Raw genomic sequence first — 72,089 nt, forward strand, 5'->3', positions numbered from 1 at the left:
AAAAAAAGGTATTCAGGCAGCAAATAACATGATGAATAGAATAGCATCTCACATCTCAATACTAACATTGAATGTAAATGGCCTAAATGCTCCACTTAAAAGATACAGAATGGCAGAATGGATAAGAATTCACCAGCCAAGTATGTGCTGTCTTTAAGAGACTCACCTGACACTTAAGGACTCAGATAAACTTAATATGAAGGGATGGAAAAAGATATCACATGTAAATGGACACTAAAAGGGAGTAGCTATTCTTATATTAGACAAAACAAACTTTAAAGCAACAGCAGTTAAAGAAGACAAAGAGGGACATTAACAATAGAAGGACTAATCCAATGGGAAAATATTGCAATCCTAAATATATATGCATCTAACACGAGAGCTCCAAAATTTATAAAACTACTAATTTTATAAATTTATTTAATTTTATAAATTTAAAATACTAAATTTATAAATTTATAAAAAATTTATAGAATTACTACTAGACCTAAGAAATGAAATAGCAACACAATAATAGTGGGGTACATTAATACTCCACTGACAGCAGTAGACAGGTCATGAAGACAGAAAGTCAAGAAAGAAACAATGGAATTAAACTATACCCTAGAACAAATGGACCTAACAAATATTTACAGATCATTCTATCCAACAAGTGCAGAATATGAATTCTATTCATTAGCACATGGACCAAGTGCTAGACCACGTGATAGGCCACAAAACAAGTCTCAACCAATTTAAGAAAATTGAGATTACAGCAAGTGTGTGGTCTCTCAGACCACAGTGCAATAAAATTGGAAATCAACTGCAAAAGAAACTCTCAAAACCATGCAAATACATGGAAATTAAATAACCTGCTCCTGAGTGATCATTGGGTCAACAATGAAATCAAGATGAAAATTTAAAAAACTTTTGAACTGAATGATAATAGTGACACATCCTATCAAAACCTCTGGGATACTGCAAAGGCAGTGATATGGTTTGGCTGTGTCCCCACTAAAATCTCATCTTGAATTTCTATGTGTTGTGGGAGGGACCCAGTGGGAGATAACTCATGGAATCATGGGGGCAGGTCTTTGCTGTGCTGTTCTTATGATAGTGAATAAGTCTCACAAGATCTGATGATTTTAAAAAGAGAGTTTCCCTGCACAAGCTCTCTTCTCTCTTCTCTTGTCTGCCATCAGGTGAGATGTGCCTTTCACCTTCTGCCATGATTGTGAGGCCTTCCCAGCCATGTGGAACTGTAAGTCCATTAAACCTCTTTCTTTTGTAAATTTCGCAGTCTCGGGTATGTCTTTATCAGCAGTGTGAAAATGGACTAATACAGATGGTGCTAAGAGGAAAGTTCATAGCATTGAATGCCTACATCAAAAAGTCTGAACGAGCACAAATAGACAATCTAAGGTCACACCTCATGGAACTGGAGAATCAAGATCAATCCAAAACCTAACCCAGGAGAAGAAAATAAATAACAAAGATTAGAGCAAAACTCAATGAAATTGAAACAAACAAACAAAAATACAAAAAATAAATTAAACAAAAAGCAGTTCTTTGAAAACATAAATAAAATTGGTAGACCATTAGCAAGATTAACCAAGAGAAGGAGAAGATCCAAATAAGCTCAATTAGAAATGAAATGAGAGCTATTACAACCAATATCACAGAAATACAAAAGATCATTCAAGGCTACTATGAACACCTTTGTGTGTATAAACTAGAAAACCTAGAGGAGATGGATAAACTTCTGGGAATATACAACCCTCCTACATTAAACTATGAAGAAATAGAAACTCTGAACAGACCAATAACAAGCAGTGAGACTGAAATGGTAATTTAAAAGTTAAGAAAAAAAAGTCCAGTGCCAGATGGAATCACAGCCAAATTCTATCAGACATTCAAAGAAGAATTGGTACCAATTCAATTGACACTATTCCAAAAGACAGAGAAAGAGGAAATACTCCCTAAATCATTCTATGAAGCCAGTATCACCCTAATACCAAAACCAGAAATGGACATAGCACAAAAAAAGAAAACTACAGACCAACATCCCTAATAAACATAGATGCAAAAATCCTCGACAAAATACTAGCTAACCAAATTCAACAGCATATCAAAAAGATATTCCACCATGATCAACTGGGTTTCATGCTAGGGATGCAGGGATGGTTTAACACGCTCAAGTCAATAGATGTGATAAACCACACAAACTATTAAAAACAAAAATCACATGATCATCTCAATAGATGCAGAAAAAGTATCTGACAAAATCCAGCATCACTTTATGATTAAAACCCTCTGCAAAACTGACATAGAAGAGACATACCTTAACATAATAAAAGCCATCTATGACAACATTATACTGAACAAGGAAAAGTTGAAAGCATTCCCTCTGAGAACTAGAACAAGACAAGGATGCCCACTTTCACCACTTCTATTCAACATAGTGCTGGAAGTGCTAGCCAGAGAAATCAGACAAGAGAAAGAAATAAAGGTCATCCAAACTGGTAAAGAGGAAGTCAAACTGTTACTGTTTGCTGATGACATTATCATATACCTAGAAAACCCTAAAGACTCATCCAAAAACCTTCTAGAATTTGGTAAATGAATTCAGCAAAGTTTCAGATACAAAATTAATGTACACATTAGTCCTGCTATCCACCAACAGTAGCCCTGCTATCCACCAACAGCAACCAAGCTGAGAATCAAATCAAGAACTCAACCCCTTTTACTATAGCTGAAAAAATAAAATAAAATAAAATAATAATATACTTAAGCAAGGAGGGTGAAAGACATCTACAAGGAAAACTACAAAATGCTGCTGAAAGAAATCATAGACAACACAAACAAATGGAAATACATCCCATACTCATTGATGAGTAGAATCAATATTGCGAAAATGACCATACTGCCAAAAGCAATCTACACATTTAATGCAATTCCCATCAAAATACCACCATACTTCTTCACAGAACTAGAAAAAACAATTCTACAATTCATATGGAACAAAAAAAGAGCCTACACAGCCAAAGCAAGATGAAGCAAAAAGAACAAATCTGGAGGCATTAGATTATCTGACTTCAAACTATACTGTAAGGTCATAGTCACCAAAACAGCATGGTACTGGTATAAAAACAGGCATATGGACCAATGGAACAGAATAGAGAACCCAGATATAAAGCCAAATACCTACAGTCAACTGATCTTTGACAAAGTAAACAAAAGCATAAAGTGGGGAAAGGACACTTATTCAACAAATGGTGCTGGGATAATTGGCAAGTCACATGTAGGAGAATGAAATTGAATCCTCTGAATCCTCCTCTCTTACCTTATACAAAAATTAACTCAAGATGGATCAAAGGCTTAAACTTAAGACCTGAAACTGTAAAAATTCTAGAAAATAACCTCGGAAAAATCCTTCTAGACAGTGTCTTAGGCAAAGACTGTTACCAAGAACCCAAAAGCAGATGCAACAAAGAGAAAGATAAATAGATGGGACTTACTTAAACTAAAAAGCTTCTGCATCTCAAAAGAAATAATCAGCAGAGTAAACAGATAACCCACAGAGTGGCAGAAAATCATCACAATCCATACATCTGACCAAAGACTTATTATATCCAGAATCTACAAGGGACTCAAATAAATCAGCAAGAAAAAAACAAAAACATCAAAAGGTGGGCTAAGGACATGAATACATAATTCTCAAAAGAAGATACATAAATGGCCAAAAAACATGAAAAAACACTTAACATCACTAATTATCAGAGAAATGCAAATCAAAACCAAAATACTATCTTACTCCTGCCAGAATGGTCATAATAAAATAAATCAAATATGATAGATGTTGGCATGGATGTGGTGAAAAGGGAACATTTTTACACTGTTGGTGAGAATGAAAAATTGTAAAAACACTATGGAAAACAGTGTAGAGATGCCTTAAAAAACTAAAAGTAGATCTGCCATTTGATCCAGCAATCCCACTACTAGGTACCTTCCCAGAAGAAAGTAAGTCATTATATGAAAAAGATATTTGCATATACATATTTATAGCAGCACAATTCGCAATTGCAAAGATATGGAACCAGCCCAAATGCCCATCAATCAATGAGTGGATAAAGAAAATGCGGTATGTGGTGGCCGAGCATGGTGGCTCACACCTGTAATCCCAGCACTTTGGGAGGCCGAGGAGGGCAGATCACGAGGTCAGGAGATCAAAACCATCCTGGCCAACATGGGGAAATCCTGTCTCTACCAAAATAAAAAAAAATTAGCCGGGTGTGTTGGCATGTGCCTGTAATCCCAGCTACTTGGGAGGCTGAGGCAGGAGAATTGCTTGAACTCTGGAGGCGGAGGTTGCAGTGAGCTGAGATCACGCCACTGCACTCCAGCCTGGCTACAGAGCAAGACTCTGTCTCAAAAACTAACCAAAAAAATGTGGTACGTGATATACATATATGTCTCATGAAATACTACTCAGCCATAAAAAAAAAAGTAATTGGCTGGGCATGGTGGCTCATGCCTGTAATCCCAGCACTTTGGGAGGCTGAGGCGGGCAGATCACGAGGTCAGGAGATCAAGACCATTCTGGCTAACACAGTGAAACCCCGTCTCTACTAAAAATTAAAAAAAAATTAGCTGGGCATTGTGGCGGGCGCCTGTAGTCCCAGCTACTCGGGAGGCTGAGGCAGGAGAATGGCGTGAACCCGGGAGGTGGAGTTTGCAGTGAGCCAAGATCGAGCCACTGCACTCCAGCCTGGGCGATAGAGTGAGACTCTGTCTCAAAAAAAGAAAAGTAATTATGGCATTTGCAGCAACCTGGATGGAACTGGAGACCATTATTCTAAGTGAAGTAACTCAGGAATGGAAAACTAAACATCATATGTTCTCACTCATAACTTGGAGCTAAGCTATGAGGATGCACAGGCATAAGAATAATACAATGGACTTTGGAGACTCAGAGGAAAGGGTGGAAGCAGGCATGAGGATAAAAGACTACACACTGAGTACAGTATATACTGCTCAGGTGACGGATACACCAAATTCTCAGAAATCATCACTAAAGAACTGATTCATGTAACCAAACACCACCTGTTCCCCAAAACCTATTGATATTTTTAAAAAAATGCCAATCGATTCAAATAAACCTCAAAAAAAAATTCCTTCTATGGTGAAGGATAAGCTGTTGCATTTGGCCCCACCTACAACCAAGAAAAGAGGTTTAATTGGCTCATGGTTCTGCAGGCCCTACAGAAAGCATAACAGCCTCAGGAAACTTTCAATCATGGCAAAAGGCAAAGGGGAAGCAGGCAGGCCTTACATGGCCAGAGCAGGAGGAAGAGAGAGGGGAGAGGTGCTACACACTTTTAAACAACCACATCTCCCGATAACTCACTCATTATATAGTACCAAGTGGGTATGGTGCTGAACCATTTGTGAGAACTCTGCCCTCATGATCCAATCACCTCCCACCAGGCCCTATCTCCAACACTGAAAATTACAATTTGACATGAGATTTGGGCAAGGACACAGATCCAAACCATATCTTAGGTTGTCAAAGTTCAATGGCATGCCAAGATAATTCCCTGCTTCTGGGACTCCAGCTGGTGACATGTTCAAACATTATGGCGATCATTTAGTCTGTTTTTCTTAAAACTAAAATAAAAGATCGTAGCTATAACATCATACAGTCCAAATAGGACCCATAAGTCAAACTGTATCTCAAGGCTTTCAAAACACATTTAGGATTCAAAGATTACATCACTGCTAAATACTGTCTGAAAGCTAGCTGAGACTCTTTCTTCTCTGAACCCTTTCTACACCTTCTCACCCTCATCCCTCTCTAAGCTAAACTCTTTTTCCAAAACTCCTCAGCTATTCTGGCATTCTTACTATTTAGGTAAAGACACTTGAAAACCAGTAGATATAAAATAAAATCACTTTGACATTTGTGCTGTTTCTTAAAGGCAAAAGAAGGAACTCTCATATAAAAGGCAACCTCCCTATAATGAAAGGAAAGCTAACACTCTTCAAAAATGAAGAATTGAGAGCAAGAAAATACGGTACAGACCTTGTTAGAATGATTCTTATCTTTTGGGCCTCCTCACATCATTCAGTCACATTTTCATAGTTAATGATGCATTGTCCAATCCAGTATATTAGTAACTGACTCAAATTTCTTCACCCAAAATTTGGTTCAAAGGCTTCATAAGATTACCTGTTAGAAGAAAAAAAAATCTTAATATTTAGTTTTACTTCATTTTGTCAGGTATATAATTTTGACCTGTGTTAGCGTGTTCTTGCATTGTTATAAAGAAATACATGAGGCCGACGAATTTATAAGAAAAGAGGTTTAATTGGCAGGTGGTTCTGCAGGCTGTACAGGTAGCATAGTGCTGGCAACTGCTTCTGGTAAGGCCTCAGGAAGCTTACAATCACAGCAGAAGGCGAAGTGTGGCAGGCATCTCACATGGCAAGAGTGGGAGCAAGAGAGGGGCGGGGTGGGGTATGTGCCACACTTTACAACAACCAGATCTCATGAGCAGTCACTCACTATTGCTAGGACAGCACCAAGCCATGAGGGACCTGCTCAAATGCCTCCCACCAGGCCCCACCTCCAACACTGGGGATTATATTTCAACATGAGATTTGGTAGGGACACAGATCCAAACCATATCAGGATCCAACCATCTTCTTAAAAACCAGCGCATTTATATTACTATGTTTTACTTGTGACTAAATTTTTAATACATATTATAAGGTCCTTATTTTCATTTTCATTTTTATTATTATTATTTTATTATTATTATTATTATTATTTTTTTTTTTTTGAGATGGAGTCTTGCTCTGTCCCCCAGGCTGGAGTGCAGTGGCGCAATCTCTGCTCACTGCAAGCTCTGCCTCCTGGGTTCACACCATTCTCCTGTCTCAGCCTCCCCAGTAGCTGGGACTACAGGCGCCCGCCACCACGCCCGGCTAATTTTTTTGTATTTTTAGTAGAGATGGGGTTTCACTTTGTTAGCCAGGATGGTCTGGATCTCCTCACCTCGTGATCCACCTGCCTTGGCCTCCCAAAATGCTGGGATTACAGGCGTGAGCCACCGCGCCTGGCCCTATTATTTTATTATTACTGCAACCTCCGCTTCCCAGGTTCAAGTGATTCTCCTGCCTCAGCCTCCTGAGTAACTGGGACTACAGGCACGTGCCACCACCCCTGGCTAATTTTTGTAGTTTTAGTAGGGACGGGGTTTCATCGTGTTAGCCAGGATGGTCTCTGTCTCCTGACCTCGTGATCTGCCCACCTCGGCCTCCCAAAGTGTTGGGATTACAGGCGTGAGCCACTGCGCCCAGCCAGAATCAGGACATTCTAAGAAAATATTACCCAACAGGAAGAGCAAGGCCAGGAAATGTGGAAATACTGGACCCCAGGCCACGTGGTTATCAGATACCTGGGATAGGTATGGAAGTGGTAGTGGCCTGGGTAGCGGGGGAATGAGATGATATGGAAGCACCTGCTGTAATTTGGAGAGAAACAATAAAAGGGATAAGGAGGGAGTGAGGAACGAAAGGCATGCAGGTTCACCAACATCACTAGTTGGCTTCCTGCTAAATAATAACTACCATTTATTAAGGATAATGCAGATGCTGGGCACTGTACTAAGTATGTTACATTGGCTCTCATGTCAATTTCTGCAATACTTCTATGAGTTACACTGTATTTTACCACTTTGTGGGAAACAAAAAAACAAAACAGATTCTCAGAGAGGTTACATAATCTCCTTAAAGCTATTAATAGTGAGCCTGGGATGCCAACCAGCCCAATTAAATTCCAAAGTCCTTTTTTTTCTCCTTAATATCTTTCATTAAAAAAAGGCAAATTAAATTTTGTGAAGAAGAAAAACTAACAGAATCAAAGCACCATTTGTTTTAACCATGGTGATTGAATTAACTCATCAACATTTGCTGAGAATTCATAAATTATTAATAGAATTGTGGAAGTACTATCACCTTTGCTGATGCCTACTTGAATAGAGATTCTTAATTTAACTCCAGGGTATTTAAATTGTTTGGCTTCTCAGAAGTTTCATTTAATAGGCCCTGACCTGGAAATTGTCCAAGAGCTCTTGATAATAGAGGTGGCAACTACTCTAAGAAATCTTATTTCTTGTTGTACTAAGAAGCAGAGCAAAAGGAAGACATCACTGAGTACATATTGGTCTATTGATCCAGCCTATGTGTCTTGTAAATTATTAATGGTTGGCACATATTCCCAGAAAAGTAGAATGAAATACAAATCAACAAAAAAGCTCTTCTTATTTGAGAAGCAAAGTAGCTTTACAGACTGTACAAGATTATAGAAGTCAGATGCTCTGATTTTTTCCTCTATGGTGGCCCATTCTTTTAAAACACTAATGGAACTGAACAGCTCAAGGGCATTATAAGAAAGCAAATGAGGCTCATACTCTAATTAGAAGCAATTTGAACTAAACTACTTACACTGTGGCCGAGACTGCTTTATAAAATTGAATTTAAAAATGTAAGAAAAAATAATGACTAGTATAAAAAGTACACATGAATATTTACCAGTGATACTAGTCATGCAGGAATTAGGTGAAGTTGTATTTTTATTATCCTAGAGAATATATGAATAAATAAGAAAAATAAGAAAAAAAGGGGAAAGTATAAAAACAAGGATCTATTAATATTTCATACCTATTCTTCCCTGGGCAAAATAAATTTATTGTGCTGAACAAAGAATAAAAAGAGATCTTAAGTTATTTTTTAAAAAATAATCCTAAATGTTATATAAATATATACACACACACATATATACACACACACATATATATACACATATATATACATATGTGTGTGTGTATGTGTGTGTGTGTGTATACATATATATATATATGTATATAAAATTATTATTTTTGAGAAGGAGTCTTGCCCTGTTGCCCAGGCTGGAGTGCAATGGTGCAATCTCGGCCCACCGCAACCTCCACCTCCTGGGCTCAAGCAATTCTCCTGCCTCAGCCTCCCAAGTAGCTGGGATTACAGGCACGTGCCACCGCGTCCAGCTAATTTTTGTATTTTTAGTAGAGATGGGGTTTCACCATGTTGGCCAAGCTGGTCTTGAACTCCTAACCTCAGGTGATCCACCCGCCTTGGCCTCCCTAAGTGCTGAGATTACAGGGGTGAGCCACTGCACCTGGCCCTAAATGTTACATATTAATCTTCCTCACATAATCATGATAACTCACAGGTAGTGCTGTTTTTCTTTGATAATAGGCACTAGTAGACATGTAAATCAGATGGAATTCTAATGAATTCCCAGACTTTTATAATCAGCATTTTAGATATTTAAATGACCTCACAGATTGTCTAATCCAGTGTTTCTCCCTTGTTTTAAAAAAATATATTTTATTTTTTATTTTTAAAAATAGAGATGGGGTCTCGCTATATTGCCTAGGCTGGTCTTGAACTCCTGGGCTCAAGTGATCCTCCCACCTTGGTCTCCCAAAGTGGTAGAATTACAGGTGTGAGCCACCACACTTGGCCTCAGTGTTTCTCAAAGCGTAGTCCAAAGATTGAGTCAGAATCAGTTGGAATGACTGATAAAAATGCATATTCCCAGAAGTCACACCAAATGAACTAAATGAAAAATCTGTCATTGAAATGTATCACAGCAGCCTGCTAACTTTGAAAGCATACAACATTTTCTGTAGTTTCAGACATCACAGAAAACTCAGAGGAATACGCATGGCCCTGCTTCTCTCATCCTTTGCCCAAGTTCTGAGGATTGGGATTAAATACCCACTGCATGGACTGCATGCTTGTGTCTCCCTCAGTTTCATTCATATGTTGAAGCTGTAACCCCCAATTGATAGTATTACGATGTGGAGGCTTTGGGAGGTAATTAGGTTTAGATGAGATCATGCAGGTAATGCCACCATGATATGATTAGTTCCCTTAAAGGAAGAGGAAGTGACACTAGAGCATCCTCTCTCATCCTGCAAAGATATAGCAAAAGGCAGGCTGTCTGCAAGCCAGGAAGAGGGCCTTCATCAGAACTCGGCCATTCTGGCATCCTGATCTTGAACTTCCCAACTTCCAGAACTGTCAGAAATAAATTTCTATTGTTTAGGCCACCTAGTCTGTGGTATTTTGTTATGGCAGCATGAGCTGTCTAAGACATACATCCTGGGTTTGCCTTCAGTATGATTTTCTATAACATGTTTTTGCCTTTCTTTTTATATCTGGCATCCATAAAATGATGATTATAAAATGAATTTTTATTGCACCTATTCCTATATCTTATCAGTGGGAGAATGTTAACATTTTTTAGGAATCAGACATATAGGCATTTGGGATTTGTAAGGCCCATGCCTGTCAGATTTTAAGTTTTATGCAGTTCATATCTCTGAAAGTTAATCATGTGTCATCTTTTAAACCCAGCAAGGGGCACAACCAGAATTTAAACTCGGTCCTGGCTCAGTGCCTTTTCTTTTTATTTATGTAATGCCATCACTAGCAACAGTGAAAATGTTATACAACTTATGTCACATAAACAGTCTTAATGATATTTGAATTAAAAAACAACCACAGCTATGAAGGTCTACAGAGTTATTTTTGCTGTTTTAAATTCAAGTGAATAAATCAGAAAAAAAGATGTTAATGCTTTCATAGAGAAAGACCGGAAAGGACCTTAAAGCTAATAAAATTTGACCACCATATTTTACAAATGAGAAAACTGAGGCTTATGTGTATTAAGTTACTTCTCCAAGATAATACAATGTACAATGGCAGAATCATATCCAGACATAAGACTGTTGACTCGTGGCCTTCTGCTCTTTTCTCTGACCCTGTTATTCAGGAGTATTGTCCATGGACTAGTAGCATAACATAATCTAGGAGCTGGACCAATACTTCTCAAACGTCAATGTACATGATGAATCTACTGGCATTAAAATAAAAAAGTCGATTCTGATCTAGTAGGGCTGGAGTGAGGTCTGGGGTGCTACGTTTTTATTAAGCTTCCAGTTGCTGTATAGTGAATTCTTATAGTTTTATGTTGCCTCAGTATCTATTTTGAGTATAAGTTGGACTTTCACATACCAAAAGCAGGACTTGGTCACCCTTGACCCAGTTTCTAGTTTTCTTCCTTTTCCCAGTTCCTCAGATTGATGGATCCAGATGGCTGCCTTTTATAACCACCCCCTGGTGACCATGTCTTTGTGGTACAGCTAGATACAACTGACTTTACTTGCCCCACAGACTTCACACCCTGCGTGGACTGTGCAGATATGCCACAGTGACCACCTCTCAGTCACAGTGTTACTCCATGGAGCCGATGCCTGCTTGCTTTAAATTCACCAATTAGAATTCCCCTTGAGCAACCAGCTTGGGTAGCACCTTAGGCTCCAATACAGGCTTTGGGCCACAGGCCCCTATCTCTCTCCTGCTCCCTACCTGCTTTCTGTTGGCCCAGGGAGGCATGCTATCTTCTTCTCCTGGATCTGTGAGTAATATTCTGCTTCTGTTGTCTTGTGTGTTCTATTGTGCTGCGTCCTCTGTGTCTTACTTGACGAACATATCCAGGCCCAGCTCTCTTAGAGGGTGGCTATCTTGATTAGAATAAACTGGACACAGATCAGACAAGAGTCACAAGGGTGTCTGCCAGTATAAACAAGTTCCTGTGAAAGGGGTACTTGGTCACATGTTGGACACTTGGACATTAGGCCATTCACTAGGACAAAGAAGTATCCTGTGGGCCTGGTGCGGTGGCTCACGCCTGTAATCCCAGCACTTTGGGAGGCTGAGGCGGTCGGATCACGAGGTCAGGAGATGGAGACCATCCTGGCCAACATGATGAAACCCCGTCTCTATTAAAAATACAAAAATTAGCTGGGTGTGGTGGTGCGTGCCTGTAGTCCCAGCTACTCAGGAGGCTGAAGGAGGAGAATCGCTTGAACCCAAGAGGCAGAGGTTGCAGTGAGCCGAGATCGCACCACTGCACTTCAGCCTGGGGACAGAGTGAGACTCTGTCTCAAAAAAAAAAAAAAAAAAAAAAAAAAAGGCATTCTGTGAATGGCTTAAGGAGGAAAACCATTGCATTAACAACATGTCGATGGGTGAATGGAGACCCCTTTCTCCTGGAGGATCACTTTCCTCCAGCAATAGGAAAAGGAACGTCTCTGGCTGCAACTGAGGCTTAGGTCTAAATGTTGTTCAAGAGATGGCTTCTCTAAGCTTACATTCTTCAGTCAGCTTCATCAATTTAGACATACTTGAGAAATGAAAGATTAATAATTTGATTCTTAATTGTGAAAGGTATTTAATCCCTAGTTGCCATAAATGGCTAATGAAAAATATAGGTGGATTGATAATTATTTACATTTGATGAATAAAATATATCAAAAGGCTTTTAATAAAAAAGAGTTAACACCTCACTTTACCACCAAAGATATGTGTGACTCCTAAATTGAAAATACATCTCAGGGCTAACGTAGTGTTTTTTACAAAGAAGGCCTAGGAATAAAGAATACAGATGATCATTTAAGGAGGAAAACCATTGCATTCATGGTCATAATTTTTAAAAAGTCATTAGTAGGTGGGTTTGAACACCATGTACTCCTTATTAACAAAGATCAGATATTTATTCAGCAAACATTTATTTGATGCCTACCATGAATCAGAATGTACAAAAGTACCTACAATTCAAATAGGAGCCAGATCCTAACCTCTAGAAACATACCAGAAAAAAGATAAACAATCCCATATAAAATGTAAATATTTCTTGAAGAATATTGAGTGGGACAGCAGTAATAATTAGTAATTACAAAGTATGTTACCTTTTCAAGACGATTTGCACATTAGTTCATTAACCCCATTGTGAGAAAAATAAATCTTGAATTTCTTTTAATAGTCAGCAAGAAAAATGAGGTCAAGCAATTGTGTGATTTATTTAGAGCAACCAAGAGGGTAAACTAGTGTTAAAAAAATTATCCAAAACTTGAAAATCGGGATGAAACAGTATGACTATCCAATATAATATAGAATATTGTATATAAGGCCCACCCAGGGATTATTTTATAAAGTGAATGTACCTGTGACTAACTTTGCTATATTACAATCTGATTAGAGTCCAGGTACTGTGAATAACATGCTAACTTATAGATTTTTATTTGATAGAAATGGCATCTACAAAGGATATGGTATAACTGTCCTGTAGGACATTGAGCAGTTTGTATTTAACATCCCACTTACCACCCCGGCCTCCAAAATGCCTGTAAGTAAACGGTTTCACAAAATGGTCTTTGAAGGAGCTTTATCATCTTACTGGCTCCCTTGTTAATGACAATATATCTATGACAAATATCTATATTTGTGTGAGAATTACTTTAAAATTTTTTGAAAATTATACTTCAATACTAGGCCAATGACTCAGAAATTTATTAACTTAATAATTATGACAATTATCCTTGGTCAGATAGTGGAAGGTGAAAAAGAAAGTTATTTTTTTATAAGTAAAAAAATAAAAAATAATATGACAATTAAAATGACATTATTAGTCTGAAGTGCAATAAGAAAAACAAAGTGTTCCCTGATTAATTGAGCAACCACTGATTACCCTTTGTATTCTTATAGCATTGTCTGTGACCCTAATTGTTTATTTAATATAGATTAGTGACTTTTTATTATATAATCTCTCTTCCTAACCACATTTTAAAATATCATACTTGTAGGCCAGGCATGGTGGCTCACGCCTGTGATCCCAGCACTCTGGGAGGCCAAAGCAGGTGGATCAACTGAGGTCAGTTCGAGACTGGCCAACATGGCGAAACCCTCTCTCTACCAGAAATACAAAAATGAGCTGCTCGTGTTGGCACTTGCCTGGTCGCAGCTATTTGACTTGGGAGGCTGAGGCATGAGAATCGCTTGAACTCGGGAGGCAGGGGTTGCAGTGAACCGAAATCGCTCCACCGCACTGCAGCCTGGGCGACAGAGTGAGACTCTATCTCAAAAAAAAAAAAAAAAAATTATACTTGTTTCCATCCTTCAGGATGCTAAATGAGTAAGCATGGTAGATTCTCAATATTTATTTTGTAAAGAAACTGAATGAAATATATAAGGCATTAATGTGCACAAAGCCAATATGCCCAAATTGGTATTTACTGAGTGAGTTTTAGAAAATTCTAACAAAATATAACTGGCTGTAAGGGAACCGGAAAAGAGAAATGGTAAGATTCTCATGCTTCATACACATGTAAGTTTATATGCCTCATCTTGTTTTAAGAATAATTTAAGCTTTCAGGGACAAAAAAAAAAAAAAACTTAAAAATACATGTTGCATGGTAGCAAACATCAATAAAAGCCAAGTGAAAGAACAAAGAAAAGAAAGTGATTGGCTCAACATGATACAAGTAACCAGGGTTCCAAACAAAAAATTGATCACAGTGAGGGTAAAAGACTTCCTAGGTTTACTGTGGCTATGTACATAATGATAAGGAAAAGCTAAAAAAAAAGAAAAAGCAGAATAATTACTTCTTGACTTTCAAAATCATCATATTGCTGTTAGAACACAAACATTCTATATAACTTTTTTCTCTCTCCTTCTAAGCCCTATATCACTATATACAGTAAATTACATTTAATATATATTATTAAGTTACTAGGTTTTTGTGATCCCACAGTTTGTGGAGGTCCCATTTCTTCCTTTAAAATAGTTTAGGAGATAAAGGTGACTGGACAGAAGAACGTTTGTCAAATGGTCTCACAGTACTCACAATAAAATCAGTCATTCATAAACAGTCAAAATACTCTTCCAAGCCTTATTTTCAGAAGAGCTTAACATGCTGTACATAGCTATCAAATATGAAACATTCACAGCCCTAAAAAAAAGATGATAGGCAACCCAAGATATCAAGCATATTTAATTAAACAGACTTCATGAAAAATTCAAGTAAACAATTGTGTTAGAGCTAGCAGATAACCTTGTATAGTCTTACTCATTTGATGTTCATTTGTTCACAAAGACATGTCTTTTCTTGTGGTTTGTTATAATGCCAAGTTGCATGCAGGGAACAATCATAACAGTTTTGCAATTTAGCTAAATATTTGTACAGTTTTATTATAATGTTGGTTTTTGTGAATCTATTGATTAAATATCTGTCTTGCAGCATTTGCTTAGTTTTTCTCCTTTTATGTCACAAATGCAGTCAGCTCATTATCCTCACAAATGCTAAAGAAAAATAACACTGGTATCTCAAAACAAAAGAGACTTCAGGAATGATTCAGGATTCAGGGTATCATTTACTATCATACTGTTATACTTCAACCCAAAGCAGACACATAACCCCCATCTTTACCCAGCCTTAATGCTCTCCTGATTTTGCCCTACAGGATCATGTTGGAGAACTGTTTGAAAAATGATGAAATGAAGAAGATAATTTGTGCATCCAGTTGAAAGGTAGGCAGATGAGAAGTAGTGTATGTATGTGTGTGTATTCATATATATTTATGTTACATTTGCCTGGAACATGAAGAACCAAGTTGACATCATAGTGGATACAAAAAGTGTTATTTCCTGACTGGGCACAGTAGCTTACACCTGTAACCCCAGCACTTTGGGAGGCCAAGGCAGGTGGATCACTTGAGGTCAGGAGTTCGAGACCAGCCTGGCCAACATAGTGAAAACCTGTCTGTAATAAAAATACAAAAAATTAGCCGGATGTGGTGGAGGGTGCCTGTAATCCCAGCTACTTGGGAGGCTGAGGCAGGAGAATTGCTTGAACTCAGGAGGCAGAGGTGGCAGTGAGCCGAGATCACACCATTGCACTCCAGCCTAGGCAACAAGAGCGAAACTCTGACACAAACAAACAAACTGAGTGTAATAGTGTAGATTCTGGTTAGAAAGATAAGATACAAATAAGAAAAATTATCAACCATGATATGGTTTGGATTTGTGTCCCCACCCAAATCTCATGTCAAATTGTAATTCCCAATGTTGGAGGAGGGGCCTAATTGGAGGTGATTGGATCATGGGGGAAGACCTCCCCATCTCTGTTCTCATCTTAGTGAGTGAGTTCTCACAAGATCTGGTTGTTTAAAAGTGTGTGGCACATTTCCCCTCTCTCTCTTCCTCCTTCTCCAGCCATGTAAAACGTGCCTGCTTCCCCTTTGCCTTCTGCTATGATTGCCAGTTTCCTGAGGCCTCCCCAGCCAAGCTTCCTGTACAACCCATGGAACTGTGAGTTAATTAAACCTCTTTTCTTTATAAATTACCCACTCTCAGGTAGTTCTTTATAGTAATGCGAGAATGAACTAATATAAACCATTTGAGAAATTAAAGTCAATCATTTGATTTGAAATCCATGGAGAACCTTAGAAAAATTACCTTGCTATCAGTGTTTGCATTGATAGAAATGTTCTGTTATTAATGACCTGTCATGCAAAAACGTTGCTTACAAAGTTTGAATGAAGTTTTATTAAAAGTTAGAAAGATTCATGGCCTGGGCAATATGGCAAAATCCCATGTCTTTACAAAAAATACAAATATAAAAAAATGCCAGGAATGCTGGCTTGCACCTGTAATCCCAGCTACTTGTGAGGCTGAGGTGGGAGAAGCAACTGAGCTTGGGAGGTCAAGACTGCAGTGAGCCGAGATCACACCATTGTATTCTAGGCTGGGAGACAGAGTGAGACTCTTTCTCAAAAAAAAGTTGGAAATGTTCAGTAGATATAATAACAACAGTCTATTTTTTCAATATTTCATTCACAGGATAAAAACTCTTCAGCATGTTCCAGAGTAGTACTCAGTTAGCCAGCTGCACTGACCTCTGCCACCCAGGTCCCTTTGCTCTTATGGCAATATCCCATCTCTACCATCTCATCTCATCTCCTGGTGACAGTCATTGTAGAGTCCCTATTGACTACACTATCCTCTGCTGGTGTAGCCCAATATTTCCTTGTCATGCCTTTCTTTTAGGCATCTAGCTCATCAACAGTCCTTGGGGATTTATTTAACATTTAGTGAGCATCAATATTTGCCAGGCAATGGTGATAGCCACTTAGCCACTTTAGATCTTTTTAAGAGAAACATTTAAGATTTCTTTTACTCCAGTTGATGTTCTCAGCAATTCAGTGTACCTTGCAGTTTTAGTGCTTGAGGTGCTAAAGGAAGAACTTTCACGAAATCTTGCCACTTGGGTGCCTGATCTATTGGGAGCTCCTTCTTGGACTAACCCCTTGTTTTATAATTCAACCCCATCTACAAACATTGTATTCAATAGTGTCATCACTGTAACTCCAAACACCACTTATCCTAAATCTTACTATGGTGCAGGGTTCCAGATTAAAAACCCAGAGGAGAGGGCCATATGGCAAGTAATAATAAGGTTACAGTTTGAAAAGTACTAGCTCCTAAAAGATGGGCCTTGTGAAAAAAGCAAAAGGGGCAATAGGTAAGAAATATAAAAAGGGCAATGCACCTCGGTAAGAAATATTAAGAAACATTAAGAGAATGATGTTTCATTTGATCTAGAAGACAAACTCGGCAAGATTTCATGAAAGTTCTTCCTTCTCTTTCTACTTATTTAAGAATTATACTTCAGAAATGGTTGTCACCGAGACCCACAGTAACGTATATTAGATTTTTTTTTTTTTTTTTGAGACAGTCTCGCTCTGTCACCCAGGCTGGAGTCCAGTGGCACGATCTTGGGTATATTTGAATGTTTTAAGAATTTTTTTTTTCTGATTTGGCTTATAATAATGGGGACTGTTTTTGCCAATTAGGTAATATGCAAGATACTTACAAATAGAATGAATTAAATATGAAGCTCTGAGGTTTCAACAAAAGTATATTTATGGAGAACAGTATGGAGGTTTCTCAAAAACCTACAAATAGAACTACCATGTGATCCAGGAATCTTACTACTGGGCATTAATCCAAATGAAAGGAAATCAATATATCAAAGAGACATCTGCACCTCCATGTTTACTGTAACATGATTCATAATAGCCAAGATATGAAATCAACCTAGTTGTCTAACAACAGATGAATAGATGAAGACGTGCTGTAAAAACACCATGGAACATTATTTTGCCATGAAAAAGAATGAAATCCTGTCATTGGCAACAACACAGATGGAATTGGAGGATATTAAGTAAAATGAGTCAGGAACAGAAAAGTAAACAACTTATGTTCTCAATCCTATGTGGAAACTAAAAAAAGTTGATTTCATAAAAGTAAAAAGTAAAACAGAGGATATTAGAGTCTAGGAAGGGCAGGGAGAAGAGAAGGATGGGGGAGACATTAGAGGATACAAAATTAAAGATAGGAGAAATAAGACTAGTGTTCTATAACACTGTAAGAAGATTATAGTTAATATAAAGTTTCAAATAGCTAGAAGGGATGTGTTAGCCCATTTTGCATTGCTATAAAGAAATACCCAAGGCTGCATAATCTATAAAGGAAAGTGGTTTATTTGGCTCACAGTTCCACAGGCTGCACAAGCATGGCATCAGCATCTGCTTGGCTTCTGGTGAGGCCTCAGGGAGCTTACAATCATGGCAACAGCATATCACATGGCGAGAGAGGGAGCAAGAGAGGGGGAGCAAGAGAGGTGGTGGTGGGGGTCCCAGACCTTTTTTAAGAACCAGATCTTGTGGCAACTCATTACCATGGGCAGGGTACCAAGTCATTCATGAAGGATCCTCCCCCATGACCCAAACACTTCCTACCAGGCCCCCACCCAACACTGGGGATCACATTTTAACATAAGATTTGGAGGGGACAAATATCCAAACTATATCAAGGAGGATATTGAATGTCTCCAACACAAAGAAATGATACATGTTTGAAATGATGGATATGCTAATTACCATCATCTGATCACTATACATTACATGTACGGAAAAATTACTATATATGCCATAAATGTGTACAATTATTATGAGTCAGTTTAAAAACTTTTTAAAAAATTTATAAAATACAGCAAAGTTGATGGAAAAAATCATGCATAGTCTTACAAACACTAAAATAAAAAATTCTGATATTTAGAAAAAAATTCTAATATTTTAAAATTTAGTCTTTTTGATTTAATAGTTATTTGAAATGTATATGCTCCATAAGCCAATTTTAGTAAAAATCTTCAATAAGCTAGGTTATAAACTATAATACATATAATGTGTGTTTGTGTGTGTGTGTGTGTGTGTGTATGGCATGTATACTATAAAGGATACACTGAAAATGTATCCTTTATAGTATACATGCTTAAATTTTTTATACGATTTAAGGCATTATTTAAAAATATTCAAGGAAGTATATCATTTTAAAACATTCTTTTAGAGAGCACATTAATAAAAATATTTGAAGACTACTGTCCTAAAAGGCCTCTGTCCTCTGAATTTCCATTTCAGTTTTAGGCTTTGGAAATGAATTGCTATAGAGGCTGTACTCTCTGAGGAGTGAGTGACCAACTATGGTTTTTCTGACTTGTTACCAAGAGGCTAGGCAATCTTTTCCCCAAGAAGCTACTTTCTATTTCCCCTGGAGAATGAGGCATATAACCCCTATTTTTACCTAGGCCTAAAACTGGAGGCTATTCTTACTAACATAAAGCTGGTTTTCCATATCTAAGTTTCCTAAGCTGCATAGAAGTTGGCAAAGTCAGGGCTCAGAATGATTCTTTTAGTCAAGCAAATATTGCATTGGATATATTTATATAAAAGATGTTGTTTATCTGAAATTCACTTTAAACTGAGCATCATATATTTTTATTTGCTTAATCTGACAACCCTACAAACAGATCTGCTAAATATTAATACTATACTATATTTACTAGTTGCCTGACGGCTGTATGCTATTGAAAGGCAGGATATTTTGTTACTATGGTTGTAGTTTTACTAGAATATCCAAAGGGACATTTCAACAATTTTTTTTTTTAGGGAAAAGTAAATAAAGACAAATGTTATAAGCTCCAAATAATGCTTGTATTGGGGGAAGGAAAAGCAGTGATTTTGTTCTTTCACAGCAAACTCTTTGCCATTCCATGAAGAAGGAAGTTGAAAGGAAGTTCCCTGCTAAGCTGTTCAACTGTTGATCATGTTCCCCCACATTTGCCACCATATAAGAGGTTCTACAAAGCTCCTTGAGAGCTTTCAGCCACCTCCTAAGTCCCTGATAAATTGGTGAAAATAGCCAGCCTTCTAATTTAATTGCCTTGTTAGTTTGCGTTTGTCAGATGTCAAAGCAATCAATCTGATACAATGCTTTGAGGCCCTAAGCTACAGTTATAGATAGCTAGGTTTATACGCCAGCTTTGGGCTGTGCAGTTTCCACGTGGAATTTCTCTCGATTTTTTTTTTTTTCTTAAGATAGAGTCTCACACTATTGCCCAGGCTGGAGTGCAATGGTGTGATTTCAGCTCACTGCAACCTCTGCCTCCTGGATTCAAACGATTCTCCTGCCTCAGCCTCCTGAGTAGCTGGGATTATAGGCACATGCCACCATGCCTGGCTAATTTTTGTATTTTTAGAAGAGACAGGGTTTCACCATGTTGTCCAGGCTGGTCTCAAACTCCTTACCTCAGGTGATCCGCCTGCCTCGGCCTCCCAAAGTGCTGGGATTACAGGCATGAGCCACCGCGCCCAGCCACTCTCTTGGTCTTTCTAAACAGAAGATAAATTCAGTAGGAATCTGGGCATGATGATTGTGATACACACTTTTTGTTACCCCTCTTATCTAATACTTACAAATGGGCAGATGATAAGCTGAGCTCTTGAAAGTCTGAGTATGTTAGTTTTCTAAGCATATGGGGTTTGCTTATTAATGTGTCTTTTTTTTTTTTTTTTTTTTGAGACAGGTTCTCACTCTGTGGCCCAGGCTTCAGTGCAGTGGTGCAATCACAGCTCACTGCAGCCTCAAACCCCTGGGCTCAAGTGATCCTCCCACCTCATCCTCCCGAGTAGCTGGGACTACAGGTACACGACCCCATGCCTGGCTAATTTTTGTATTTTTTGTAAAGACAGGATTTCATCATGTTGCCCAGGTTGGTGTTGAACTCCTGGAATTAAGTGATCCTCCAGTGTCAACCTCCCAAAGGGCTGGAATTACAGGCGTGAGCCATTGCACTCAGCCTATTAATGTATTTTTAAAACTGGGCCTTAGGAGAACATCAACTACATTGATAATGATTGATTTCATGAGACGCTAGCATCACTGGGCTAGCCTTCTTTGACTGACTTATTTCCATTTAATTAATTAATTAGTTCATTTACGGATTTAGAGCAAGTCTCAGAGATATGTACTTATTCTCAAATTTATTTCATCCAGCCCAATGGTAGTTTATTTTCTCCAATTTTTGAAGGATTTAAAAAACAAAGTATTGCATTCAAGTTTTAGCTAAGGTTGCCTTTTAAATTAATTTTATTATTTTATTTTGGCTCTCATAAGAAAGGAAAATTATGAGACTGTCCAAATACTTTGCTTTTATTTTGTACCTAGTACAGGTAGATTGCAATGAATACATTTGCTTCTTCTTTTATTTCTTTATTTTAGGACAGGGAATATATTTTTAGTTCTGATTTGGGGCAAAAAGACTTATTTCTGGTTTTCAGGGTGTTTGTGGACATTAACAGATGGTTTTAGTAGTTCTCATCCTCATTTTCCTGGCCCTAGATAATTAACTAGTCCACTAAATAGTCTATTTTGCTGAAAATAAACTGAACAAATAGTTACATATAAAAATACATTTGGCCCGGCCGCCCCACGGTCTGGGAAGTGAGAAGTGCCTCTGCCCGGCCGCCCCACCCTCTTGGAAGTGAGGAGCACCTCTGCCCGGTGGCCGCACCGTCTGGGAAGTGAGGAGTGCCTCTCCCAGCGGCCCCACCGTCTGGGAAGTGAGGAGGCTTCTGCCAGCCGCCACACTGTCCGGGAAGTGAGGAGCGCCTCTGCCCGGCCGCCCCACCGTCTGGGAAGTGAGGAGCGCCTCTGCCCACCGCCACACTATCTAGGAAGTGAGGAGTGCCTCTGCCTGGCTGCCCCACTGGGAAGTGAGGAGGGCCTCTCTCCGGCTGCCGCACCTTCTGCGAAGTGAGGAGCGCCTCTGCCCAGCTACCCCACCTTCTTGGAAGTGAGGAGCGCCTGAGCTTGCAGTGAGCCGAGATCGCGCCACTGCACTCCAGCCTGGGCGACAGAGCAAGACTCCGTGTCAAAAACAAAAACAAAAAAGGAAGTGACGAGCGCCTCTGCCCGGCCGCCCCACCTTCTGGGAAGTGAGGAGCGCCTCTGCCCCGCCGCCGCACTCTCCGGGAAGTGAGGAGCGCCTCCGCCCGGCGGCCGCACTCTCCGGGAAGTGAGGAGCGCCTCTGCAGGGCCGCCCCACCATCCTGGAAGTGAGGAGCACCTCTGCCTGGCCGCCCCACCGTCTGCGAAGTGCGGAGCGACTTTGCCTGGCCTCCACACCCTCTGGAAAATGAAGAGCGCCTCTGCGCGGCCGCCCCACCATCTCGGAAGTGAGGAGGGCCTCTGCCCCGCCGCCATACCGTCTGGGGAGTAGGAGTCCCTCGGCCCCACTGTCTAGGAAGTGCAGAGCGGCTCTGCCTTGCAGCTGCACCATCTGGGAAGTGAAGAGCCCCTCTGCCCCGCCGCCATGTCACCCTGTGAAGTGGCAGCCTTGTGTGTGATCTTTCTGCCCTCCCCAAGTTTGCATCTTCGACAGTAAAGTTTACTTTTAAATTGAAAAAGATTGAAAAAAAAAATTGGAAACCGTTGTGATTTTTTGATTTTATAAAGCAAAGTCTTTGAAAATGCATCATTCAGTTGGCTGTGGGTACATCACGAAGACCATTTAACACTGTGATTACAAGGAAAATAGCATTATATGACTACATCATTTGTGTCATCATGCTAAATCAAATAGTTGTGCTATAACCTTGACAAACTAATTCACATAATTCAAAATAACAAGATGCTACACTTTTGCTGGATAGTTGCCAAAAAGATGATTAATAGCCATGGGTCTTGTGGGATAGCTATCTAATATGGTTTCTTCTATGTTGATATGTTGAAATTAAGAGTGATTTGATATTAAAACAAACAGACCATGTTTGTATCTTCAACCAGATAATGGTTGAAAATGATCCTTAATTATCTCCCATAAGCTTAAACTTAACCTTTCTTTATGCCTTTCTGTTAAAAGTCTTTGCTGATCTATCTGGTAAAGTCTGTGTAGTAGTTTACTTCAAAATATTTTGGTATGTGATGCATTTGTATGTGATGTTTGTGAGGGTTTTAAACTTAATCTACAACCTGGGAGCCTTTGGGTAAATTTAAGGAACCCTGCGTAGTGATCCACATTTCAGTGGTAGCAATATTAAAAGCAAATTTTCATTGGCAAACTGAGTTATGTTTAAGACTTAGGGTTTTGATAGAGTTAGAAGATAACTTTTTAAAAGGTAAAATTATGCTTCTCATACAAATATAAAATGAACACATGCAAATACATTTTAATACATTAATTAATGTAAGAGTAAAATGTTAACCAGTTCAAAAGACAATTTATAGAAAATACATATATAAATACAATACAATCAGAAATACAGATTTTTTTTTTTTTTTGAGATGCAGTCTTGCTCTTGTCACCCAGGCTGGAATGCAGTGGCACGACCTTGGCTCACTGCAACCTCCACCTCCCGGGTTCAAGCGATTCTCCTGCCTCAGCCTCCAAAGTAGCTGTGATTTTTTTTTTTTTTTTTTGTATTTTTAGTAGAGACAGGGTTTCACCATGTTGGCCAGGCTGGTCTCGAACTCCTGACCTCACATGATCTGCCCGCCTCAGCCTCCCAAAGTGCTGGGATTACAGGTGTGAGCCACTACACCCAGCCAGAGATGTTTTAAATAAATGCAGAAATAGCCAATATCCATGGAATAATAAATTATTGAATTCTTCCCCATGAAATCTGTTTGCATTGTTATGGAGTCATTGGCATTACTGTCTGATTTCTACAATTTAGCTATAAAATAGTTCAAAACATAATGAAAGAGACAGACAGCTAACTAGGCAGAGTCTACTAGACAGGGGGTTCAGCAATCTTTTTTTGCCCATTTCAAAGAATTTCACCATTTCTCCAGCACGAATACAATTTCAGTACTATAATACCCTTCATATGAACCAGGAATAAGAATACAGCAGGCGTTCTTATTTCAGTAATGAGAGTAGATTTTATTGAACTCATACTCATTAGATAAAATTATAAACTCTAGAAAAAAATTTGTAAAACAATGATTTGAAATCATTGGAGAGGAAATGGGAGGGGAGAAGTAGGCAGAGACTGAAGGGGATTTGGCTCTTGAAAGAACAGAAATGTGTTGAGTAAGAAATATATTTATAGGAGTTTTCCCCCAGGGCACTTCCAAGACCTCTACTAAGGTGGCTAAAAAATTAAGTAGTCTTATTGGTCTTCGGGATCAAAGCATGAAGTTCCAGGTTGTAGAGTAGCTGGAAACTGAGAGATGATATTTCAGAAAAGAAAGAGGCATAGAAGAGACACCCCCAAATCTGCATACACATTTCCCAAAGGGTCCACTCTTAAGTGGCACAAACCAGGGGCTTGACTACAAAGAACCTGATGAAAAGAAACAACTTGAAGGCTAAAAATGATGAATAGATATTTTAACTTCTACTCATTCCATGGGAGACAGAGTTTTGAGTTTGAACTATGCAAAGTTAGAGGAGATTAGTAAGCACATTGTGTTTTCCATTGAAATGGCCACTTCTTAGGAGTAACGACTATGTCCCTGGACTATGAATTTTTCATAAACCTAAGAACAAACTCAAAGTAAACCACCCTAACAAAGTAAAAAATCAAACTTCCACAAGTTCATTAGACTATTTGTGAGAACAAAATTAAGGCTCTTCAAAATAAGAAAACCTAGAATCTCTACAACACATCTCCAAAACATCTAAGACATAATAAAAATTAATAGAAATGAGAAGAAACATGAAAATATAACCACTGACAAGAGAAAAAGTAGATAATAAACAAGTTATCAAGATGACCTACCTGTTAAAATTAGCAGACAATGATGTTATTACATAAATGTATATATATAATGTTGTTATGTTACATATACATTATGTGAATATGCTTAAGAACATAAAGATAGTCACAAAGAATAAATAAATGGGAACTATCAACAGAGAAGTAGAAACTATAAAGAAAAACCAAGTAGAATTCTAGGAATGTAAAGGCTAATAACTAAAATTTAAAAAAAACCTGTGAGTTTAATAGCAGTTGGAAGATGAAGAATTATTGGAGTAGTAAAATTGAAGACACATCAGTAGAAATTATCCAACTGATAAACAGAATAAAATATTTTTAAACTAGATTATGGTAAGAATTGCACAACTTAGAAGTTTCCTAAAGAATTATACACTTAAGAGGATAATTTTTATAATACACAAATTGTACTTCAATAAAGTTGCTTTTAAAATAACAGAATACAAAGGAAAGTCTACAATATTTGGAAACTAAAAATATACTTTAAAATGACATATGAATCAAAAAAGAAAGCACTAGAGAAATTTAAAAATGTTTCAAGCTAAATGATAATTGAAAGAAAACATATCAAAATATTCAGAATGCAGACAAAACAGAATTTAGAGAAAAATTTGTAGCTTTAAGTAGTTGTATTAGAAAACAAGGAAAGTTTACAATCAATGCTTCCAGCAGCTACTATTCGAAAACTGAAGCAGAAAAAATTAAGCCTGAAATATGTAGAAGAAAGGAATAATAAAGATCAGAGCAGAATCAATGCAATAGATAACAGGAATATTAACAAAACCAAAAGTTGAAAAGATTAGTAAATTACCTCTAGCTAGACAAAAAAGAGAAGTTGCTAATTGCCAGTATTAGTTATAATAAAGTATTCTTACAGATGGTACAGACATCAAAAAAGGTAAAAAAGAGACTATAAATAATAACTTGAATGAATACATTAAACAAATTAAATGAAATGGAAGAATTTATTGTAAAACACAACTTTGCAAAACTGACTTGTTTTAGTCTGTTTTCATGCTGCTGATCAAGACACACCCAAAACTGGGCAATTTACAAAAGAAAGAGGTTTAATGGACTTACAGTTCCACGTGGCTGGGGAGGCCTCACGATAATAATTGAAGGCAGAGAGGAACAAGTCATGTTCTACATGGATGGCAGCAGACAAACAGAGAGAGCTTGTTCAGGGAAACTCCTGTTTTTAAAACCATCAGATCTCACTACCATGAGAATAGCATGGGAAAGACCTGCCACTATTATGTAATTATGAAAGACCTCCCACCAGGTCCCTTCCACAACACGTGGGAATTATGGGAGCTACAAGATGAGTTTTGGGTGCAGACACAAAGCCAAACCATATAATTCTGCCCCTGGTCTGTCCCAAATTTCATGTCTTCACATTTCTAAACCAATCATGCCTTCCCAACAGTCCCCCAAAGTCTTAACTCATTTCAGTATTAACTCAAAAGTCCACAGTCCAAAGTCTCATCTGAGACAAGAAAAGTCCTTTCCATCTATGAGCCTGTAAAATCAAAAGTGAGTTAGTTACTTCCCAGATACAATGAGGGTACAGGCATTGGGTCAATACAGCTATTTCAAATGAGGAAATTGGCCAAAACAAAGGGGCTACAGGTGCCATGCAAATCCGAAATCCAGCTTGGCAGTCATATCTTAAAGCTCCAAAATGGTATCCTTTGACTCCATGTCGCAAACTCAGGTCACACTGATGCAAGAGGTAGATTCCCATGGTCTTGGGCAGCTCTGTCTCTGTGGCTTTGCAGAGTATAGCCTCCCTTCCAACTGCCTTCACAGTCTTGTGTTGAGTGTCTGCAGCTTTTCCAGTTGCATGGTGCAAACTGTCAGTGGATCTTCCATTCTGGGGTCTGGAGGATGGGGCCCTCTTCTGACAGCTCCACTAGGCAGTGCCCCAGCAGGGACTCTGTGTGGGGGCTCCCATATTTCCCTTCTGCACTGCTCTAGCAGAGATTCTCCATTAGTGCCCCACCCCTGCAGCAAACTTCTGCCTGGACATTCAGGGGTTTCCATACATCTTCTAAAACCTAGGCAGAAGTTCCCAAACCCCAATTTTTGACTTCTGTCCACCCACAGGCTCAACACTCTGTGGAAGCTGCCAATGCTTGAGGCTGGCACCCTCTGAAGCCATGGCCCAAGCAGTAGCTTGGACCCTTTTAGTCATGGCTGGAGCAGCTGGGACACAGGCCACCAAGTCCCTAGACTGTACACAGCAGAGGAATCCTAGGCCCAGCCAATGAAACCATTTTTTCCTCCTAGGTTTTTGGTCCTGTGATGAAATGGGCTGCTGCAAAGTTCTCTGACATGCCCTGGAGACATTTTCCCCATTGTCTTGATGATTACCATTTGGCTCCTTGTTACTTATGCAAATATCTGCAGGCAGCTTTAATGTTTCCTTAGAAAATGAGATTTTCTTTCTTATCACATTGTCAGGCTGCACATTTCCAAACTTTTATGCTCTTTTTCCCTTTTAAAACTGAATGCCTTTAACAGCACCCAAGTCACATGTTGAATTCTTTACTGCTTAGAAATTTCTTCTGCCAGATACCTTAAATCATCTCTCTGAAGTTCAAAGTTCCACAAATCTCTAGGGCAGGGGCAAAATGCTGACATTCTCTTTGCTAAAACATAACCAAGAGTCACCTTTGCTCCAGTTCCCAACAAGTTTTTCATCTCCATCTGAGGGCACCTCAGACTGGATTTCATTGTCCATATCGTAGCATTTTGGCCAATGCCATTAAACAAGTCTCTAGGGGGTTCCAAACTTTCCCACATTTTCCTGTCCTCTTATGAGCCCTCCAAACTGTTCCAGCCTCTGCTTGTTACCCAGTTCCAAAGTTGCTTCCATATTTTAAAGTATCTTTTCAGCAACACTCCACTCCTGGAACCAATTTACTGTGTTAGTCCATTTTCATGCTGCTGATAAAGAGATACCCCAAACTGGGCAATTTACAAAAGAAGGAATTTTAATGGGCTTACAGTTCCATGTGGCTGGGGAGGCCTCACAATCCTGGTGGAAGGCAAGGAGGAACAAGTCGCAACTTACATGGATGGCAGCAGGCAAAGAGAGAGCGCTTGTGCAAGGAAAGTCCTGTTTTTAAAACCATCAGATCTCGTGAGACTTATTCACTATCACAAGAATAACAAGGGAAAGACCCACTCCCATGATTCAATTATCTCCCACTGGGTCCCTTGCATACATGTGGGGAATTATGAGAGTATAAGATGAGATTGGGGGGTGGGGGATACAAAGCCAAACCAAAGAGAAAAGCAAAATCTGATCATTCTTATATTTAAAGTTATAATGTATAATTTGAAACCTTCCCATACACAAAAGTGCTATATCAGATTGATTCACCAGTGACTTCGTTAAAAACATCTAAATAAAATAAAATACCAATTTTCACAAACATTTTTTCTCACAAAGATGTTACATTAAAAAGTTGAAGAGATATACCATGTTTATGGATAGGAATACTCAATATTGATAAAATATAAAATCTTTCCAAATTAATCTCTAGATTTAATATAATTCCCAATTATAATCTTAACCACAATAACAAAAGACATTTTTATAGAAACTGATAAGTTGATTCTTTTTTTTTTTTTTGAGATGGAGTCTTGCTCTGTCACCCAGTCTGGAGTGCAGTGGCATAATCTCAGCTCACTACAACTTCCACCTCCCCGGTTCAATCAATTCTCTTGCCTCAGCCTCCTGAGTAGTTGGGACTATGGGTGCATGCCACAATGTCCAGCTAATTTTTGTATTTTTTAGTAGAAACAGGGTTTCACCATGTTTGCCAGGCTGGTCTTGAACTCCTGACCTCAGGTGATACACCCACCTTGGCCTCCCAAAGTGCTGGAATTACAGGCATAAGCCACTGTGCCAGGCCCTGACAAGTTGATTCTAAAATCAAAGGAAAAGGAAAAGCTACTTAAATAGACAAAATTGTATTGAAAAGAGAACCAAAGACTTACACTACTTGATTTTTAAGACTTAATATATAGTGAAATATCTCAACCTTAGCACAGATATTTTGGCCAGATAATTTTATGCATCTGTGTGTGCATGTGTATGTCAGAGCTGTCCTCTGTATTACATGATGTTTAACAACATCCCTGGCCTTTACATACAGGTGCCAAAACACCTCCCACTCAGTTCAACAACCAAAAATGTCTGCAGTCATTGCCTAATGTACAGGGAGGGCAAAATTACTCTGCAATTGAGAACTAATGTTATACAGCTACGGTCATGGGGACAGTGTGATATTGGCATAATGGAAGACAAGAAGAATAATGACATAGAATACAGAGTCCAGAAATAGATCCACACATGCACGGTCAATTTATGCATTTGACAACTAATCAAGGCCAGCACTGGAAAATAAAATATATTTCCAATAAGTGGTTCTAGAATAACTAGAAATCAATATATAAAGTAAATTTTGCTGCCTAGCTCACTCTGCATATAAAATTTATTTATAAAGGGTAATGTCAGCAAGATGGTGGACTGGGAAGCTGTAGATCTTGTTTTTCCTATGGAAACATCAAATAAACAAGGACATACTTACTAAAATGTCTTTATCGGCCTTCAGGAAACCAAAGATCATAGAAACAAAGTGATATCCAATCAAGAAAAAGCCACATTCAAAACATTACCAAATTTCATGGCATTTTTCACTTGCTCTAGCCCCAATATCTCCCTGGTGTCACCTGGACCAATTCCTTGTTCCTTCCCTCAAAATGGAAGGAACATAACAAAACTTCTTTGTAACATTCTGGTGTTTGAGCTGCTCCAGGTACTGGTTTTGGTCTCACCTGACTCAATGCTCAGATGGAGTAAAATAGCATAGCTTGTTTCTAAGGATGGAAGCCATGAAAGGAAGTAGTGGGTGCTATAGTGCAGGAAAAATGTAGGGAGATTGCAGACCAATGGACACCTGGGAACAAGAGAGTACAGGCAGAGGAATACAACAGAAATCTAAGCCTCTGAGAAAAAGCTGTGATGAGATACCTATATGGTTTGAATGTTTGTTCCCTCTGAAACTCATATTCAAATTTAATTTGCATTGTAACAGTATTAAGAGGGTGGGGCCTTTAAGAGGTGATTAGCTGCAGGGCTCTGCCCTCACGGGTGGCATAGCTATCCTTATGAAAGGGTAAGTCCATCCTCCTTTTGCTCTCTCACCCTCTTGCCTTCTGTCATGTGATGACTCAACTGGAAAGCCCTCACCAGATGCTAGCAATTTTGATAATGGACTTCACAGCTTCTGGAATGTGAGCCAATACATTTCTGTTCATGATAAAGTACTCAGTCTCAGCTACTCTGTTATGAGCATAAGGGACAATGGGAAACCATCAAGTGAAACAATATAAATATAAAGGGGGCCAAAAATACCAATTTTCACGAAATTTTTTTTTCTCACAAAGACAGAAAAAGAAGAGAGAAGAGAGCAGAGAGATTATTTGAAGAAATAATAGCTAAAAGTGTCCCAAATATGAGGAAAGACATGGATATATAAATCCAAGAAGCTCAAAAATCTCTAAAGAAAATAAATCCAAAGAGACACATTATAGTAAAACTGCCAAAAGTCAGGACACATTATAATCAAATTTGAAAAGTCAAAGACAAGAGAGGATTCTTGAAGATGGTGAAGTAGTAAGCTCCAGGAATCTTTCTCCTGATCCAGACAAAAGTTGACTGGCATAATCTGTCTGATGTAACTATTTTGGAACTCTGGAGTCTATTAAAGGTTTGCAACTTCTAGGGGAAGGGTGGATGGTAAATTACATTAATTTCAATCACATTCAGCTCTTAGCACAACAGCAATTAGCATCCTCTACACATAGCCCTGTAGCAGGCAGCTGTGCATGTTTCCCTGGAGCAACTTGCATACAGTTTATAGGAGGCAAGTTTGGCAAAAATAACTCTGTCCCCCAAATATCAGTGATCTGTGCTCTGATTATTGATGGATGCTTCTGAGCTTAGACGTGCAAAGAGTTAGGCAGCCATGGCTGTTACACCTTCCCTAATTGTTGCCAGCCCTTCCTCTCCAACTGAAGTGACTTCCAGGGGATATTAAGGGCCAGTGACATTTTTCTTTTTTCATCAAAGTTTTCTCATTTTCCCCTTTTGGAAGCCAGACTTTAAAGACTAGGACATGTAGAAACAACTGCATATATGGGGAAAATTAGAAGGTGATCATATATGCCCAGGGAAAGGCACAGGATCAGAAAAGTGGTGAGAAGACCTTAAGTTTGTACCTCAGGCTGACCCTTGGCACAGAGATAGCCTATTACAATTAAAAAAGAAAACCACAACAAGCAAAAACAATTAAAAAAAAAAAACAGCAAAACCTGGCTAAGGGGGAGAATCTGATTCCTAGATTTACAACAATATTAGATTCAAATGTCTAGTTTTTGATAAAAACAAACACATGACATACAAATAAACAGGAAGGTGTGACTCATACAAAGAAAAAAAATGATGGAGAAATTAAACAAAAGTTGGGGGAGTTCATTACCACTAGACCTTTCCTACAGGTAATGCTTAAAAGTGTCCTGCAGGGAGGCCGAGGTGGGTGGATCACGAGGTCAGGAGATCGAGACCATGGTGAAACCCCATCTCTACTAAAAGTACAAAAAAATTAGCCGGGCATGGTGGCGGGTGCCTGTAGTCCCAGCTACTCGGAGAGGCTGAGGCAGGAGAATGGCATGAACCCGGGAGGCGGAGCTTGCGATGAGCTGAGATTGCACCACTGCACTCCAGCCTGAGCGACAGAGTGAGACTCCGTCTCAAAAAAAAAAAAAAAAAAGTGTCCTGCAGGGTAAAATTAGCTGGGCATGATCATGTTTGTCTGTAGTCCCCACTACTTGGGAGGCTGAGGCGAGAAGATTGCTTGAACCCAGAAGGCTGTGGCTGCAGTAAATCATGATTATATCTCTGTACTCCATCCTGGGTGACAGAGCAAGACACACACACACACACACACACACACACACACACACACATACACACACACACACAAACACAAATATATATTATATATAAGAGACAAAGAAGGATATATATAAATCCTATATATAATATATGGATCATATATATATCCTATGTATATTCTTTGGATATATAGATCCTTCTTTGTCTCTTATAACCTTTTTTAATTTTTTACTTAAAGACTTTTTTTTCTGATATTAGAATATAATTACAATTGAAAACAGGTTCTTAGAGAGATGTTTCTACACTCATGTTCATAGCAGCATTATTCACAATAGCTAAAACATGGAAACAACTCAAGAGTCCATTGCCAGATGAATAAATAAGCAAAATGTATATATACACACATCAGAATACTATGCACTCTTCAAAGAGAAGGAATTGATGACACATGCTACAACATGGATGAATCTTGAAGACATTATGCTAAGTGAAATAAACCAATCACAAAAAGACAAATACTGTATGAGTCCACTTATATGAGTTACTTAAAGTTGTCAGTATTATATAGATAGAAAGTATAATGGTTGTTGTCAGGGATTTAAGGGAGAGGGGAATGTGAGTTATTGTTTAATAGTATTAGTTTTACAAGGTGAAAAGAGTTATAGGGTTGAATGGTGGTGATGGTTGCACAGCATTATGAATATATTTAATACCAGTGAACTGTACACTTCAAATGGTTAAGATGTTATGTATATTTTACCACACACTCACACAAAAGTCAAAGACAAGGAAATAATCCTGAAAGGAGCAAGAGAAAAGTGACTTATCACATACAAGGGGTCTCTAATAAGACAATCAGTAGATTTCTTAGCAGCAATCTCGCAGGCTAGAGTGTGGTAGGGTAGTATTTTTAACGTCCTGAAAGAAAAAAAACTGTCAGTCAAGAGTTTTATATCTTGCAAAAATGAGGGAGAAATTAGGATATATTCAGACAATCAAAAGGTACTGGAGCTCATTATCACCAGACTTACCATACAAGAAATGCTAAACAGGGTACTTCAAGTGGAAATTAAAGGACACTAGATGGTAATTTAAAGCCATATATAAATGTAAAGTTTTCTGGTAAGGTAGATACATGGACAAAGATAAAAAACAGTATTATTGTAATTTTGTATTGTAATCCACTTTTATTCTATAAGATTTAAAAGATAAGTGTGCACACCTATGACCATATGATCTTTGACAAAGCTGACAGAAACAAACAAGGGGGAAAAGACTCCTTACTCAATAAATGGTGTTGGGATAACTGGCTAGCCATATGCAGCAGATTGATGTTGGACACCTTCCTTACAACATACACAAAAATTTAACTCAAGATGGATTAAATATTTAAATGTAAAACCCAAAACTATAAGAACCCTGGAAGACAACCTAGGCAGTACCATTTTGCACATAGGAATGGGCAAAGATTTCATGACAAAGATACCTAACACATTTTATGAAGCCAGCATCATCCTGATACCAAAACCTGGCAGAGACATAACCAAAAAAGAGAATTTCAGACCAATATCCTTGATGAACATTGATGCAAAAATCCTCAATAAAATACTGGCAAACCGAATCCAGCAGCACATCAAAAAGCTTATCCACCATGATCAAGTGGGCTTCATCCCTGGGATGCAAGGCTGGTTCAACATACGCAAATCAATAAATGTAATCCAGCATATAAACAGAACCAAAGACAAAAACCACATGATTATCTCAATAGATGCAGAAAAGGCCTTTGACAAAATTCAACAACCCTTCATGCTAAAAACTCTCAATAAATTAGGTATTGATGGGACGTATCTCAAAATAATAAGAGCTATCTATGACAAACCCACAGCCAATATCATACTGAATGGGCAAAAACTGGAAGCATTCCCTCTGAAAACTGGCACAAGACAGGGATGCCCTCTCTCACCGCTCCTTTTCAACATAGTGCTGGAAGTTCTGGCCAGAGCAATCAGGCAGGAGAAGGAAATAAAGGGTATTCAATTAGGAAAAGAGGAAGTCAAATTGTCCCTGTTTGCAGATGACATGATTGTATATCTAGAAAACCCCATTGTCTCAGCCCGAAATCTCCTTAAGCTGATTAGCAACTTCAGCAAAGTCTCAGGATACAAAATTAATGTACAAAAATCACAAGCATTCTTGTACACCAATAACAGACAAACAGAGAGCCAAATCATGAGTGAACTCCCATTCACAATTGCTTCAAAGAGAATAAAATACCTAGGAATCCAACTTACAAGGGATGTGAAGGACCTCTTCAAGGAGAACTACAAACCACTGCTCAATGAAATAAAAGAGGATACAAACAAATGGAAGAACATTCCATGCTCATGGGTTGGAAGAATCAATATCGTGAAAATGGCCATACTGCCCAAGGTCATTTATAGATTCAATGCCATCCCCATCAAGCTACCAATGACTTTCTTCACAGAATTGGAAAAAACTACTTTAAAGTTCATATGGAACCAAAAAAGAGCCCGCATCGCCAAGTCAATCCTAAGCCAAAAGAACAAAGCTGGAGGCATCACGCTACCTGACTTCAAACTATACTACAAGGCTACAGTAACCAAAACAGCATGGTACTGGTACCACAACAGAGACATAGATCAATGGAACAGAACAGAGCCCTCAGAAATGATGCCGCATAGCTACAACTATCTGATCTTTGACAAACCTGACAAAAACAAGAAATGGGGAAAGGATTCCCTATTTAATAAATGGTGCTGGGAAAACTGGCTAGCCATATGTAGAAAGCTGAAACTGGATCCCTTCCTTACACCTTATACAAAAATTAATTCAAGATGGATTAAAGACTTATATGTTAGACCTAAAACCATTAAAATCCTACAAGAAAACCTAGGCAATACCATTCAGGACATAGGCGTGGGCAAGGACTTCATGTCTAAAACACCAAAAGCAATGGCAACAAAAGCCAAAATCGACAAATGGGATCTCATTAAACTAAAGAGCTTCTGCACAGCAAAAGAAACTACCATCAGAGTGAACAGGCAACCTACAGAATGGGAGAACATTTTTGCAACCTACTCATCTGACAAAGGGCTAATATCCAGAATCTACAATGAACTCAAACAAATTTACAAGAAAAAAACAAACAACCCCATCAAAAAGTGGGCAGAGGACATGAACAGACACTTCTCAAAAGAAGACATTTATGCAGCCAAAAAACACATGAAGAAATGCTCATCATCACTGGCCATCAGAGAAATGCAAATCAAAACCACAGTGAGATACCATCTTACACCAGTTAGAATGGCCATCATTAAAAAATCAGGAAACAACAGGTGCTGGAGAGGATGTGGAGAAATAGGAACACTTTTACACTGTTGGTGGGACTGTAAACTAGTTCAACCATTGTGGAAGTCAGTGTGGCGATTCCTCAGGGATCTTGAACTAGAAATACCATTTGACCCAGCCATCCCATTACTGGGTATATACCCAAAGGACTATAAATCATGCTGCTATAAAGACACATGCACACGTATGTTTATTGCGGCACTATTCACAATAGCAAAGAGTTGGAACCAACCCAAATGTCTAACAACGATAGACTGGATTAAGAAAATGTGGCACATATACACCATGGAATACTATGCAGCCATAAAAAATGATGAGTTCGTGTCCTTTGTAGGGACATGGATGAAACTGGAAAACATCATTCTCAGTAAACTATCGCAAGGACAAAAAACCAAACACCGCATGTTCTCACTCATAGGTGGGAATTGAACAATGAGAACTCATGGACACAGGAAGGGGAACATCACACTCCGGGGACTGTTGTGGGGTGGGGGGAGGGGGGAGGGACAGCATTAGGAGATACATCTAATGCTAAATGACGAGTTAATGGGTGCAGGAAATCAACATGGCACATGGATACATATGTAACAAACCTGCACATTGTGCACATGTACCCTAAAACCCTGAAGTATAATATAATAAAAAAAAAAAAAAGCAAAAATTGACAAGTGGGATCTAACTAAACTTAAGAGCTTCTGCACAGCAAAATAAACTATCAACAGAATAAGCAGACAACCTACAGAGTGGGAGAAAAATTTGCAAACTATGCATCTGAAAAAAGGTCTAATGTCAAGCATCTATAAGGAACTTATATTTACAAGAGAAAAACAACCCCATTAGAAAGTGGGCAAAGGACACAAACACTTTTCAAAAGTAGACATACATGCAGCCAACAAGCAAATGAAAAAAGCTCAGTATCACTGATCATTAGAGAAATGCAAATGAAAACTCCAATGAGATACCATCTCACACCAGTCAGAATGGCTATTATTAAAGAGTCGAAAAATAACTGATGATGCCGATGAGGCTGGAGAGAAAGGGAACACTTATCCACTGTTGGTGTGAATGTAAAGTAATTCAACCATTGTGGAAAGCAGTAAGGTGATTCCTCAGAGAGCTAAAAGCAGAACTACTATTTGACCCAGCCACCCAGATGAATATAAATCATTCTACCATAAAGACACATGCACATGAATGGTCATTGTAGCTCTACTCACAATAGCAAAGGCATGGAATCAACCTATATGCCCATCAATGGTGGACTGAATAAAGGAAATGTGGTACGTATACACCATGGAATACTATGCAGCCATGGAAAAGAAAAAGATCATGTCTTTTGAGAGAATATGGATGGAGCTGGAGGCTATTATCCTTAACAAACTAATATATCAACAGAAAACGAAATACCACATATTATCACTTATGCATGGCAGCTAAATGATGAGAACATATGAACACAGAGGGGAACAACACACACTGGGGCTTATTATTGGGTGAAGGGTGGGAGGAGGGAGACAATCAGGAAAAATAACTAATGGGTACTAGACTTAATACCTGTGTGATGAAATAAGCTGTACAATAAATCCCCATAACACAAGTTTACCTATGTAACAAACCTTCACATGTACCCTGAATCTAAAATAAAAGTTAAAAAAAAGAGAAGTGCATAAAACATAATTATAAATCTATTTTAATGGGTATACAAAATACAAAGATAAAATTTTTGATAGTAATAACATAAGTAGAGGGGACAGAGCTATAAAGTAATACAGTTTTTTTGATTAAAATAAATTTGGTATCAATTTAAGATAGATTTTCATAATTTAGGATGTTATATGTAATCCTCATGGTAATTACAAAGAAAATATTCATAGAGTATACACAAAAAGAAATGAGAATGAAGTTGAAACATGTCATTACAAATCAATTAAATATAAAGGAAGGCAGTAAGAGAGGAAATGAGTTATGAAAATGTATAAAACATACAGAAAACAAATAATAAAATGACAAAAGTAGGTGCCTGTCAGTAATCACTTTAAATGTAAATAGATTAAATTCTTCAATCAAAAGATAGTGGCAGAACGGATTTTAATAAACAGGATCAAATTCTGTGCTGTTTATAAGAGACTCATTTTAGACCTAAAGACATAGATAGGCTAAAATTGAAAGGATGGAAAAGATATTATAGTCACCAAAAAGGAGTAGAGGTGGTTATATTAATATTAGGCAAAATAGACTTTAAGTCAGAAACTTTTCAGACAAAAAATGGTCATTTCATAATGATAAAAGTTTCAATACAGTAAGAAGATGTAACAATAAAATAAACATATATTCACCCAACATCAGTGTTCCAAAATATATGAAGCAAGCATTGACTGAACTGAAGGGAAAAATAGCTCTTGAATAGTAGGAGATTTTAATATCTCACTTTCAATAGTAGGTAGAACAACCAGATAGAAGATCTATAAAGAAATACAAGAATTGAACAACCCTATAGTCTAATGGGACCAACAACAGCACAGAATAATTTTGCCAAGTACACATGGAACATTCTAAAGAATAAATCATATGTTAGGCCAAAAAACAAATCTTTATACACTTTCTAAAATTTATTGATTTATTTTTAATAGTTAAGAGGTTTTATTCTAATACCAATAATTACAATGCTTGTTTGTCTAAATGAAAACTGAAAACAAGTATACAAAACAGTTGATTCCTAATTGTGTACTGAAAACAGTAAGAGGTTCCACAACACCAGATAGACCAGTTCTGAGGTTTTCCCCAAGACAAATTTCACAGCTCCAGCTTCTTTAGTGTTTATCAAAATACAAAATAAAAAAATCGAGGTCATCTTTTTTTCTTTTTCTTTTTTTTGAGACAGAGTCTCAGTCACTCACTCTGTCACCCAGGCTGGAGTGCAGTGACACGATCTCGGCTCACTGCAACCTCTGCCTCCTAGGTTCAAGAGATTTTCATGCCTCAGCCTCCCAAGAGCTGGGATTACAGGGACATGCCACCACTCCTGGCTAATTTTCATAGTTTTGAAATTTTTGTATTGTATTTCGCCATGTTGGTCAGGCTGGTCTTGAACTCCTGACCTCAAGTGATCCACCCACCTTGGCCTCCCAAAGTGCTGGGATTACAGGTGTGAACCCCCACACCTGGTTAAGGCTATCTTTTTTTTTTTTTTTGAGACAGAGTCTCGTTCTGTCGCCCAGGCTGGAGTGTAGTGGTGCGATCTCGCCTCACTGCAACCTCCACCTCTGGGTTCAAGCATTTCTCTGCCTCAGCCCCCGAGTAGCTGGGATTACAGGCACCTGACACCACGCCTGGCTAATTTTTTTGTATTTTTCAGTAGAGACAGGGTTTCACCATGTTGGTCAGGCTGGTCTTGAACTCCTGACCTTGTGATCTGCCCGCCTCGGCCTCCTAAAGTGTTGGGATTACAGGCATGAGCCACCTTGCCCAGCACAAGGCCATCTTTTTTTATGGCAACTTGGATGCTTGCAGTCTGAGTGAGAGACAGGTAAGACATATATGGAGATGGGGTGCTCCTGAGGGGCTGTGGGTGTAGGTGCACAGTTCACTTTCCTTGCTGTCTCATTAACACTGATGAGGCCCCAGATATCCCACCAATATGCCTCAATGAGCACAAGAGCTGAAGACCATGGGCCTGCTCTGGCCACATGCTGACCAAGGGACAGTAGGACCCTATGTCCTCTGAGCAGGCTACAGGCAGGCAGGTGGGTGGGGAGGTGGCCTGGGGGAGAATGAGACAGCCATGGGCTCTAAGACTAGCCCTTAAGAACCATGGGAGCACAGGGACAACCACAAGGCTATGAGATGCAGGGTGATCTAAGGACAAGTGCGTCACAGACATCTCTATTGTGACCATGCAGAATTGACGGCAGTCTTGCTGTGCCACCACCTCGTGCTCCTGAAGGGACTAGCTGCTATTGATCTCTTGCTTCATTCCATTGTGATAGAAAAAGGTACTTTGCATGATTTTCATGTTTAAAATTCATTAGGGAGCAAAATCAACACGTAGCTCAGAGCAGCAGTCACCGAGGTGTCCCTGGCCAGCATCCTTCCACCTGTCCACAAGCATGGGGAGCATCTTTGTCAACCTCTTCGAAAGCCTTTTTGGCAAAAAAGAAATGCACATCCTCATCGTGGTCCTCAGTGCTGCAGGGAAAACAACAATCCTGTATAAGCTGAAGCTGAGCGACATCATGACCACCATCCCTACCATAGGCTTCAATGTGGAAACCATGGAGTACAGGAACATCAGCTTAACCATGTGGAACATGGGCAGCCAAGAAAACATCTGGCCTCTGTGGCACCACTACTTCCAGAATACACAAGGACTGATGTTCGTAGTGGACAGCAATGATAGAGAGTGTGGAAAGGAGGCCTGGGAGGAGCTCTTTAGGATGCTGGCTGAGGATGAGCTCTGGGTGCAGTCCTCCTGGTGCTTGCCAACAAGCAGGGCCTCCCCAATGCCAGGAATGCAGCCAAGATCACAGACAAGCTGGGGCTGCACTACCTGTGCCACAGGAACTGGTGCATTTAGGCCACCTGTGCCATTAGTGGAGACAGGCTCTGTGAAGGACTGGACTGGCTGTCCAATCAACTCTGGAACCAGAAGTGAATGCAACACCCTCTTGTTCTCATTGCTCGTCTTCCCCTTCACTTTATCCTCATGTGGCAAATGTGCAGCTCTGTGGTGTGAGTGCCAGAAACTGCCTCCCTGGTTTGGTCACCATGTGCATCATACTGTGCTGTAAATGTGGCAGACATAGCCTGTGGCCAGACTTTATTTAATGTAAATACTTTTTGTTTCCAGTGAGGCAGTTTCTGCTACTCCTATGCAATATTACTCAGGTTTTTTGTTTGTTTGTTTGTTTTACTGTAAAAAGAAAAATCAACTCATTCTTCAGTGCTGAGAGGGGACATAGGCTCATGGTACCTGGCCTCTGAGAGTCCCCAATTTGGGAGAGCTGGGGGTGCCTCTAACTTCAGAGCTGTGTTGATACCCATTTTGGTGGTTGATTTTTAACCCAAACTTAGTGCATTTTAAAAAAATAGTTAAAAATCTACATCAAGAACACTTGAACACACAGAAGAGAGACTTTGCTTAGCACGGGTTTGCAGTTATGGCCCGGATGCTAGTCACCGGCTTGTCACATGCTAGTCACCCATGTTCCACATGGTTAAGCTGATGTTCCTGTACTCCATGGTTTCCACATTGAAGCCTATGGTAGGGATGGTGGTCATGATGTCGCTCAGCTTCAGCTTATACAGGATTGTTGTTTTCCCTGCAGCACTGAGGACCATGATGAGGATGTGCATTTCTTTTTTGCCAAAAAGGCTTTCAAAGAGGTTGACAAAGATGCTCCCCATGCTTGTGGACAGGTGGAAGGATGCTGGCCAGGGACACCTCGGTGACTGCTGCTCTGAGCTACATGTTGATTTTGCTCCCTAATGCATTTTAAACATGAAAATCATGCAAAGTACCTTTTTCTATCACAGTGGAATGAAGCAAGAGATCAATAGCAGAGGGAAAACTGGAAAATTCATGAATATGTGGAAATTACAAAACACTCTAAAATAACCAATGTGTCAAAAAATTAATAGCCAGGGAAATCAGAAAATATTTTGTGACAAGTGAAAGTGAAAACATAGCACACCATAATTTATAGAATGCAGTGAAAGCAGTGCTGAGAGAAATATATAGTTATAAATGTTTACATTAAAAATATCTCAAATCAACAATCTAGCTTTACACCTTAAGAAACTAGGAAAAAATGTTCAAATTAAATCCAAAGCTAGCAGAAAGAAGAAAATAATAAAGATTAGAGTAGAAATAGATAAAATAGAAAACAAGAAACAAAATTAATAAAACCAAGAGCTGGTTCTTTAAAAATATAAACAAAATTAAGAAACCTTAACTAGACTGACTATGAAAAAAAATGAGAAGACTAAAATTAGAAATGCAAGAGGGAATATTACTACTGAATTTACAGAATCAAAAAGAATTATAAAAATGTACTATGAACAAAAGTACTATGAATTTCTGTGCCAACACATTGGATAACCTACCCACTCCATATTCTTAGCACAACAGATTATAATTTATTTCCCCAAATATAAATAATGTCTTTTATGTTCTTTCTATATATATGCTGTTCTTTTTCTTCGAACACACTTTTGTTGCCTTCCTCATTCACAGAAGACCAACTAATTATTCATATTTCAGCTAATATGGTGTTTTTCCTTGACAAATCCAAGCAGAATGAGTAATGAGGGAGAGAATGAAGCTATACCATGGAGAAAAGGGCCCGTAACCGGAGAAGGAGAGGCAAAGGTGTATGTAAATTTGAGCATGAATGGAGGTTGCCCATGAAGTCTTAGAAAGGGTAATTAGTTTTAACAAGGGAGAAAGATTGAAAAAGAAAATGGATGGAAATATAGAAATGGGCAGATGAGGAACTTTTCCTTTGATACTTCGATTTTTTCAACATTGTCAATTTTAAAAAATTAGGCATGTGCTGGCATGGTGGGGACATGCCTGTAGTCCCAGCTACTTGGGAGGCTGAGGTGGGAGGATTGCTTGAGTCCAGAAGGTCAAGGCTGCACTGAGCCCTGATGGTGCCACTGCTTTCCAGCCTGGGTGACAGAGAGAGATCTTGTCTCAAAAAATAAAAAATAAAAAAATCAGGCATGTGGAGTGACACTTCTTTCAGACACATGTGCCCAAATGTCTAGAAACAACTGAGTCTCACAAAGTCCGGAGTTGCTTGCGGGTCTCTACCTCCACAACTTTCACCATACACTTGATGATAGGATATAAGAAAATGAGCAGTAAAACAATACCTTCATGTTAGTAATTCAGGGATGATGAAAAGGAAGAAATAAAATCTGGACTTTTGACATCTTCTTGACGTTTAGGACAGACGTACTAGTAGAATTTTTCCTCTTTGGAAGGATGAAACAAAAAACTTAGTCATGCTGAGTGAGTTCAAGCTTCTTGAATTGGGGGAGAAAAGCAAAAACAATGAAGCTGATACACTATCCCCTTGAATTTCTTTTATTAAAGTTTAGAGAATGCCTGTGACTAATTTCTTGGTCTTCACAGACTTAGCATTGTCTGCAGATCAAGCAGCAGAAATGAGGAAAGAGGTACAGGTGGTAAGTCTTGGAAGACAATGAGAAGGTAAACATTGTAGCTTCAAAGGAACTGCCTGTGTTCACAGTGGTGATAAAGCTCAAGAATGACTCCTCCCTACCCTGAGTTAAATGAGGTGTGAGAGGAGAAAAAAAAGTCTCTACTTGGTAGAACAGTGGATGAAGCTAGAGAAAACTAGGTTTTAGTTAAGGCAGAGAAGTGAAGTGTACCTTTTAGAAAAATATTGATTCATTTTCAAGTATTTATTAACATCTATTCTGTATGAGACCCTGATATAGATAAATGGGTAACATATTTCTTTTCTTCTACAACCTTGCTACTGGAAAATGCATCACAATGAAAGTAAGTCTCAGACAAAATCCTGACAAACTTAAAAACATTTGTTAACAAGCAGACACAAAAACAGTCATGTAACCTATTTTTGTAAGCTAGAGAGAAGTCCATATTCTTTGTTCTCAGGGTCTCTGATATGCAGATGCAATGATATCTGACAGTAGGAACTAGTTGGATCTGGAAATAATTGCCTATGGGGAGTAGAAAAGCAGAATTTCTCAAACTATTCGTTGTAATGACCAGGATTTTTAAAATTTCTACCCAATCATAGACCAATACTTTTGTAAAACATAATAGAAATAAAGTACTAGAAGTTTTTGACCTCTAGTAATGGTAAGGTGGCTATAGTAGACTAGTCTTCCTGATTACAACAAGTATAAACTTCGGACTAAATGTAAAAAGCAATTTTTGAACGCATTGGTGAGTGATCATTAAAAGAAGGGAGGCATACTAAGTGAAAACAACATTTGCTCTGCTATTCTGCTGACCATAACTCCTAGTCTGTCTTGCATATGGGCAATGGAGCTTAAGCAGAAAGTTGCAGTTTTATTGAGCTGATGAGTTAAAGGTCAGGATTTGGGGGTGACAGAAAAGCTGGAAATTGAATGGGATAGCTCAGAGAAGAACAGGGGACCTCCAAATTTGCATACAGTTTCAAATCCTTGGAAGAAACCTGAAATTCGTATGGTCATAACAACACTTCCGGAGTGATACTCCCAGTAGAAATAAAGAAATGGAAGCCTGAAAGAGCTGGTTGGAGATTTCGGAAATTTCCCAGTGCTGGAGAGACAGAGTTTGGAATTGTTCTATCACGTTAGAAGGAATCGGAAAACACCTTGATTTTTCCATTGAAACCCCAAACAGTCACACTTAGGAATAAGGACCACATTCTAAAACCAAGGTTTATACATTAGCACTAAGGGAAAAATGGAAACAGACCCTCCCTAAAAAAGTCTAAAATCAAACTTCAACAGAATTAAGATGATCAGTATTAATATAACTACACACGAGAATAGACCTCAGAACTTTTCAGAGGAAGATAAAATCTAGAATATCTATAGCATGTTCTATAATGTACACTTTAGAATTTAAAAATTACTAGTCTTTGGACACATAGTGAGAAGAAAAAATAATAGTCAATAGAAACAGACCTGCAGAGGACCCAGATATTGAAACTAACAGAAGATTTTAAAGTAGGAATGTTACATTTGTTTTAACAAATTTGCAGAGAAGGCAGATATAATAGATGAGGATACAGGATATCTTTGGAAATATATAAAATTCAAAAAGAATCAAGTGGAAATTAAAAATATAGTATCTGAAATAAAAATGTAACTGAATAAAATCAACCTTTAAAAAAATTCAAAGAAAAAAAATCCATTTCCATAAAGATAGGTCAATAGAATTTTTCAAAGTGAAACAAAAAAGAAAAAAAAGAGAAAATTAAAGATCCTCAGTGACCTGTAGTACCATATTACATAATAAACACATATAATTTAAGTCCCAGAAAGAAAAAAGACAGAAAATAGAACCAAAAAGTTTCAAAGAATAACTAACGTAACATTTTTCAAATTAGTTTAAAAACATCAACTCACAGATGCAAAAAGCTGACTATGCATTAAACAGAATGAATGCAGAGAATGCTATACCTGGACACATCTAGAGTTAGAAAGTTTAAAGGCAGCCACAGAAAAAGAGATACATTACATACACATTACAGTGATAGGAAATGGTTGGCTTCTCAAAAAAATGGAGAGAAGAAGATAATGGAATGACGTCTTTAAAGAGCTAAAATAAATTTCAACATTTTAATATTTCTGATAATATTCTCTGTTATGAGGTCTATTTTGCCTGAAATTGCCATAACTACTTTAGATTTCTGATGTTTATTCTTTGCATGTTATATCTTGTGCCAACCTTTGGCTTTTAAATTACTTGGGTGTTTATAATTAAAGCAAATTTCATATAGCATATACCATGCAATAATGGTAAGTGAGCAAATTCACCAGGAAGACATAAGAATATTAAATGTATATGCAACCAATATCAAAATCTCAAAACATAAGAAGCAAAGAAATGACAACATTGAAAGGCAGAATACAGAAATCTACAATTTTGTAAGAAGTTTTAATACTCTTCTCTCATTAACTGATTGAACAAGTAAATAGACAATCAAAGAGGATATGGAAGACAAACAATACTGTCAAACTTATTAGCGTTCTCCCAAACAACGGCAGAATATATACTCTTATTCATATACACATAGAAAATTCACCATGTGCTGGCCCACAAAACTTGAAGTTTCAGTGGATTTCTAAAGAAAGAAATCACACAGAGCATGCCTTCTGATCATAACAGAATTAAATTGAAAATCAGTAACAGAAAGATATATGGATAATTCCTAAATATGTGGAAATCAATACTCTTTGAAATGATTCATGAGTCAAAAATGAAACCATAGGGTAATATTTTCAACTAAATGAAAATTTAAATATAACATATTAAAAATTGGGAGGTATGATTAAAGTAGCATTTCTAAATGATAGGTTTAATGTCAAGAAACTTGTATTTCTTACCTTATGAAACCAGAAAAAGACAAGCAAATTAGTCATAATATGTAGACAAAAGGCAATAGTAGGCCAGATACAGTGGCTCACGCCTGTAATCCCAGCACTTTGGGAGGCTGAGGCAGGCAGGTCACTTGAGGTCAGGAGTTCGAGACCAGCATGGCTAACGTAGTGAAACCTCATCTCTACTAAAAACATGAAAATTAGTCAGGTGTGGTTGCGGGCGCCTGTAACCCAGCTACTTAGGAGGCTGAGGCAGGTAAGTCACTTGAACCAGGGAGACAGAGGTTGTAGCGAGCCAAGTTTGTGCCACTGCACTCCAGCCTAGGTGACAGAGGGAGACTCTGTCTCAAAAAAAAAAAAAAAAAAATGCAATAGGGAAGCTCACAGCAGAAATCCATGAAATACAACACAGACAAATAATAGAGAAAGTAAAAGCAAAAGGTCTTTTTGAAAAGAACAATAAAATTGGTAGAATTCTATTCATACCAATCTGAAAAAACAGAAAAAATTACCAATATTAGGAATGAAAGAGGAGACATTACCTAAATATATTACAGATATTTGAAGAATAATAAGGGAATAATACAAACAGCTTTATGCCAATAAATTCATCAACTTAAATGGGTAAGTGCGTTGAAATACATAAAATGTCAAATCTGACTTGAGAAGAAATAGACAATCTAATTGTCCTTGTACCTTTTAAATAAATTGAATTTGTGATAAGACCCTTCCCATAAAGAAAACACCAGACTCAGAGGGCTTCAATGGCAAATATAATAAATATTTAATGGAACAATAATTCTAATCCTAGAAATCTCTTTCAGAAAATAGAGGAGGGAGCTCTCATCAACTCATTTTATGAGGCTAGCATTGTCCTTGTACCAAAACTGGACAAAAACATTACAGGCAAACTACAGATCAATATTCTTCATAAACATAGTCACATATCCTTAATCCTTAACAAAATGTTAAGCCCATTTTTGGTTGGATAGGATCATATTGGTTTGTCCAGTGATTATGTGTAGGACTCATATATGTCATCTCCCTATTGAGGCATTTATTATTGATTTAAAGCTCTTGAAAACTGTAAGGGACATTATTCTTGAACTTGAGAATTGGTGAAAGATTCGTGTCCAACAGCCTGCTAGTTATACTCAATCCTCACTATTCATGGATTTTGTATTTGCAAATTTGCCTATTCAATAAAATTTACTTTTAACACTAAAATGAATACTTGTGGCATTTTCAGGGTTATTCACAGACATACATGGAATGGTGAAAAATTTGAGTTGCCTGACATTCATGTTCAGAGCTGAGATCAAACAAGGTGAGGCTTTGCTTTCTTGTTTGGGCTCTCACACTGTCCTTTTCATTTAGTGCCACAGTTTTTGCTTTTTTATGATGTTTATTGGTGATTCTGCTGCTCAGAATCACCCCAAATGGCATAGTGTTGAAGTGCTGTCTACTATTCCTAAGCACAAGAAGGCTGTGATGTGCCTCACGGAGAAAATGTACCATCAGATAAGCTTTGTTCAGGCATGAGTTACACTGTTATTAGCTGTGAGTTTAATGTTAATGTATCAACAACATATAAGAACACATGAAACAAGATGATGTGATCTGAGAGACCACAATAGGTACCCCCTTATCAACTAAGATAAACCCTAAAGTTAAGGTTATGAAAACAAAGTTACTTATGGGTCAAGGATTCAGGGCCCAGCTGGAATGGCAAATTTCTAAATTCCTATGGCTCTAAATTCCCTGTAGTAGGAGTTGTTGGACCCCTTCTAACTCTGCTTTGCAACCCAGACCACTACAACTCTGGTTGGACGGAGGACCAACCTTACAAAGATTCTTTTCTAATAAGCAATTGCAGATCTCAAGCCAGTTTTAGCCAGCTTATAGCAGCTGTGCACAAACTGTCTTTGTATCCTATAGTTCATCTTTTGATGTAAAGAGCCAACTTCCATCTCATTTTAATGCTAAAGTCCTGCCCCCAAATGAACATGGGATGTATGTTACACATATGTTTACCCATTGCACATGCACTTGACTCCCCTCATAAATACATATAGCTTTACCCTAAAATCTGCTTACTATATATGACTCTACTGTGTGAAACAGGCCCTGTGAGGCATAAAACCTAGCCTTTTTCCGCCTCTTTGTAGAGAGAGCACTTTCTGCACACACCAGTGATGATCTCTTCCTGGTTTGCAAACTGATACTTCCAATAATACTCTCCTTTCTATTATTTAGTCATTCTGGTGGTCATTTGGATGACAGTTGGGTATTAATCAGTTGACAAAAATGTTGTGACCAGATGCTAGCAGGAACCTAAACTTGTGTTTCCCCTAGGAACAATTGTTCAGTATTTGCTAATGTGGTATTCACCGTGGCTTTATAGAACATGAATACTGTAAATAATGAGAATCAAATTTATTTCTTCTGAGAATCCTTTCATGTCTCACACAAAACATGCTTGGGAAAAAAAGCTAACACACTTCTCAGCTGATAAAAATACTCATTTTTTTACATTGGACTTATTTCTTATATTCAATAAGGTTGTCAACAAAAAGAGTCAAGCTCTGTAAAATTTTTAAAGACATTTATTTTGAGCCTATTGTGAGTGACTAATGGCCCATGACACAGCCCCACATCCTGAGAACATGTACCCAAGGTGGTTGGTTTTGTACATTTTAGGGAGACATAAGACATCAGTCAATACATGTAAGATGAACATTGGTTTGGTCCAGAAAGGCAGAGCAACTCGAAGCAAGGACTTCCAGGTCATAGGTAGGTTCAAAGATTTTTTGATTGGCAATTGGTTGAAAGAGTTTATCTAATGATCTGGAATGAATGAAATGGAGTGTCTGGGTTAAGACAAGGGGTTGTGGAGACCAAGGTCTTTATTGAGCTGATGAAGCCTCCAGGTAGCAGGCTTCAGAGAGAAGACTGTAAATGTTTCTTATCAGACATAAAAAGATGCCAAACAGTTAATTCTCTAAGGGAAGGGGATTCTTTACAGAGTATAGATTTTCCCCACAAGAGACAACTTTGTGGGGCCATTTCAAAATATGTCAAATAAATATATTTTGGGATGAAATATTTCAATTTCTTTCAGAGCTTGCTATCTGTCATGTTGATATCTTCTTGCTACAAAGAATCTGATTTGTTAGTCTTAAGGTCTGTGTTTTAATGTTAATGCTGATCAGCCATGCCTGAAATCCAAAGACGGAAGGTAAAATGAGGCATATCTGACACTCCCTTTCCCACCAGGGCCTGAATAATGTTTCAAGTTTACTTTAGAATGCCCTTGGCTGAGAAGAGGGGTCCATTCAGTTGATTGAGGGGGTTTAGAATTTTATTTTCATTTACAGGTGCATAAAATAATCTTAAATGAAGAGTTACTTGATTTTATTAATACATGTATACACTTGTGAAACTACCAACTAGATCAAGACATAGAAAATTCCATAATTTTTTCTCATATCCCTTCCTAGATAATATCCTCACCCTGATAAGCATTTTTCTGACATATATCACCATCTATCCATTTTATTTGTTTTTTGAACTGCATGCAGATGGAATCACACTGCATGTACTCTTTTGTCTCTGGCATCTGTTCTTCGATATGATATCTGTATAACAATAGTTTATTCATTATATATCATTATGTAATATTTTACTGTATAAATTTTTCACAATATATTTACTCACTGATAGACATTTGCATTACTTCCGGTTTTAGTTTATTATGAACAAAATTGCTTCAAACATTCTTGTGAATGAATTTTCATGGACATATGCAGTTACTTTTCATGAGTAAATATCTGTGGCTAGAACTCTTAGATGATAGGATAGATAGAGTTTTATTTTTATAAGACATTGCCAGTTTTCTTAAATGGTTATAACAGCTTGCTTCTCATCAGCAATGTATGAGTCCAGTGCTCCACATCTCACCAACATTTGGTATAGTCTTTCTATATTTTAGCCATTCTATTGAGTGAAATATTACATTGTAGTTTTAATTTGCGTTTCCTTGATGACTAATAATATTGGCTATTTAATGATATTGATAAATTAATTTCCTGTTTTCTTGTGCTTTGTTTAAGAAATATTTGCTTACCCCAATGTTATGAAGGTATTCTCCCATGATATATTCCAAAAACTTTGTTTTATCTTTTAAATTTAGGTCCATGATCCTATAGGGGATCAGAATATGCCATCATAAAATATGCCTCTTTGGCATAAAAATTTTTTTGAGCTGAGTATTTTCAGAAACTATTGTCACAGTGCAAACTCTGAAAACAGAGTAGGTGTTATCCTTTTGTAAGGGAAATTTACATCTATAAAGGAAATGAAGATTTCTTTGTAAGAGTGTCTCCTCTCTGTATGAGGAAGAGAAAAATGACTGAATCACTAGAGACTTATCAATAAAGAAAGCACTCACTTAAATCTGCATAACAAACCTTACCTTGTTTACCAAGCTTTTATTGAATACTCTTCCATAACTGGCCTTCCCCCCCATGCTTCTTGCTTTATTTCAGTGAGGATGGTATTTAAGTCTTAATTCAAAGCCACTTCTTTGAGATTTACAGTAGTCCCCCTATCCATGGGGGATACATTCCAAGACCCCCAGCGGATGTCTGAAACCATGGATAATACCGAAGACCATATACACTGTTTCTTCCTATACATACATATCCATGATAAAGTTTAACTTATAAATGAGGCACATAAAATATTAGCAGCAATGACTAATGAAACAGAACAATTATAACAAGATACTGTTCACAATTTTACAGACAGAAGATTCATTCTTACTGTAGATCTTAGCAACTTCAGCATACAATTTTTTTTCTTTCGTTAAGTCAGTAACTTTCACCTGTTCACTTACACAAGGCACTTTATGGCTTTCCTGTGGCATATCTGAATTGCCAGCATGACTACTCTTGCACTTTGGGGTTATGATTGAGTGAAATAAGGGTCACTTGAGCACAAGCACTGTAAAACCATGACAGTTGATCTGATAACCAAGATGGTGCTACTAAGAGACTAATGTGTAGATAGTGGAGGCCATTTGGATATGGGAGACAAAGGGATGACTCACTTCCCAGGCATGCTGGAGGAGGATGTCTGGCAATTTCATCACACTACTTAGAAAGGTGTGCAACTTGAAACTTATGAATTGTTCATTTCTGGAAATTTCCATTTAATATTTTCAGACCATGGTAGACTATGGCTAATTGAAACTTCAGAAAGTGAAACCACAGATAAAGAAGGACAACAGTATTCATTTGTCTGGGTATCTCCAACATATACATAAGGTTTATGTGTTATTAAACTTATGCTTGTTTTTCTCTTGTTAATCTGTCTTTTGTTAAAGGAGTCTGTCTGACCAAAAACTACCATGAATTGTAGAGAGAAAATTATTCTTCCTTTCTTACAATCCATTCTAAATTATATTTTAAGTATGCTATGAGCAGGGTTAATTCCTTCCTTTCTCCATATGGCTATCCAATTGGTCCAGCAATGTTATTGGAAAGACAATTTATTTGCTTTTGAAATTGAAGTGAAATTAATTAGTCTTAATTTGTCACACATACATGCTTTTATCCTGTGCTTTTCTGTTCCATTGAACTCTTTGTCTATCCTTTGCACTAAAACTATACTGCTTAATTCTTACAGCTTTATAGTAAGTCTTAAAATCTGTATTATATGTCCTATACGTTTGTCATTTTCAAAATTTTCTTGAGTATCCTAGACCTTTGTGGTTCTGTATACATTTAAATCAACTTTCTAATTCCCTCTGTGAATTTTCTTCTGGCATTTGGATTGCAACCGTGTTAAATATGTAGGTAATTTTTCTAATAACTATGATCTCTAAAAAGTCTAAATAAATATCTGTGAATATTTATTTAGATATTTAAAAAATCTAGATAGTATTTGTGGAGCTATAGAGAAATTTTAAAATGTTTTTGTATTTTACGGATTTGTATGGTTAGGGCTTTCTGAAGCAAAGAAAACAAAACCTGAGCTAAAAAACAAGCCTTGTCAGTTAAATAATAATTGAATCAATAATGAGAATTTAAGAGACTTACCTTCACAGAGGTATGTATTTTCATTTCAAGGGATTGAGTCCTGGGCCATGGAGATAAAACCCCTGGTTATAAATACATAGATGCTCGTTTTATCTTCCCCCTAAAGACATTTATTTACATTTCAAAAGGTAAAAGCTCAGCATCCTTCCCTTTCTCTTTTTGAGGAATATTGACATTAAGGAGCAAAGGCTTTCATTCCCACCCTAAAGAGGAAAAGCTGGACAGCTGTCTCTATCCTGTATAAGCTACGGAATTTTTAAAGCTTATAGCCAATAATACAGACTCTAATACTGGTTTGATTTACTCTTTTCACATCTTCCCCAAAGAGAAAATAATTGGGACAAATGGGTTCACATGGTTATTGCTATGAGCAGAAAGACTATGCCCTCTGTATCCAAGGGTTCCAAATCTATGTATTCAGCCAATGGCAGATCAAAAATATTTTTTAAAAGAGCATCTGTATTGAACATGCACAGAATTGTTTCTTGTCATTATTACCTAATAGTATAATAACTATTTATATAGCATTTTCATTGTATTAGGTATTATAAGTGATCTATTAATGACTTAAATTATATGGGAGGATGTGCATGGGCTATAAGCAAATACTATACTATTTTATAGGCATCTGTGAATTTTGATTTCCATAAGCAGTCCTGGAACCAATACTCCATGCATATCAAGAAATGATTGTAATAATCAGTTCCTGCCCTAGAAAGCCCATGCCTAATTTCAGGCAAAATGAGTAAGTATAGATACTTATAAGTATTTTATATTTTTTAGTAAAGAGAATTTGCACATCTTTCAATAAATTATATCTGAGTTTTAAAAATTCTAATATATTATTTGTAAATTTATTTTTCCAATAGTTTTTTGCTATTTTATAAGAAGGAATATATTTTCTATTTTGCTATTAAAGTAGGTAGAAATACAGTTGATTTTTGTACTGTAACTTGTATCCATCAATCTTACCAAATTCAGTAACTAATTCAATGGTTTCTTTGTAGATTATTTGAGAGCTTTCTATGTACAAAAACATATGGTTCAATCTCTTTTTCTTTTTTAATTGACTAATTCTAACACCCTATCAGTTAGAATTATGTTGATATTAAGTTGATCTTTTTCTAGGTTTTAGGGAGAAAACATTCAAAATTCCTCATTAAGTATAATGATAGAAATTGTTTTTTTGTAAATACACTTTTTCAAATTAAGGAAGTGCTATTGTATTAGTGCACTGTATTCCTCGCTTACTGAGAAATTGATTTTTTTAAACATAAATGCAAATTTAATTATTTAAAATGCTATTCATTCCATCTATTGAAATGATCATTTAAAAATTTATTCTGTTAATGTGGTAAATTACATTGTTTTTATTCTCACATGTTAAACTAATCTTACATTCATAAAATTTAAAAAATATATTGTATATATGTTAATATATGTGATTTTATATAAATAGGTTAATATTTGTGGTTATATATGATCCACTTCATTAATAATATATATGTAGCTAATGTTTAGGAAAAATATTGCTTATAATATTATTTGCTTAAGGTTCTTGTTAGAATATGGTAATTTGATATCAGAGTTATGTTGGATGCACAGAACAGATTGGGAGGCTTTCCTTTTGCTCTTTTGTGTTAAAGAGTTTGGATAAGGATTTCCCAGGCAAGATGGCTGAATAGGAACAGCTCCAGTCTGCAGCTCCCAGCAAGACCAATGCAGGAGGTGGGTGATTTCTGCATTTCCAACTGAGGATCACAACTCCTCACCAGCAAGGGAACAAAACTAGATGGAGAATGAGTTTGACAAATTGACAGAAGTAGGCTTCAGAAGGTGGGTAATAACAAACTCCTTCGAATTAAAGGAGCATGTTCTTATCCAATGCAAAGAAGCTAAGAACCTTGATAAAAAGTTAGAGGAATTTCTAACTAGAATAACCAGTTTAGAGAAGAACATGAATAACTTGATGAAGCTGAAAAACACAGCATGAGAACTCCGTGATGCATACACAAGTATCAACAGCCAAATCAATCAAGCAGAAGAAAAGATATCAGAGACTGAAGATCAACTTAATGAAATAAAGCATGAAGACAAGATTAGAGAAAAAAGAAAGCAAAGGAACTAACAAAGCCTCCAAGAAATATGGGACTATGTGAAAAGACCAAACTTACGTTTGACTGGTGTACCTGAAAGTGACAGGGAGAATGGAACCAAGTTGGAAAACACACTTCAGGGTATAATCCAGGAGAACTTCCCCAACCTAGCAAGACAGGCCAACATTCAAATTCAGGAAATACAGAGAACACCACAAAGATACTCCTCGAGAAGGGCAACCCCAAGACTCATAATCATCAGATTCACCAAGGTTGAAGTAAAGGAAAATATTTTAAGGCCAGCCAGAGAGAAAGGTCTGGTTACCCACATAGGAAAAACCATAAGACTAACAGTGGATCTCTCAGCAGAAACCCTACAAGCCAAAAGGGAGTGGGGGCCAATATTCAACATTCTTAAAGAAAAGAATTTTCAACCCAGAGTTTCATATCCAGCCAAGCTAAACTTCATAAGTGAAGGAGAAATAAAACGCTTCACAGACAAGCAAATGCTGAGAGATTTTGTCACCACCAGGCCTGCCTTACAAGAGCTCCTGCACTAAATATGGAAAAGAAAAACTGCTACCAGCATCTGGAAAAACAAACCAAAATGTAAAGACCATCGACACTATGAAGAAACTACATCAACTAATGGGCAAAATAACCAGCTAGCATCATAATGACAGGATCAAATTCACACATAATAATATTAACCTTAATTGTAAATGGGCTAAAGGCCCCAATTAAAAGGCACAGGGTGGCAAATTGGATAAAGAGTCAAGATTCATCAGTGTCCTGTATTCAGGGGACCCATCTCACATGCAAAGACACACATAGGCTCAAAATAAAGGGATGCAGGAATATTTACCAAGCAAGTGGAAAGCAAAGAAAAAAAAAAGAGCAGGGATTGCAATCCTAGTCTCCAATAAAACAAACTTCAAAGCAACAAAGATCAAAAAAGATAAAGAAGGCCATTACATAATGGAAGGGATCAATGCAACAAGAAGAGCTAACTATCCTAAATATATATGCACCCAATACAGGAGACCTAGATTCATAAAGCAAGTTCTTAGAGACCTACAAAGAGACTTAGACTCCCACACAATAATAGTGCGAGACTTTAACACCCCACTGTCAATATTAGATCAACAAGAGAGAAAATTAACAAGGATATTCAGGATTTGAACTCAGCTCTGGACAAAGCCGACCTAATAGATATCTGTAGGAGATTGGTCAGGGTGGTGGGAAAAATTATAAAGAAAGACACAAACCTTCTGGGAAGGGCAGGAGGTTTTGCAAAAGCTTTGGGAGAGAAGCTGAAGGCAGCTGATTCTGTTATCTGGAGGCTGAGAGCAAAGGGTAGATAACAAGGGAATGTAAAGGAACTTATCTAGATAAATTGGTTTACTTATGTCTCCAGAAACCAACCTTTGATTATGCACGCACAGGGCTGCTCTCTATTGGGGGGGCAGGGGTCAACAATGTTAATTAACCACAAATTGTGTTCCCTCCAAGCCTTTGTCATTAAATCTGTACTAAATAAATGTGTGTGTTGCCAGCTTATCAAGGCTGCACTCTTGTCAGTTGTGCTAAGCCACGCGGTTCCCTAGCCACACTGCCAGGCATAATACCTGTGTCAGTGTCAGCAGACTTCTTTCACTGGTCGCTCTGGCAGAGTCTGCGGGACAGACTCTGCAGACATCTACAGAAATATCCACCCCAAATCAAGAGAATATACGTTCTTCTCAGCACCACATCGCACTTATTCTAAAATCGACCACGTAATTGGAAGTAAAACACTCCTCAGCAAATGAAAAAGAAAGGAAATCATAACAAACAGTCTCTCAGACCACAGTGCAATCAAATTAGAACTCAGGATTAAGAAACTTACTCAAAACTGCACAACTACATGAAAACTGAACAACCGACTCCTTAATGACTACTAGGTAAATAATGAAATTAAGACAGAAATAAATAAGTTCTTTGAAACCAATAAGAACAAAGACACAACATTCCAGAATCTCTGGGGCACAGTTAAAGCAGTGTTTAGAGGGAAATTCATAGCACTAAATGCCCACAGATGAAAGTGGGAAATAACTAAAATCAACACCCTAACATCACAATTAAAAGAATTAGAGAAGCAAGAGCAAACAAATTGAAAAGCTGGCAGAAGATAAGAAATAACTAAGATCAGAGCAGAATTGAAGGAGATAGAGACACAAAAAACCCTTCAAGAAATCAATGAATCCAAGAACTGGTTTTTTGAAAAAGATTAACAAGATAGATAGACTGCTAGCCAGACTAATAAAGAAGAAAAGAGAAGAATCAAATAGACACAATAAAATGATAAAGGGGAGATCACCACTGATCCCACAGAAATACAAACTACCCACAGAGAATACTATAAACACCACCATGCAAATAAACTAGAAAATTTAGAAGAATTGGATAAATTCCTGAACACATACACCCTCCCAAGACTAACTCAAGAAAGAAGTCCAATTCCTGAATAGACCAATAACAAGTTCTGAAATTGAGGCAGTACTCAATAGCCTACCAAATAAATAAAGCCCAGGACCAGACAGATTCACAGCTGAATTCTACCAGAGGTACAAATAGGAGCTGTTACCATTCCTTCTAAAACTATTCCAAACAATAGAAAAAGAGGGACTCCACCCCAACTCATTTTATGAGGCCAGCATCATCCTGATACTAAAGCCTGGCAGAGACACAACAAAAAAAGAAAATTTCAGGCCAATATTCCTGATGAACATTGATGCAAAAAATCCTCAATAAAATACTGGCAAACCAAATCCAGCAGCACATCAAAAAGCTTATCCACCATGATCAAGTCGGCTTCACCCCTGGGATGCAAGGCTAGTTCAACATATGCAAATCAATAAACGTAATCCATCACATAAACAGAACCAATGACAAAAACCACATGATTATCTCAACAGATGCAAATAAGGCCTTCGATAAAATTCAACACCCCTTCATTCTAAAATCTCTCAATAAGCTAGGTATTGATGGAACTTATCTCAAAATAATAAGAGCTATTTATGACAAAACCACAGCCAATATCATACTGAATGGGCAAAAGCTGGAAGCATTCCCTTCGAAAACTGACACAAGACAAGGATGCCCTCTCTCATCACTCCTATTCAACATAGTATTGGAAGTTCTGGCCAGGGCAATCAGGCAAGAGAAAGAAATAAAGCATATTCAGATAGGAAGAGAGGAAGTCAAATTGTCTCTGTTTGCAGATGACATGATTGTATATTTAGAAAACCCCATCGTCTCAGCCTAAAAACTCCTTAAGCTGATAAGCAACTTCAGCAAAGTCTCAGGATAAAAATATCAATGTGCAAAAATGACAAGCATTCCTGTACACCAATAATAGACAAACAGAGAACTAAATCATGACCAAATTCCCATTCACATTTGCTAAAAAGAGGATAAAATACCTAGGAATATAACTTACAAGTGATGTGAAGGACCTCTTCAAGGAGAACTACACACCACTGCTCAAGGAAATAAGAGAGCACAGAAACAAATGGAAAAACATTCCATGCTCATAGATAGGAAGAATCAATATTGTGAAAATGGCCATACTACCCAAAGTAATCTATAGATTCAATGCTATTGCCATCAAGCTCCCACTGACTTTCTTCACAGAATTAGAAAAAAACTACTTTAAATTTCATATGTTACCAAAAAGAGCCCATATAGCCAAGACAATCCTAAGCAAAAAGAACAAAGCTGGAGGCATAATGCTACCTGACTTTAAACTATACTATAAAGCTACAGTAACCAAAATAGCATGGTACTGGTACCAAAACAGATATATAGACCAATGGAACAGAACAGAGGCCTCAGAAATAACACCACACATCCGCAATCATCTGTTTTTTGACAAGCCTGATGAAAACAAGCAATGGAGAAAGGATTCCCTGTTTAACAAATGGTGCTGGGAAAACTCACTAGCCATATGCAGAAAACTGAAACTGAACCCCTTACTTACACCTTATTCAAAAATTAACTCAAGATGAATTAAAGATTTAAATGTAAGACCCAAAACTATAAAAATCCTAGAAGAAAACCTAGGCAATACCATTCAGGACATAGACAAGGGCAAAGACTTCATGACAGAAAAAGGATGATTCATATTTTCTATTTCTTTTGGTATTCATTAAGTTTTTAAAGGAATTTTGTTACTTTATGCAATCTACTCAATTTACAATTATTCTGTAATTTTCTAATAAATGCATTTAGAATGTCTCCCTTTTGCATTTTTTCCATTTTTGATAGTGTAACTTGTATTTTATCATTTTTAACAATTTCTAGATCAGTCTTAGAAGGAGTTATCAATTTTAAAACATTTCCAAAGAACTAACTTTATTTCTATGGATTACCTCTATTGTATGTCTGCTTTTTAATTTACTTTTATTCTTGTCTTTATTATTTTCTTTTTTTTTAAAGTTTTTTTTTGGTTTAATTTGCTCTTCTTTTTCTGTTTTCTTGAGAATGGAAACAGTTTTTTCCACTTTTCATTTTTCTAATATATGAATATAAAGTAAACAATTTCCCTTTCAGTACTTAATTGTATTCCTCAAATTTTGACACCTAATATATTTTTTCCCAAGTAAAATGCCAGAATGTAGACACATCGTAGTTTTTATTATTATTGAGTTTGAGGTATTTTCTAATTTTCATTGTGATTATTTTCTTACTTACTGAGTTGCTTAGAAATGTGTTGTTTAATATCCATATATTTAGGGAATTTTCTATTTCTGCTATAGATTTTTAATTTAGTACTGTATAATTTCATTTTTTTGTAATTTATGAAGACATGCATGGTCCATTGTGTGATCTATTTTCAGTAACATTTCTTGTGCACTTGAAAATTATGTATTCTGTATTTGTTGGATGTAGCAATCCCAACATGTCATTTAGGTCACATTGGTTAATAGTATTATTCAAATCTTCTACATTCTTACTGATTTTTTTGATCTGTTTGTTGTAATAATTGCTGAAAGAGTTGTGTTAGTATCTTTTACTGTGATCCACAAAGGTTTACCTATTATATCTCTCTTAATTTTGTTTATTTTTATTTTGTATGTTTTGAAACTATGGTTAGGTGGAAATAAAATTAGAATTTTTTTTTGCTTCCTGGTGAATTGGTTCTTTAATAATGAGATGTACATCTTTAACTCTAGAAATGCTATCTACATCATAGTTTACTTTGCCTTATACTGAATTAATATAGTTATACCAGGTTTCTCTTGGTTAATATTTGCATGGTATATATTTTTGTACTCTTATACTTTCAGCATATCAACTTTTATACTTTTAAGTGTGTTTATTGTGAATAGAATATATCTGGGCCATTTAAAAAATCTGTCTTACTGTCTTCTTTTGATTGTAGTGCTTACATGCAATGTAGTTACTGGTGTAGTTGGATTAAATCTACCATGTCAGCTTGGTAAGGCTACTGTAACAAAATATTTAGACTGGGTAATTTATATAAAATAGAAATTTGTTTTTTATATTAGTTATTTATTTATAATAGTTATTGAGGCCAGAAAGTCCATGATCAAGGTTCCAGCAGATTTGGTGTCTGGTGCTCTTTACTCTTTGTTTTATAGATGTCACCTCTTGCTATGTCCTCACATGATTGAAGGGCCAAGCACACTACCTCAAGCCCTTTATAACGGTATAAATGCCATTCACGAGAGTGGAACTCTCATTAAATTACATCCTAGGCCAGGCACAGTGACTCATGCCTGTAATCCCAACACTTTGGGAGGCCAAGGCAGATAGATCACCTGAGGTCAGCCTGCCCAACATGGTGAAACCCAACCTCTACTAAATACAAAAAATTAGCCAGGCATAGTGACAGGTGCCTGTAATCCCAGCTACTCAGGAGGCTGAGGGAGGAGAACCTCTTGAACCTGGGAGGTGGAGGTTGCAGTGAGCCAAGATTGCACCATTGCACACCAGCCTGTGCGACAGAGCAAGACTCCGTAAAGGTCCACCTTTTGATATACTGCTTTGAGGACTAGGGTTAAGCATAAATTTCGGATGAACAGAAACATTCAAACCATCTTATTGCTTGTTTTTAATATGTGTTTCATTTATTATTGTTCCAATTTTTTCCTGCCTTTCTGTTGGATTAAACAAGTTGTTGTTGTTGTTTGAGACACAGTCTCTGTTGCCCAGGCTGGAGTGCAGTAGCACCATGTCGGTTCACTGCAACCTCCACCTCCCAGGTTCAAGCGATTCTCCTGCCTTAGCCTCCCAAGTAGCTGGGACTACAAGTGCCTGCCACCATGCCCTACTAATTTTTGTATTAGTAGAGACAGCATTTCGCCAAGTTGGCCAGGCTGGTCTCAAACTCCTGACATCAGGTGATCTGCCCGCCTCAGCTTCCCAAAGTGCTGGGATTACAGGTGTGAGCCACTGTACCTGGCCAGATTAAACAAGTATTTTAAAAATTACTCAGTTTTGTCTTTTTTGGCTTTTTGGATATATTCTTTGTATTATTCTTTGAGAGATTATGTTATCAGGTATAGTAATCTTTGACTTATTCTAGACTACATTGTTAATAGTTTTACCATTTTATGAGCAATTTAGAAACCTTTTGTAACTTGATTATTTTTGTAAAGAAAAAAGAAAAGGGGGGAAAAAAAACCTTTCCACAGCTTAACTACATTTACCAATCTCCTGCCCTTCATGCTATTACCATTGTATATTTCACTTCCACATTTTTTATAAATTCTATAAGACATTGATATTGTTCCTGATTTAAATAGTTTTTGAAAATTCATATTTACCCACATACTTACCTTTTCTTCATTTCTTTCTGCACTTCTATGCTTCCATCTGGTATCAGTTTATTTTAGCCTGGATAATTTATTTTAGTATTTCCTTTTAAAAGATTTGGAAAAATATTATGGGGTATACATGAATTTTTTTACATGTATATTATTCAGAGTGATCAAGTCAGTGTTTCTAGGGTGTCTATCACCCGAATACAATACATTTTTATTAATATAGGCGTCCTGTTATCAAACATTGAATTTATTCCTTCTATCTTACTGTATGTTCATACACTCTAACCCACTTCTTTTCATTCTCTCCTCCCTCAAATCATCCTTCCCAGTCCCTGTTATCTACCTTTTCACTCTCTACCTCCATGTGATAAAATTTGTTACTTCTCACATATAAGTGAGAACACGTGATATTTGTCTTTTTTTGCTTGGCTTGTTTCATTTAAGATAATGACCTCCAGTTCCATCCGTGTCGGTGCAAATGAAATGACGTCATTCTTTCTTATGGCCAAATAGTATTACATTGTGTATATATACCACATTTTCTTTATCCATTCATCAGTTGATGGACATTTTGGTTGATTCCATATCTTTGCTATTGTGAATAGTGCTGTAATAAACATGTCACTCTAGGTATCGCTTTGCAATATTGACTTCTTTTCCTTTGGGTAAATACCCAGTAGTGGGATTGCTGGACTGAATGATAATTCTATTTTTAGTTTTTTGAGAAACTCCCACACTATTTTCCATAGTGACCATACTACTTTACATTCCCAACAACAGTGTATAAGAGTTTCTTTTTCTCCACATCCTCACCAACATCTGTTATTTTAAGTCTTTTTAATAATAGATATTCTCACTGAGTAAGAGGATATCTCATCATGGTTTTAATTTGCATTTCTCTGATGATTAGTGATGTTGGGCATTTTTTCATATACCTATTGGCCATTTGTATGTATTCTTTTGAGAAATGTCTATTCATGTCCTTTGCCTACTTTTGAATGGGATTTTTTTTTTTTTTTCCTGTTGAGTTGCTTGAGTTCCTTGTATAATCTGGATATAGCCCTCTGTTGGATGAGTAATATGCAAATATTTTCTCCCATTCAATAGGCTGTCTCCTCACTCTGTTGACTATTTCTTTCATTGTGCATAAGCTTTTTAGTTTAATATAGTCCCATTTATCTATTTCTAGTTGTGTTGCTTTTACTTTTGAGGTCTTAGTCATACATTTTTTGCCTAGACCAATGTCCTGGAATGCTTTTTGTAGGTTTTCTTTTAGTACTTTTATGGCTTTGGGCCCTACATTTAAGTCTTTAATCCATCTTTAGTTGAATTTTGTATATGGTGAGAGATAGGGGTCCAATTTCATTCTTATGCATGTGGCTATCCAATTTTCCCAGCACCATTTAATGAAGAGGGTGTCCTTTCTTCAATGTAAGTTTTTGTCAGCTTTGTCAAAGATCAGTTGGGTTAAATATGTGGCTTTATTTCTGGATTCTCTAAGCTGTTGCATTGGTCTATGTGGTCTTTGTACTAATACTGTGATGTTTTGGATACTATGGCCTTGTAATATATTCTGAAGCTAAGTAATGTAATGCTTCCAGCTTCCCCCCCTCCCCCCACCTCCCCAGGATTGCTTTGGATATTCAGGCTCTTTTTCGGTTTCATGTGATAAATTTTTCCTAATGTATTACTTATTTAAAAAGAATTGCTTTTCCCTAATTATTCGAATAATGACATTAGTATTTCAATAGGGATTGCACTGAATCTGTAGGTTGCTGTAGGCATTATGGTCATTTAAACAATATTGATTCTTCCAATCCATGAGCATAGAATGTTTTTCCATTTGTTTGTGTCCTCTTCAAATTCTTTCATTAGAGTTTTGTAGTTTTCCTTGTAGAGATCTTTCACCTTCTTGGCTAAATTCATTCCCATGTATTTTATTTTTTAGGTAGTTATTGTAAATGGGATTGCCTTTTGATTTGATTATTTATTTGATTGTTATTGGTGTATAGAAACACTACTGATTTTTGTACATTGATTGTCCTGCATCTTTACTAAATTCATTTATTAAATGTGAGAGTTTTTGAGTGGACTCTTTAGGTTTTCCAAATCATCAGCAAAGAGGGACAATTTGGCTTCCTCTTTTCCAGTTTGGATGCCTTTTATTTCATTCTTTTGCTTGATTTCTCTGGCTAGGACTTCCAGTACTATGTTGAATAGGAGTGGGGAAAGTGGGCGTCTTGTCTTGTTCCAGTTTTTAGAGGAAGGAATTTCAACTTTCCCACATTCAGTATGATGTCAGCTGCGGGTTTGTCATATAAAGGCTTTATTATTTTGAGGTATGTTTGTTCTCTGTCTAGTTTATTGAGAAGTTTTTTTTTAATCATGAAGGAATGTTGATGTGTCAGTTAATATTAAGTGTCAACTTAATTGGACTGAAGCATGCCTAGATGGCTGGTAAAGTAGTGTTTCTGAGTGTGTGTCTGTGAGGGTGTTGCCAGAGGAGACTGACACTTGGGTCAGTGGACTGGGAGAGGAAGCCCCACTCTCAATTTCAGTGAGCATCATCCAATTGGCTGCCAGTGTGGCAAGAACAAAACAGGTGGAAAAAGGTGGGATAATCTTGTTTGCTGAATTTTTTGTTTTTTGTTTAGCTTCATTCTTTTTCCCATGCTGGATGCTTCCTTTCACTCCTCCTTCCCTTGAACATCAAACCCCAGATTCTTTGGCCTTTGCACTCTAGGACTTGCACCAGTGGCTCGCCGGGGACTCTTGGGCTTTTGTCCACAGACCGAAGGCCACACTGTCAGCTTTCCTGGTTTTGAGGCTTTCAGACTCATACTGAACCACTACATGCTTCTCTCTTCCCCACTTTGCAGATGACCTATTGTGAGATTTCACCTTGTAATCGTGTGAGCCAATTCTCCCTAATAAACTCCCTTTCATGTATACATATATCCTACTAGTTCTGTCCCTGATTAATATAGTTTAATTTTTTCAAATGCTTTTTCTGCATCTACTGAGATAATCATATGGCTTTTATCCTTTCTTCTGTTGATGTGATGTTTCATGTTTAGTGATTTGTGTATGTTGAATCACCCTTGCATTCTTGGTATAAATCACACTTGATCATGATGCATTACCTTTTTGATGTGCTGTTGAATTTGGTTTGCAAGTATTTTGTTATGGATTTTTGCATCTATGCTCATCAGGGATACTGGCCTGAAGTTTTCATTTTTTGTTGTGCCCTTGTCTGGTTTTAGAATCAGGGTGATGCTGGCCTCATAGAATGAGTTGGGGAGAACTCTCTCCTCTTTGATTTTCTGGAATAGTTTCAAGAAGATTGGTATTACTTCCTCGTATGTTTTGTAGAATTTGGTTATGAATCTAACCGGCCCTGGGCATTTCTTTATTGGGAGACTTTAAAAAAATTTTAATTTTAATTTTTAAAATTTGTTTGTTGTTACATTTAAAAAAATAATAATTTTAAGTTCTGGGGCACATGTCCAGATGTGCAGGTTTGTTACGTAGGCAAACATGTGCCATGGTGGTTTGCTGCACCTACCAACCTATCACCCAGGTATTAAGCCCAGCATGCATTAGCTCTTTTCCCTAATGCTCTCCCCACCCACCCTCTCCTCTCAGGCCCCAGAAAGTGTTGTTTCCCTTCCTGTGTCCATGTGTTCTTGTTGCTCAGCTCCCACTTATAAATGAGAACATGTGGTGTTTGGTTTTCTGTTCCTGCCGTAGTTTGCTGAGGATGATGGCTTCCAGCTTTATCCATGTTCCTGAAAAGGACATGATCTCATTCCTTTTTATGGCTGCATAGTAGTCCATGGTGTATGTGTACCACACTTTCTTTATTCAGTCTATCATTGATGGGCATTTGGGTTGATCCCATGTCCTTGCTATTGTGAATAGTGGTGCAATGAACATATGCGTGTATGTATCTCTATAATAGAATGATTTATATTCCTTTGTGCATATACCCAGTAATGGGATTGCTGGGTCAAATGATATTTCCGGTTCCAAATCTTTGATGACTCACTACACTGTCTTCCACAATGGTTGAATTAATTTGCATTCCCACCAACAGTGTAAAAGCATTCCTATTTCTCTGCAACCTCATCAGCATTTGTTGTTTCCTGACTTTTTAAGAATTGCCATTCTGACTGGCATGAGATGGTATTTCATTGTGGTTTTGATTTGCATTTCTCTAATGATCAGTGATGTTGAGCTATTTTTTGTATGTTTGTTGGCCACATGTATGTCCTTTTTTGAGAAGCATCTGCTCATATCCTTGACCATTTTTTAATGGGGTTTTCCTGTAAATTTGCTTAAGTTTATTGGGAGACTTACTACTGATTCAATCTGACTACTTGTTATCGGTCTGTTAAGGTTTTCTGTTTCCTCCGGATTCAATCTTGGTAGGTTGTATATTTCTAGGAATTTATCCATTTCCTCTAGGTTTTCCAGTTTATCAGCACATAGCTGATCATAATATTCTCTGATGATCTTTCATATTTCTATGGTACCCGTTGTAATGTCTCCCTTTTCTTTTCTGATTTATTTGGGTGTTCTCTCTTTATTTCTTAGTTAGTAGCTAGAAGTTTATCAATTTTGTTTATCTTTTCTAAGAACTAACTTTTTGTTTCCTTGATCCTTTCTATAATTTTAAGTCTGTATTTTGTTTAGTTTTGCTCTCTATTATTTCTTTTCTTCTGCTAAATCTGGCTTTGGTTTTTTCATATTTTTCTAATTTCTTAAGGGGCATCATTAGATTGTTTATTTGTAATCTTTCTACTTTCTTGAGGTAGGCATTTGTTGCTATGAAATTCCCTTATTACACTGTTTTTACTGTATTCCACAGGTTTTGGTAGATTGTATTTCCATTTTCATTTGTTTCAAGAAATTTTTTTGAATTTCCACCTTGATTTCTTCATTGACTGAGGGGTCATTCAGGAGCATGTTTTTACATTTCCATTTAGTTTTATTGTTTTCAGTGTTCATCTTGATGTTGATTTCTGTTGCGGGAAGTCAGGGACCCCAAACGGAGGGACTGGTTGAAGCCATGGCAGAAGAACGTGGATTGTGAAGAATTCATGGACATTTATTCGTTTCCCAAATTAATACTTTTATAATTTCTTATGCCTGTCTTTACTGCAATCTCTAAACATAAATTGTAAAGATTGCATGGACGCTTATCACTTCCCCAATCAATACCCTTGTGATTTCCTATGCCTGTCTTTACTTTAATCTCTTAATCCTGTCAGCTGAGGAGGATGTATATTGCCTCAGGACCCTGTAATAATTGCATTAACTGCACAAATTGTACAGCATGTGTGTTTGAGCAATTGAAATCTGGGCACCTTGAAAAAAAGAACAGGATAACAGCAATGTTTAGGAAACAAGAAAGATAACCTTAAACTCTGACCACCAGTGAGCCGGGCATAACAGAGCCATATTTCTCTTCTTTCAAAAGCAAATGGGAGAAATATCGCTGAATTCTTTTTCTCAGCAAGGAACATCCCTGAGAAAGAGAATGCGCACCTCGGGGTGGGTCTCTGAACCGGCCCCCCTGGGTATGGCTGTCTCTTATGGTTGAGACTGCAGGGGTGAAATAGACCCCAGTCTCCCATAGCACTCCCAGGCTTATTAGGAAGAGGAAATTCCCACCTAATACATTTTAATCAGACTGGTTGATCTCAAAACCCTGTCTCCTGATAAGATGTTATCAATGACAATGGTGCTCGAAACTTCATTAGCAATTTTAATTTCGCCCCGGTCCTGTGGTCCTGTGGTCCTGTGGTCCTGTGATCTCGCCCTGCCTCCACTTGCCTTGTGATATTCTATTACCTTGTAAAGTACTTGATGTCTGTGACCCACACCTATTCGCACACTCCCTCCTCTTTTGAAACTCCCTAATAAAAACTTGCTGGTTTTTGTGGCTTGTGGGGCATCATGGAACCTACCGACATGTGATGTCTCCCCTGGAAGCCCACCTTTAAAATTTCTCTCTTTTGTACTCTGTCCCTTTATTTCTCAAGCTGGCCGATGCTTAAGGAAAATAGAAAAGAACCTACGTGAATATCAGGGCAGATTCCCTGATAGATTTCTAGTTTTATTCCATTGTGGTCTAAGAAGATACTTGATATAATTTTGATCCAAAATTTTTTAGACTTGTTTTGTGTCCTAACATATTGTCTATCCTGATGAATGTTTCATGTGCTGATGAAAAGAATGTATGCAGACAGTTAGATAAAATGTTCTGTAAACCTCTATAACATCCATTTGGTCTGAAGTCCAGTTTAAACCCAGTGTTTCTTAGTTGAATTTCTGTCTAGCTAATCTGTCTTATGCTGAGAATGGGGTCTATTATTGTATTGTAGTTTATCTTTCTCTTTAGATCTAGTAATATTTGCTTTATGAATCTGTGTACTCCAGCGTGATATTTTATATATATATTTAGATAGATAGATAGATAGATAGATAGATAGATAGATAGAGTTGCGAGAGAGAGAAGCAGCTCTCGCAACTTCTTTGTACAATAATCAGGAAAAAATTGGCCTTATACAATTATTTTATTCTTAATTATTGTGAGTCATATGGTTTGAAGCTGAGTTCTGTAAGCAAAAAGCCAAAAGTCTATTTTTCTATTTTTTAATTTGTTTATAGATTGTAAATAAAACAATTTTTTAAATGTGAAGGTAAGCACAATTATAGGTGTTAATTATTAGATATAGTTTAGTCACTCTAACCAAACATATTTACTAACATAGTATGCAAATTAACGTATTTATTTAGCACAATAATTATTATTCAGAAGGATTGAGGGATTTTTTTTTCTTTAAAGCATGGGGCCTTTGCTAACAAAGCCTCAGAACTCATGTAGCATCTCTACTGGCACATTCTATTCATTGATGAGTCCTCGCTGGTTCAAGTGGAGGGATTGCGGACTCCTCTTTATCAGAGGAGCATCAACGAATTTGTGTAAGTGATTTAAAACTACCACAATGACTGCCTGTTTCTGTCTAAAATCCAGATAAGGCCTTTTGGTAGATTGCATTATTGGCCCAATTATTCAACTACCCCTGTATGACAATCTGTTTTGGTCTGCTTTGGATGACATAACAAAATACCATAGACTGGGCAGCTTAAACAACAGAAATTTATTCTATCATAGTTATGAAGGCTGAGAAGTCCAAGATCAAACTGCCAACAGATTTGATTCTTGGCGAGAGCCTGCTTCCTTGCTTAAAGATAGCCAGCTTCTCGCTCTGTCCTCACATAGTGGAAAGAGGAAGCTGTTGCCTTCCTCTTATAAGAGCACTAATCTCATCATGGGGGCTTTACCCTCATGACCTTATCTAAACCTAATTATCTTCTGAAGAATCTACCTCTTAATATCATCATATTGGGAGTTAGGGCTTTGACATATAAATTTGGGGGAAACACAAATGTTCAGTCCATAACACAACCCTTCCATGTGACTTTGCAGTCTCTTGTATGCCTTCACAGGACAGGTAATTTTTTTTTTCTGCCCATTGACTTTGGCCATGAACATGTGGAGTTGCTTTGGTCAATGATATATTAGCAGAAGTAACACAGCAGAATTTGAAATGCTCTTGGGTCATAGGGATGCCCTCTTGAGCTTTGTCACTGCCATTAGAACTTTATCTAGCTTTATTTTAGGTCCCAGAAGGAAGATGAAAGAGTTAGAGAGCAGATCCATCCCAGCTACCACAATCTGAAAAGGAAGCACCCCAGCAAACCTACAGAATTATAGGAAAAAGCAGACCTATCCAGCCAAATTCCTCCCAGGCCAGCTAAACTCCAGGAAAGCCACAGATAAATAAATATTTTAAGCTACTCAGTTTTGGGGTTGTTTGCAATGCAGCAATAGTCAACCAAACTAGTTTTATATTATTCAAGTATACCCTGATTTAGCTTTCCACAGTGGAATTACAAAATATTTCTATATATGTCCTTTATATTTCCTTTCAAGTGTATGCTTAAGTGTTTTTGGTTTTGTGTTGTTACTTTGAATGAGTGTTGTTGCATTACATTTTTGAATTGTAGACAGCAAAGCAATTAAGATTTGATTATGAATTTTGTTTCTAACTACTTTATGTCTTATTATCACTAATACCTTTATAATATTAATTGTAAAAACTTGATTTTATTTTGTATAGATACCAAATGGTTTGATTATATTTAAATCTATGTTTCACTGTATTTAAAGTTTAACACTACATTTTTTTCATTCAGAATTTTACCAGGGAGTTTATTATTTCAAGTCATCTTTTATGTAACTGGACAATATCCTTAAATGATTTTTTAATGAATTCAATATAGACATAATTTACATGCAACAAAATATGCATATTTTAAGTGTACAGTTTAATGAGTTTTGACAAAAATATACAACTATGTAACTACCACTATACTCAAGATTCAGAATGTTTCAATTACTCTAAAAGGATCTGTTGAGCCCCTTTGAAGTCAAACTCTATCCTGAACTGCAAAGTATCCCAGATCTCCTTTCTGTCAAAATAATTCTCTTCAAGAATTTGGTAAAACTGTAATCATACAGTATATATTCCCTTGTATCTGGCTTCTGTGGTTTAACACAATATTTTTGCAATTTATTCATGTATCAGTATTATTGCTGAATTAAAAACTTTTTAAATTACGAAGTAGTATTTTGGTATATGAATTTATCAAAATTTACTCATCTGCTAATCAGTAGACATTTGGGATGTTTCCAGGTTTGGGCTGGTATGGTAATTACTCACATTCTTATGTAAGTACTATTTTTTTGTGAGTCTTTTATTGGATATGTCATTTCTCTTAAATATATACCTAACAATAGAATTGCTGAGTCATGAGGTAGATGTATTTTTATTGTTATTAGAAATTGCCAAAATGGTGGCCAGGCATGGCGGCTCACACCTGTAATCCTAAGCACTTTAGGAAGTTGAGGCAGGCAGGTCACCTGAGGTCAGGATTTCGAGACCAGCCTGGCCAACATGGCGAAACCCCATCTTTACTAAAAATACAAAAAGAAAAAAAAAATTAGCCAGGTGTGGTGGTGGGTGCCTGTAATCATGGCTACTCGGGAGGCTGAGGCAGGATAATTGCTTAAACCAGGGGGCCAGAGTTGCAGTGAGCTGAGATTACACCACTGCACTCTAGCCTGGGCAACAGAGTGAGACTCCATCTCGAAAAAAAAAAAATTTGCCAAAAAGGCTTACAAAATGGTTTTACTATTATACACTTCTACAAACAATATATGAATGTTCCAGTTGCTCCACATTCTTATCAATATTTGGTAATATTAGGTGGGTACAAAAGTAATCCTGGTTTTTGCCATTACTTTTAATGTTTAATATTAAGGTTTTCAACTTTAGCCATTCTAGTGGATAGGCAGTGTTATCAAATTGTGGTCTTAATTCGCATTTCTATAATGAATAAGGATGTTGTGGGACATCTTTTCATTTATAGTCATGTATCACTTAACAACAGGGACGTTTCCTGAGAAGTGTGTTATTAGGTGATTTTGTTGATGTGCAAATGTCATAGACTGTACTTACACAAACCTAGATATTATGCCTACTACACACTAGGCTGTGTGGTATAGCCTATTGTTCCTAGGCTACAAACCTGTAGAGCATGTTAAAGTGTTGAACACTGTAGGGAACTGTAATACAATGGTAGATATTTGTGTATCTAAACATAGAAAAAGTATAGTAAAATATTATACAAAAATATAAAATGGTCCACCTGTATAGGGTACTTACCATAAATGGAGCTTGCCAGACTGGAATTTGCTCTGGGGAGTCTGTGAGTGAGTGGTGAGTGAATGGAAAGGCCTAGACATTATTGTACACTACTGTAGACTTTAGAAACACTGTGTATGTAAGCTACACTTAATCTATTGAAAAATATTTCTCTTTCATCAGTAATAAATTAACCTTAGCTTATTGTAATTTTTTTACTTTATAAACATTTAAATTTTGTAACTTTTCAACTTTCTTATAATAACACTTAGCTTAAAACACAAACACATTGTATAGCTATACAAAAATATTTTTTCTTTGTACCCTTATTCTATAACATTTTCTGTTCAAAAATTTTCATAAATTTTTTTACTTTTTAAACTTTTCTGTTAAAAACTAAGAAACAAACACACACATTATCCTAGTCCTACATAGGGTGAGGATTGTCACTGTCACTGTCTTTTACCTCCGCATCTTGTCCCATTGGAATGTCTTCAGGGCAGTAACACATGTGGAGCTGTCATCTTCTATGATAATAACGACTTCTTGTGGAATATCTTCTGAAGGACCTGTCTGAGGCTGTTTTACAATTAATTTTTTAAAAAAACAAGTAGAGTACATCCTAAAAAAAAATACAGGCAAGGTGCAATGGCTCATACCTGTAATCCCAGTGTTTTGGGAAGCTGAGGTGGGAAGATCTCTTGAGGATAGGAATTTAAGACCAGTCTGGGCAACACAGCGAGACTCCATCTCTAAATAAATATAGTTGGGCATGGTGGCATGTATCTGTAGTCCTAGCTACTCAGGAGGCTGGCTTCCAGGAGTTTGAGGCTGCAATGAGTTATGTATGATAGTGCCGCTGCACTCCAGCCTAGGCAACAGAGCAAGATCTTGTCTTTAAATAAATCAATAAAATAACAACTACAGTAAAATAAATACATAAACCAATAATATGGTTGTTTATTATTATTATCAAGTATTATACATAGTTACATATACATACATAATTGTATGTGCTATACAAGTAGGTTTGTTTATACCAGCAACACCAAAAACACATGAGCAAATACTTTGTGCTAGGAAGGCTATGATGTCATCACGCAATAGGAATTTTTCAGTTTCATTATAATCTTATGGGACCACCATCACATATGTGGTACACTGTTGGCCCAAATGTCATTATGCAGCTCACAACAGTATTTCATGTCCATTCAAATATCTTCTTTTGTGAAATGTCTATTTAAATCTTTTGCCTATTTTTAAATTGGGTTGCTTATATTTTGATTGATTAGGAAGTTATTTCTATGTTCTGTGTCATATACTTGTGTTGAAATATATATATTTTTTGTCTGTGCCTTTTCATTTGCTCAGGGCCTTTGGACCTTGTTTGGAGGTTCTGGCAGGGGAGCACAGCTGCTCATTTATTCTTGATGGAAGGAAGGTCCTCCTCTGTGAGAGAAACTCATGCTCTTCAACCCAAGCTTGCAGCTTCAGGAGGGAGGCACATGGAGCCATAAAGGAAGAAGGGGACACCCGCCTTTCCAGCCAGATCAGCCAAATCAACACTGGCGATCAATGAGGTGACAGATGTTGCAGCTAGATCACCCTCACATCCAATTTGGTTAGGGTCTTTGGAAGAACAGTTTTAGGAGGCAATTCTTCACGGGCCTGTTATGTTTCTTCACTTATTTTAAGCAAGACACTATTGTGAGCTTTTCTCTGGAATATCATTTAAAGGATGTTTGCATAGCAAGCAACCGTAGAAGAAAAACAAGGTGTCTTCCTTCATAGCAAAG

At 37.3% G+C, this 72,089-nt stretch overlaps 1 pseudogene; it reads left to right on the forward strand.

Moving 5' to 3' along the window:
* Window positions 1–39,498: 39,498 nt before the first annotated feature.
* Window positions 39,499–40,043, forward strand: LOC116809628 (ADP-ribosylation factor 1-like; annotated as a pseudogene).
* The last annotated feature ends 32,046 nt before the right edge of the window (window positions 40,044–72,089 follow it).

This window comes from Hylobates moloch, unplaced genomic scaffold (assembly GCF_009828535.3).
Source record: "Hylobates moloch isolate HMO894 unplaced genomic scaffold, HMol_V3 SCAFFOLD_1, whole genome shotgun sequence".
NCBI lineage: Eukaryota > Metazoa > Chordata > Mammalia > Primates > Hylobatidae > Hylobates > Hylobates moloch.